This window comes from Oryzias latipes, chromosome 6, assembly GCF_002234675.1.
Source record: "Oryzias latipes chromosome 6, ASM223467v1".
In the NCBI taxonomy this organism is placed as follows: Eukaryota; Metazoa; Chordata; class Actinopteri; order Beloniformes; family Adrianichthyidae; genus Oryzias; species Oryzias latipes.
The window spans coordinates 19,555,664-19,627,752 of record NC_019864.2 but is presented as its reverse complement, the minus strand read 5'-3'; the positions used below and the strand labels follow the sequence as shown (position 1 = coordinate 19,627,752).

Below are 72,089 nucleotides of genomic sequence, written 5' to 3'. Positions count from 1 at the left end.
AGAGCCACTTCAATGAGAATTATATGTTTTTTTCATGATGGAGAACATATATACAAGAATCTAAGCTTAGAACTCGTTTTCTGAGTATTTTCTTTATTCAAATTGTGGTGAATGAAGGGGTTGTCAGAAAAAAAAACTAAAAGCTCTCAATTGCTGCAGCAACTAAAGTAAGTGGGCTAAAGTCACCCTGCTCAGCTCCATTCTGATGAATTCCCATGCAGGCAAACAGACCAATGTAGGACTTTGTTTTCCTCATCTGAGCTGGAATCTGGATCTAAACTGTGTTGTATCACTAACGTTAGCTTGGGATTGTAAGGGACTGTAAGCTGGTGGTCATGCTGTTTTTATGGCCATAACTAAAAGAGTACTGGGAACACTTTTAAAATAGATCAAAAGATGATTGGAGTGGGACATTAAAGTCAATACTCTACTGTCAATTATACATTTACCAGTGAATTACATTTTACAGTGAGATCATACGTTTACTTTATTTTTTGCTTACATTGTTTAGCTTAGTATTTATGTCTGCCACTTATCCTAATAAAACCCACAGAAAGATGTTAAGACCTGTCTTTCATGTAACCAATTATTAACTGGTCCAACTGCTATGACTTTTCCAATGTTAACAATAAAACATCTTCTGTTAAGTTTTGAATAAACATTAAAAATACTTTTGTCCTTTTTCCGTATATGTGTTTGTGCCTGTGTGTGTTCGCACACCTTACAGACTGTGAGAACTATTGCTGAAGGGTGCATGAGTCCAATCTTGAGTTCAGGATTGCAGTGACAACAGATGAGTTTGACAGTACTGTCAGTACTTGTTGTTTTGCTCCATCTGTCAATATCTGGTCGTTGAAATGTTTGCTTCCACCTCATTTCTTTGTCCTTCACATGTAAATCTGCAGCTGTTCTCTGAGCTTATGCGGATGCCTGTACGTCTACAGTTCCTCTAAACATGGCAGATGTGAAAACAAATAAATGGGCTTTAGAAATGTTGACGTTCTTTACAGAATCACATGCAAGCACTTGCGTCAGCTGCTCTCAGGAGAGCAGAGTTGCTACTGGGCATGTCTGCCTTCCTCTAACCTCTCTGGGGATCCATCTAATCCACAATTATCGGTAAGAGTGAGCACACTAAAGTGAGACTGGGAGACATGAAGAGTTTAAAAGAAGGGTGTTGATGAAAAGCCATAGATGGCTCCCACCAGAGAGACAATGCAAGCTTGGTACCACAGAGATCCAGCCAGCAAAGACAAACACATCCCTGAATCATTCATGCAGTCTGTGCGACCGACTGTGTGCTCCAGATTTTACAAACGCATTAAAAGTGCTTTGCTGGTACACCATGTGATTCCCAAATGAACAAGATTTACAACTTTCGAAAGTGCTGACCACAGAAAAACCTTGCACTGTAACCATTCAGTGTTAGAGCAAAGAAGCAAATCTTTCCTTTTCAGCAGTCCAACACATGACTTCATGTAATCTCTTTCCTCAGTCTTCACCTCCAGAACACATGTGAATTCAAATTTCAATGCTGAGGAGGACATTTGTGAAACTGTGGCACCTGGACCCACAATAAATATACATTAAATCCTCTTAAAATGCACACAATGTTGGCAGTGAATACAGAAATCGATGGAATGAAAAAGCCTGAACATTGCAAGAGGTTTTTATCACCACATACTTTTACTGACACCACATGGAAGACAAAACCACATACCCAACACACAGAATGCAGTAACATTAGGTAACACTTCTAGAAGGGCCTCCTGTGAAGCAGACCTTCTGCTTGTTTTCTTGTTTACTTCCACATATTGGAAAGTGCATCTTTACTATTTTGGGGACATTTTTGACAAACCACAAAGTCACCATTTAAATTATAGAATGTCTAGCACAATATTTTGGAAATCTCTAGGAAAATGTTGGGAAGTAACTTTGACCAGTCTCAACAAATATGAACTTTTTTTGCTCCTGAAGTCACATTTTAAAGTCAAATTTGGGAGAAAATCAAGCAGCAAAAAAAAGAAAAAAATGTTTATTTCCAGAAGTGAAACAGAGAGGGGCCAAATATGGTAACCGCGGTTTGCACTATCTGACTTTAAAACAATAAAGCAAAAAGAAAAATATAGATCAACTGACTTACATAGTACGTCAGGTTTTGTGGGGCGATCAAAATCCACAAATCCTTGGGTGGGATTACAAAAAAAATATATCAGTGCAATCTAGATGGTCAAACATTTTTCCAGCTTTTTTTTTCAAAATCAAAGTGTAGTGAAATGGTCTGTCAATTTAAAATACTCGAAATGCTTGGCTTCAACAAATAAAGTTAAAGTGAGATCTGTCTCTGAGTCTATCTGGAAATGAAAGTTGACAAAGGAAACTTTGATTGCAAGGATTCTAATCACATTTTGAAAGCTGACAACTCATTGAGTTCCCATTTAAAATAAATCTAATAATGCTGCCATGAGAACATAATAAAATCCTACATTATTAAGCCAGAATTTATATTTTCTATAAAAAGTTTGCATTTTATCTTAACATGGGGCATTACCCAAACCTAAGCAATCAAACCACAGTTACCACATTGTAAGAGCCTGGGTTAGTGTTTACTTTTACTGATGCTATAATTATTTGACCACAGAAGAATTTCCTCAACATTATCAAAAGCGTCTACATTTCCTAATAAAAAGCAAACAAAAAAAAGACTAATTAAACACTGGCTGTTGAATTTACTCAGCTCTTGCAAATGAAAAATCAAATAAAGAGAGTATGCAAAGGAACATGGGTCTAAAAAATGTGTTAGCCCTGGTCTCTGTCCCAGGCAGCACTAACCAGGGTCATGAAGTTATCCAGGGTCACCACAGAGCTTTTGGATGACTGTCAGCACTCTAAATCAAAACCCACAATCACGCAGCATTTAATTTCTGTGCTTTTACCCCATGTAGAGAACTGCTGGCTGCTGATGTGCTGCCTACAATTGTGTCTATGCACATGGATGTTCACTTTGTGTGTGTTCTGCATTTCTCGTACAAAGCCCCTCTGTATTACGGATGCTGTCTTTTCTGCTTTTCAACAGGAACACAGTCAGACTGTTCCAGTCCACCAGTGTTCCAAAAACCACCAAAGATAATTGATGTTTGTACTGCAGCAGCATTTTTTTTATTACAACAGAAAATACACTATGAATGGAGGAAGCAAGGCATGACCCAATCTGTTGGAAAAATCTAATCTAAAATCAAATTTGTCCTCATGAAAGGACAGTTTAGCAGGACAAAAAAAAGGTTTGCAGCTTGACTAAATTGATGGAACAAGCAGCCAGGAGACTTTAAGATGTCAGTTGAGATAATTGCGTGATTTTACAGATCTACATAGTGGGACAATCTTTGACAATTGTCCTACTATATATTGACAATCTTTGTAAACAGCGTTATAAGATTCCGTGTGATCAATGCATTATCTAAACTTGAAGAAAACGGTGTTTCAGTTTTAGGAAACCTAAAATTGAAGTTACTGGCTGAATTTGCACCAGAAATTGCTTGCGTTTTACAGCCACAGCCTGTGAGGTTTCTGATTTATGACATGTCCATTTGGCAGCTTGGAGTGAATGAAGGTAGTCATCTATTAAAGAACACTGTTACAAAGTGAAGATGCATTTTTTAAACATTTAAAGTGTTGCGGAACATTACAGACCTTTCACCAGCAGCCAAGCCCTTTTCCTTCAGCACTCTCTGTTAGGTGGCATTGCTTTGACCTCCTCTGTAACTATGGTAATGCAAAAGTGAAGAGAGAAATAAACTTGCCCAGGCAGGAATAATGAATTAATAAAATTGTGACGAAAAAGCCTTAAGAAGTAAACAATTTAACAAGGATCTTGTTCTCTGTGCAGTTCAGAAAGAGTGTAAAAGCACAAGGACAACTGGAGGACTGAGGAGTGGAAGAAAAGCAAAGAGAGCAGGGATCCTTTCACACTACTTCTGGTTCGCAAAAGACTTTGTTTTACTTGAATAGTCTTCTTGGTTTGACAAATGTAATAGCTCCCTGTAACTCTGGTGAGCACCGCTCAAGCAAACCCTGGTCCACCTGGAAGCAAGTCTCAGAAACGAGTGAAATTGAAGGAAAAATGAAAAGAAAAAAAATCACCAGCAAAGGAGCGCAAATCAAGAAAAGATTACCACATCTCTTCTTGGGAGCAAGTAAAGGCTTTATCAATATCTCGTGGTTTGGCCAAACCATCAAAACAAAATAAAGGTCCAATAACCCTAGCAAAAATGCAAATTGCTAATGTTATTTATTAGTGCTGCTTAACACAAGTTTAAACCTTAGTCACAACTGTCTCTATAGGTGGACATGGGCTGGTTATGGGTGAAAAAAGGGCAAACATCTACAGGGCAGACGACTCGCTGGACTCATCGACCCAAATATTTTTCCCAAGGCCAAACTGCGAGCAACAGGTCGTGGCAAACACTCCAACAACGGGCAAGAGTACGTAAGGGTGAAGTTGGTGAGACACAGGCACGTCATACTGATTGGTACGGACTGCGCAAGGTTCTCTTTAGTGCTGTTCAAGTGACAAGTGCACGCACACATTGCACGGTCCGTGCTCGCAACCTGACTGTTAGAATTTAGGAAATAATATAATCAGAGTGTAGTTTGTGTGGGCATCTTAGAGGTGTCCTATGTGTCACCTGCACACCGCGTGGATGCAGCATTTGTGTGCATTCAGTAAGGAGTCAGAGCAGTGTAAAGTCACCGTATAACAGCGTAACCTATATGTCATAAGTGCGTGTAACTGACATTATCCTTACAAATACTTAATGATACACTTATCACATGCATGACAATGGTACATTCCATTCTCATGACAACCCTTATGTGGATCACGAAGGACATGTGGCCATTTTATTAAATTAACCCGCTTTCGCTGTTCTTATGTCACACCAAACATTAAACCTGAGATTCTGATTCTCCTCAGTATTATCTTTTTTCTAGCCTGAAAATTCCCATCGCATTACCAAGTTGGCAGTCAAATAGTGAGACTTTGGCAGTCTGTCGAGCAGTGATCTCATGCAATAAGAAGTTCAGTTCACTACTTACTGTGTCCGCTTCTATGTTTGTTGCATCACATCAAACAAGCTAACACTTGTGTATCTGTACTAGAATGTGAACAAACTATTAACATACAAATTCATACTGAAACCATGACCATAGTCTGTGGAAGCCTTTACCATCAGAACTCAGATTATTACAGTAGAAGTGCACCTATACATTTCCTGCAACTCAGTATATTTTGCATTTCCTGGCTTCTTCTATTTTCCATTTCTGCTAAATGCTTTGACACATTCCTAGTGTCAGAATGGATGAAACCACAGACATGCATGTTTGTGTCTCTGGGTGGATTGTTATTCTTTTCTGGGTAGTAATGAGTGACAAACAGAACCCTTCCAAGTTTTTGTTCTATTTTGATTGGTTTCTGTTTTTACTGGGACAGGCAGTTTAATTGTTGCATTTTGATATAACTGTCTGTGGAGTGTGCCTGATGATTGCTACCACAACAGGAGAAGCAGATGGTAACCAGATCCATCAGAAAATAAAAGCAAACCTTGTTTAACTTGAGAAAACAAGAAAAAGTAGGAGGGTTATGCATTTAGGCCGTGTATTTTTTTTCTCTCTCTCTAAGAATGTTAAAGCTAAGACTCATAAATCTAGACTGTTGGCTTTGTCATGCATTGTGCAATGTTGAAGACATGCCCAGTGTATTAAAGATTTGCAAAAAGCATTAAACGTGTTGCTTTACAGTAACATAAAAATGTATTGATAGAATTTTTAGGTATTTAGTTTTTACAACACAAACACAACCCCCAAATTTGGAGTGGTTGGAAACCGGACTGTTTTTTAAATCTGATAGAGGTTTTTGTGGCATCGACTGCACTTTATTTGCTTCTTTTATTTATTTACTGGAGACCAATATTTTTCACATCAGTACACTCACACACTCACTCGTGATCGTGCACAATGCTCATAAGAGGACATGAGCAGTCAGCCGTTTCAGGACAGTGACTCACAGTGTCTGTTCTGCATTGACCTCTCACCACTTTCTTACCAGCATGGAGAAAACACTCACTGCGCTCTGGGGGTCCCCACCTAATTGCAAGGCTTTTGTGACATAGTCCACACATCCTGTAACTGTCAACTGCCTCTTCCAGGCTTTTTTCAACAACCTCTTTTCCAGCATTTACATGTGTTTAGACGATATGTGACTCAGAAAAATCATTTTTGTCCCTTTAAAACAACATTATTTTGCAAGATAAACATTTGCAGGTCAAAATACTCTTGATTAAGGCTGCAGCTTCATTAAAAGTTCACAGCTCCGCTTTTTGACACAATAAAATGACAACAAAATGTATTTAACAAACAATTTTAAGGAAAAGTCATACTTTCTCTAATTGAAGATCAAAATTCTCTTCTCGCTTTGCTCGACCTCTGATAAAAGTGTCTTAATCAATCAGTGCTGGTCTCTTAATGTCTATCCCTCAACTAAATATGTTCCAGTGATGTCCATTGCCATGCATGACAACTGACACATGTTGCAGATAAGGCCATTAATGAATAATAAAAAGCATACTCACCACACCATGTGCTTTTTAAATGCGTGAACTAACATCAGCTGTGCTAAGAACTGAGCCTCACTTTAGTCTGCTTGACTTTCATGTGAGATACCTTGACAGAATTTTTGCAGTCTCTAAAACATGCGCTGGGTGCCAAATTAGAGTGTGGTCTGTCAGGCTATATGTTTGATATGAAGAGACGCATGCCAATCCACTTTTGATGGAACAATCCATTTCAGTGCACATACACTTGGGCTAGATTCAAACTTAAAACCTTTATGCTTGTTAGAACACTGAACACTGGGAGTTCTCAGAAGGCAACATTGCTGGATCCTAAAAAGTAATGCAGATATAACATTTACTACAATCTATTGCTACCTGTGTTACACATCCTGTGTGTTTGCATGAGTGTGTGAAATGTGACCACCTGAACGGTCTCCAGAGACAGACTCAACTCTGAAGCTAAGTATAGTCCTGGCTGCTAGGGGGAAAATAAAGGCAGGATCTAGGAGGGGTGGGCAAGAGGTACAGCTGCAGAACTTTTTATATCTTTCTGGCTTTATACAGCCATTGGTCAATAGGTTTCATTTAGGTTAAGGAGAGGCAGCAATATACGCTGTAATAAAAATTGCATTTTTTTTAAATTCCACAACACGCTTAATGTCACATTTACCATGATTTTGAGAAATCTAAATGTGGAACACAAGAGCAATAATAAAGTTTCAGTGAACTCCTAACAGTGTGATTTGTGCTTCACACATGTGACACCCACCCACACACAGACTCCCTCAGTCGTCTCACATGTCAGGTAGGAGGTCATGACCCTGAGCTAACTGCTCTATTTCCTTCTTGTCAAAGTAAGACAACTTTACCATGATCTATTTTTTTTTTTTTAACAGGAACTGAATTACCTTTTTATCACAGCAAGCGGGAATGGATGTCTGTTTGTGCAGATTTGAAAATAGCTCTGTGTTGACAGGAAAGAAAATAGAAACATGAAAGGTTTCATTGAGAACCATCACTGTGGACGTGGTACTACATTCAGTATTGGTGATAATACCTGTCATTTATCATAATTGGATAATTGGAATAATGGCTTTTGCTTTTGGTCACAAAGAAGTATGAGCCTATATATTTATGTTTTCTGCCCAGTGACCCTAAAGAATAAGCCTGAAGTAATTTGCATTAAGCTCTGCTCTCAGTTTATTTATTTATTTATTTAAGAAGTAAAAAAGATAGAATACGTTACATATTTGAACAAATTTAATAAAGAAAAAAATGTAAATTGGACAATGATCACAGCATTAACATATTAAACAGAAGATGTTGTACCAGGTGGTTAATGGGTGCTCAGGGTTTTTCAGGGTACACACAGAACATTAAGGCAGCAGCATAATATTAAGGTCCCACTGCTATTATAGGTTTAATGACATGCTGTTTGGTGTCCAGCTGCATTTACCCACTCATCTGCATAATAGTACTGACCTCACGACACCAACAGAGGAGCAATAACTGTCTGTGATCTACCTCTCTTATAGAGTCATGTACTAGAAGAAATTGCCAGCATCATTATTCTTTGCATAAATGCATGAAATTAACAAGAGACAATGGAAAAAAAAAGATTTTTCATAAAAAGAATTTCATTTAATAACCTTTCCTTGAAATAAAATTGTTAGTGCCGAATTGGGTCTCATAGTCCGGGAGCAAAATTTAACTATGAAGATTATGGAAGATTTTTATCTGTAAAGAAAAAAAAAATCTGTACAATGTTTGCTTTCTCTGGCTTTATTATGTTGGGTCCATTGTCATGGAACTAAGAAAAGAAATTGCAAAAGAATAAAATAAAAAACAAAATTGATGTAGGAAAAAGACTCAGAAGAGTCTTAAATCGAGTCAGAAACCTCGACAAAAGTCCTTCCAGTAGAGAGTGATGATTTACAGGTAGTGACAATTTCCTCTGTTAGGTAGTGGTATTTATCAAGTTAATGGTGACTTTTATGTAACCTTCTTTCTCAGTTACGATTACGCATTCACAACGGTGTGCACTCAAAATATCATGTGAGTTAGAACCTGAACTGACATAAAATTCATTGCAGGTTAAATGTGACCTCCACTTCTGCAAAGAAATGCAATTCCTGTTCATTTTTTTCATATATTTCATCTATAAGCATGGCTGATTGAGTAATAAAATGGCAGAGTGTGCAGTCATCTGTCACTTCCAGAAGGCCACTCCGCATCCTCGTCTCTGATGAAAGACGTGCCCTTCACGCGCGCCAAGACTTGCACGGGGAGATCATTAAGTATGCAGCAAACGTAAACACTGTACAGTTTAAGGAAGTTTTTATTTGGGCATTAATACAAGTTGGCCTTGGGCTCACTCTCATTGATGATAACAAACACGATGTTTGATGCTCTTATGAGCATTATGATCCTAAAATACCTTTAGCAGAACCTAGGTCACACAAAAAATATCCTTGAATTGAGAAGTTCTACTGTTGGCTGACAGGAATGTACTATGAAACAACAAGAACACTAACACATCAAAGAAAAATCCATGCACAAAGATTTCCTAAAACCACAGGAATGAAGGAAAAACTGGAAATAAAAAAAAAAAATCACAATTTTTCATGTTAATAGAAATAACTTCATAACAGGCCACCGTGTGTCTGCTGATGATTAAGGAAAGCAATTAGCCAGCAGTGAATGTAGAATGAGCTTGTCAAGACGGATGCTATGAGACACAGCTTATCGCAGTCAGGGAGGCACTGGCAGCTTGTCCCCCATAAAAGCACTGAATCATCTGTCACACAAATCTGTTTAAAAAAACAGAAAGCAATGAGATGGCCTGCTGTAATTACCAGGCTCTGGCATTGGTAGAATGAACGATGAGGTAATGTGGAAGAAAGAACCGGGAGTGCAGTGATTTTACTGATACAGCTCTGGACAACAAGCCTCTGCTAACTGCACCAGTTCTCCTATATTGAACAATCTGAATGTGGATTTTCTCCCAAACTGATTAGAAGATCAAGTCCAACAACCTTTGTCAAGTGTTTTGACAGAATGGCGAAGAGTAATGCTAATCATCGAGCAGATATTTGGACATATCTTTTATATCGCACAGTAAATTGGCTCTGGAAAGCACAACAAAGCTGGATAGTCACATGTCTGTTTTTATTCATTCTGGTGTTTTTAATTTTATTGCCTCTTTACAGGGTAAACTTTGCCCAGATTTTGTCTTATGTAATGGTTTTTGTGAATTTGACTCACCACCTTAAATCAAACATCCCTTGGCGTCAATAAAATAGTTTTTTTTGGAAAGTATCCACTGTGAGACAGAGAAGAACATTGTGAGTGCTTTTGCAAAAGACCAACTCCTTTTTCATAGGACGGATGTTAAGGCCTCAAAAAAGCGACAAAAATGTCTTTGTAGATTTCCCTACAAAAGTTTTGCATTAACCCATCAATAACTGATGCAACAATAAGGATTTACATTTTGAGAGTACAAAACACTTTCATTAAATGTAAGTAAAATAAAACCAAAAACTTATTTTAGTTCAACAGAGACGTTAGTACCTAAGCTCTTGACTCCACTTAACAGTGTCAAGTGGAAATCCAAAATCCTGCTGCTGTAAGAGCGTCAAACATTTCATTTAAGCATTTGATCTCCCAATGCCGGCAACTCATCACCATCTGCACCTCTGAAAAACACTTAGAACATACCGAGCATGCATATACAGGGTTACACACATAAGTGGTTTGATAATGTGTCAAACAGGGCAATGCATCGTGGCCAGCAAAGGTTGGCTACAGACAATATTTTTCTTCACATTGGCTTCAATTTAGTAAATGTTTTTCCCACATTCATCAATAGAAAACAACAGCGGTTAAAGAACAGAACATTTAGGCCCAAAACCCCTGGATATCCAAACTTCCTTACTTTATAATATATATTAGAGGGTCTTGAAATATAAGGCACACCCCTTTAAGTATCCTTGTACAAAACAACAACTAATTTTTAATTAAGATAACAAAGAGTCCTCTTCTAAAAATCACAGGCTTTCAATAAACTCATTTAGTGTGATCTAGAGCACACACTGTCAATTACCGAGGGATCCATATAAAGTACAGATCCTTTAAATGTCAGCTGGGTCTTTCATAGCTTTATAAAACTTTAAAAAAGTTAGATTGTACTTTGATTATACTTGTTTTGTGATGTTTTATTATTATTTGCTTAACTTAGTATGGTGATCCTTTAGAATAATCTAACACTGTTCTTCAGGGATTTGACTTCAAGTTTAGAAAAGCTATATTTAAAGCAAAAACATATATACATAGATATATATATAATATATCTTCAAACAAGATTAAAAGAGCCTTTTGCAATGTAAACTGAAAGTAGACTAAAGGTAGTCACACTGAATGGAAAACCAGAATAAAAGGCTAAAGGTCAGCATCAGGCTCCACTGACAGCTGTATCCATTTCATGCACACTGACATCTGCAGATGGCAGCAGCAATATGAGACAGTCTCGGGCAGGTATGCAAACTCCATATTTTCATACTGAAACTTATACAGTCAGGAATGTGCGCAGTGTTTCTGTTGTATGCACAGCCCATGACAAATAAACTACTCTCTCAGACTACATATGGCTTTACATATCTATCCATCCATCAATCCATTAACTTCCACTTATCAGAGTTCGGGTTGCAGGGCCAGCCACTTGAGCAGAAGGGGGTCCCAGACCTCCCTCTACGCAGCCACCTCTTCTAGCTACAGGGTGCCCAGACATTTCCAGGCCAGCAGAGAGATTTAATGTCTCCCAGCATGTCCTGGGTCTGCTACAGAGCCTCCTCTCAGCAGGACATGCTCACCAGGAAGGCATGCGGGAGGCATCCTAACTGGAAGACCAAACACCTCAACTGTCCTGTCTCAGGGCAGCAGAACTGTCCCATCTGTTAAAAAATAAAAAATAAATCTTGCATAATTTTTGCAGAGGCAACTTTCCTCATCTCACAGTTAGGAGCAATTCAGCAGGTAAAATTAAAATAGAAAATAATTGTATTTTGTTTCTTGATCCAATTTTAGATTAAATTATTGCTTGAGTCATTTAAACTCTGAAGTGCATATCCTTATGCACTCTGGTTACAGAACTGTAAGTGGTTTTTTCACAAAATACAATATCTTTTAGTGTACTGGAATGCTGCAGTTCCATGCTCCTTGACAAAACCTGTATGTTAACGTTGGCACAATACAGGATTTTGGAATCCTATAACAAACAAAACTGGATTCCAACATTGTGTGTTTTATAAAACTGATGTCCCACAAAAACATACAAATAATCACATGCTCACATTTTGAATGTGTATATTTTTTACCAAACTGAATTTATTGAACTGACAGGCTGCAGGAAAATTGAACTTGGAAACTGTCTGAAACAGATATTTAAAGAAAACAAGATAGAAACTGTGTGTATTGTATTTCGAGATCAGGCTTGAAACAGGAGTACTTGATTCTCCCTCAACCACACAGTTCAAAATATCCCTTGACCAGACTGTTCTGGAGGATTTTTATGTTTAGGGAGCTCATTAACCTTCACGTCCCATTGTACTCCCAAGTGGTTTTGGGTTTCTGCAGTGCAGGACAGACACAAGACAGCCAGGCCACGTGAGTAAATGCTAATCATGAACATGTTGTCCTTTTTTCCAAATGTGTGTCCTAAAAAAGGACAATGAATAAATTGCTATGACAGTTAAGATATTTAAAACTTCTTGATTGTATGATTTGTTTTATTAGGCAACATTTTATTTTTTGATTTAATAAAATTATAGTAAGAGCATGATTACATTTTACTCCACATGGCAATAGTGTCTCTTTTGAACAATAGCTCTCTGTTAAAAACCCACTCCAAAAAAAACATGTTTTTAGTGTTAATAACATGATCTTGTGGCATTTTTCTAAAGATGTAGGACATATATAAAGAAAAATTGAGCTTACAATTATTTTTATTTTATTTATTTTTTTCTAATTATTTCTGTGTTCAACTCATCATGAATTAGGAGCAGACAAAAAAATGTTGCTTGAAAAATCTTATAAGTGTGATGTAGAAGCTATAACGGCGGGCGACAGGCTCCCTGCTCCGCTCTATTCTGATGCATCCACTTCTAGATGACTGGATCCATAAACATCTTCGTTTTCCTCATCTGAGCTAGTATATAGCTTGCCATTTTTTGGGTTTGTGAGGGACTGTTAGCTAGTGGGAGAGCATGTTAACAGAAGGATAATGGGAAGTATGCAGGCTAACTCCTCACCAACAGTCCCGCCCACAACTCAGAGGTGAATTTTCAAAAAAAGTCCTGCTTCTCTGCAGAAACTATGTCCTAGAAAACAACTAGGTTTCTTTTTGTTTCGTTTTTTTTTGCCATTTTGGCTAAAAATGGCAAAATAATTCAAAGACCACTGAGCACGCTTTTACAATAGATCAAAAGAGGATCAAAGTGGGACTTTTAGATTCACTGAGGACCATCTGAAAGCTGTTCTTGTCAGAATCACATATCTTTGCCTCTTTAACAACAAAAACCGTAATCTTGAAAAAGTGTAAACTCAGTGTTCCAAGTTTGGTAGTAAAAATGACAGATTACAGATGAATACTGTCTTTCTAGAAGCTATTTTTTATAAAATATGTATAGAATCCTGTATTAAAATGTAGCAGTCTTCACTTGCTTGCTACTGATGGGAGCTGAACATTACTGTTTAGTCCAAATACTGTTGGCTAATGCTAGGATGTTACTAAAAGAGATTTAGCACAATTTTAATGTCATAAAATGAACTCTTTGCAGTTTAGCATGATTTAAATAAACGTTAAAAGGATGTCGGTATTTCTTTGCCAAATAGGGTTTTTATTTGAATAATTTAATGATGCAGTAATTTTGTAAGTGTGTTGAACAAAAAATGTCTATCAAAAGGATTTATATAGCTTTTTTCTCAAGAACAAAAATATCAAAGACATTTTGCAAGACTTGGATTCAATGAACAAAAATGGCATGTCGGTCCAGAATTAGTCAACTGGGAATACCACAGAGCCAAGCAGCGTTTAAGTGTCAACAAGACTGACTATGCATTTGGCCATGCATTTGATATCAATTTGACTTTTGGTAACTTCCTTACAGTTGTGTTGGAACCTAAAAGCATTCACAGAGTTCTTGAACATCGATTCCAAGGAAATCTGTGGGTGGTCCAAACCCTGACAATTTTTTTTTACAGAATTTGTATAAATGTACAACACTGATCAATAACTAGCATGTCATAAAGCAAGTGAGTTTTAACCATTTCCATTTACAAAGCAGCTCAAATGATACATATCTTTTTGCAAATGTCTCTTTTTGGCAGATTTTTAAACCTTTTTTTTTTGTTGTCGCTGTGAAGCAAAAAGATCTGCCATGAGATCTTTTCAAAATATTAACATCCTGCCTGTCCGGCCACTAATCCTGCAGTGTTGAGACATCACTGATGTCCATAAATCAGACAGATGGAACACAGGTAGTCATTATTCTGGGAAACAACTGTTTTTACCTCATACTCACATACCACCTGCTTTCAAATACCTCAAGGCAGCCATTAATACAACCTAAACCGACAGCTACCATCTAACACGCCCGCTGTCCCCACCCACACCCCAAAGTTTCCTGTCAACACCTGACAAACACACATCTGCACTGCTGTAAATACCCTCTAATATAGACACAGGAACACTTCTTTAGTCCGAAATCTTAATTCCGCTCTTTTCTTCTCTGCCACAGCCTTCCTGTCATGATCTTTGATATTTTGAGCTTGGACTGGGCATTGTGGATTTATTAGGGGGAAGAAAAAAAAAACTTTTCTTTTAAAAAAAGTTGTTTTTTTTACATTAATAGCAAGAATTGCATTAAATCATTATAAATTACTTAATAAAAATGAGCCAAATAACTGAAAACACAGTAAAAGAAAGCTTATAAATTACACCACTATTATCTTAAGTAATGCAGAACTGAAGGGTTTTTTGATGTGGTTTTGTTGTTGAGGCCATAAAATGTCTAATAAACCAAAACCGAACTAAGATTTCCATAATATCCCATTTTGACAGTTAAAGTGTCCTGAGGAGATGAAGTTAAGTGACACCAAGCATTCATACAGAATGGTTGTAACAGTGTTGTTAGCTAGGTCCTTAGTTCAATGGACTCCATAAATGTCTCACAAATAGAGATAATAGAAGTGGAGTGTGTGTGCGTGCTATTTTCTGTGTGTGAGTTGACATCAAAGCCCCACCACAGGAGTTCCTGAGGAGTCCCGCTCGCTCGTTACACCAGTCACATCAAATTAACAACTTCCTCTAAGAAGCTGCTTTTTTTACTTGAATGCTGTTTCTTGTTTGACCCCTACTGCTTTTGTCTGCCTGCCCATCCCAGCAAGTCACCTTTACTCATTGGCTCATCTCCAGCCAATTGTTATGGTCAAGCTACCTCGTGGCCATGCAGTGTGGTGAAAAAATGTTATAAAAAACAATACATTTCCACTGAATCCAAAGAGTTATTTAGCTGTGATGTTAGTCATTATGCTTGTTGTTTTAGGAGAAAAATAAATTTCATGAGGTAATTGGTGGCATACACAAACACCATTGAGACAATGCAGTTTTCATTTTAAATTTAGATCAAATTAATTGTTTTTATTCACACATTTTTTCTCTTGTTGGTTTTGAGTATAATACTAGGATCATGGATGTTGTTCCAGTTCTTTCCAAGCATTTCTTTACTGTATCTTTTCTTTGTTTTATGCAGTCAACTAATAAATAATCTATAGGCAAAGATGAAGAGCTTTAAATATTTATTTTCTTCCTTAAAACAAACATGAAATTTTACTTTGGAGAAACACTAAACGTCTCTGTACATACGAACATACAAAAGGCTAATGACCATAAAGTAAAAGTTTGTGTGTGCATATATACGGCAAAGTGATTCCCACGTAAAGAATGAGGTGAAAACTGTTAGTGAATGATTCTTGTTGTGCGCGTAAATAATGCATTGATTTACTTGACATCTTCTGTCCTTTTATACCCAAATTTCCTAATGAGTTAAGAGGTCTCCTGTGACTGCAGCAATGCTTTCACTAAGTAGATCCATGTCATATTAGTCTGAGTTTACACTGATTCAATCTTTGGATTTTTTGGTTTTCATCTCCGACACGGAACTCTTCCCCTCATAATCTTTTAATTTTATCAAATTTTATCACAAGGCCATTTATTTTGTATGGGTCCCCCTTTCTGCTCCACACAGACTTTGCAGTCTCCTATAGCAGCAGGTCCTGAATCATTCTGACATTTGCATTCAGTGTATAGGACAGGCTCAGCTGAGTTAAACCCTAGCTGCCACTGGACGCATGAGCAAGGCAGAGACTGCATTTCCAGATCTTATGCAGACTGCTTCAATCTCACTAAAGAATCTAAGCGAGGCAAGAATTCAGTGAACTACGGTTCTGAGAAACATTTATTTAAATACCTTTCATACTATTAAATGACCACATCATCTCAGCCTACAGAAGTGGAAGGATTGTACAAAAATATGCCAAACACAATACATTATTATTATGATAGATGTACAGAACGGTATTATGCTCCAAATAACTGGTGTTTCAGCTGTACTTGTTACATCCATATTTACAGTCCTCAATGTGAGCAAACTTTGTGCTGAATCCATATTTGTTGAACTTCACCAGTCCCATAAAATCTGATTCATTCCCTAACTTTTCCAATCGATGACAGAAACATCCATATGTTTCACGTCGTAACCATTTCTATTTTTTATGTGCACCGTTGCCAAACAGCCTTTTATTTTGGAAAGCAGTGTAACAGCATTGTTGCAGAAATGAATTTAGAAAACAGCACTGCAGCACTTTTAATTGTTTTTTTTTTAAACCACTCCTTTAAATCCAATACTGGGCCTTTAAGGCCTAAGGGATTGTTTATACAGCTGAGGAGAAAAAAAAATACACAACAGTAAAAGCTGTTGAAATTCCATACTTTCCAATGGTTGACAGATATTTCAAAACAAGTGCCTCTTTCCTCCATGCTTTATTTCAACCATGTAGTCTCTTATGATCCTTTTCAGTTTTATGCAAAGCAGATGAGGAATTTTACTTTAGGAAATTGAACACTGTTTCTTTTTTAATATATGAGGATAAAGAAAACTGAGATGAACTTTTATTCTGCACATGAAGATGGGAATAACAAGTTGTGGGGGGGGGTGGAATTTCTAACACAGACTTTTTGAGCTTTTATTTTAGATGTTGTTGGTATGAACAGAAAAAATGAATCAATTTGACTTCTTTATTAATTATTTCTGATGGTTTTTCATTCCTTCTGACCTTTGTGTTCTTTCCTTTCTTTATGGTGTCTTCTATTCCTGCTCTTCTTCATTTCATGAATGTGTTTCCATTTGCCCATTCCTAAACCTTTCCCTCGCACTTTTGATTGCCTCTTGTCCAACCACAGAGAGTCACAGTAGTCTTCCAGGGAGCGGAAAGATGAGCTCATAACTCTCAGGTAGTCTTTGTAACGCAGACGGGACTCTGGGCCCGGCTGCGCCTCAAATCCGGAGTCTTCGCTGAGCTTTGGTTTTCTGTCAAGTTTTCCATGTGCAATGAGCTGCAGCGTGACGCGGAGAAGAGTACGGGTGAAGTGCGTGTGCTCCTGAGCGACACATGTATACACACCAACATCAGAGGCGTGAAGGGAGCGAATTAAGAGTCCTCTGTCTGTGTGGACAACACGATCACCAAGTCTGACCTGAAGGAGAAAAAAAAGAGAGAAAGGACTCCATTTAATTCATCATCACCTTCAACAGCAAAAGCATTAAAGAATTTTTGTTTATATAATTGATCATAAATTCAGACATGAAGGGGTTATAAATGTCTAATTCAAGTTACAAGGCCCTAAAAAACAATTGTCAAGCCATTACAGGCAATTATTTGTGAATCCAATTTCCTATCTGAGCACAGCATGACTACATTTTTAACTCATAAAAAAGTTTAAGAAAGGGCAAAACCTTAACAAAGCAGTCTGAAATTGAAGCGTGGAGTCAGGTCAATTCACTTTACTTTTAACCAAGTCTCATTAATTATGTCGTAAATAAACTACGGTTTCAAAACCTTTTCAAAACTTGTAATTTACTTCTTTTTTTTTTTGCAGAAAATGCCTCAAAGGATGAAATCAAAATGTAAACGTAAAATGTTTAACTTACTTATTTAAGTAATTCCTCAATTCATAAAGCCAAGTTTACTATATCCCCATAAATACAATTGATGACCTTCCACCATATATAAACTAAATACATTTATTTGTTATTTCATTTTCTTAAAAGGCCTATTTCATGCAAAATCAACTCTTTGAGCTTTTAAGTTGTTATGATGTTCATTCCTCACAATAAAAAAACTCAAAGCTCTATTTTGATCCGGTCACGCATTTCTAAGTTGTCATCTAAAAACCTGCGCTCTGAGCACCAGCCCCTCCCAACCCACAAAAAACAAGCGGCTTCTCACGTTGTGATGTAGATAAGTGAGAAACCCCCTTCCAGGAAGAGTCTGTGCTGCCAGCACCGCCCCCCGGCAACACATACTTTCTATGGCAAAAACTCTTCTCTTTTGTATACACATCTATCTTTAGATGTTGTTTGTTTTTGTGGGGTAGACGCAGGCATGCTGTCGAGGCTGACTCTAGGTTGACGTCATGAAATGGGTGGCACCCACACGGACCAAAAGCCGGTGCCACAGAGATCAAGTCATCTAATTTCCGGGTATTCAATTCAATTCCATTCCATTCCATTCAATTCAATTTTATTTGTATAGCCCAAATTCACAACAACAGTCGGGCTACAGATGGGCTTCGTATTGGTAATTGAAAAAGTAAAACATAAAATCAAAAGGATCATAAATACATAGAATTCAATAGGAACATACTAAATTGAACAAACTGACTAAACTAAACTGGACATCCCTGCCCTTAGACCCCCCTTGGAGGAAAGGAAAAACTCCTGAAAAAAACGGATTCTGGAAAAAATGACGAAACCTCAGGGGTGCCCACATGAAGGATTTTAATTCAGTTCCATTCCATTCCATTTAACAATACACACAAACAACAATAGTCATCCCACTAGACTTCATACCGGTAATTGTATAATAATCATGAAATCCTAAAGAACATAAAGTTATAGAATTCAATGGGTAATGGCTAAACTAAACAGACTAGGTTAAACTGGGCATCACTGCCCTTAGACCTTCCACTCTCAGTAAGGAAAAATTCCTAAAACATAGGATTCCAGAAAAAAAAAGAAGAAACATCAGGGACGTGAACATAAAGGAGGATCTTCTCCCAGGACGAACAGGCGATGTACCAGAACTCTTAGAGAATTATTAGCTTATCTAATACACCTACATGTAGGTAGGTAACATAGCTGCAGAAATAACACAAATTTCAATAAAAAAGCGTTCCTCAGTGTGCCAAAGGTAATATATTATCTTATATATGAATAGAGATAACTCTGAAACGCTTAATAAAAACTTGATATTGGCCCTTTAAAGCAATCAATTACTTTAACAAATTATGCTATTTTAGATGACCCCATCCTTACATTGACGTGTTCTCCCTATGACAAAGGTGGAAAGATTTCATGTAATCCATGGACACCAGTGAAAATCACAAATCATTAAAGAAAAAAGGTTCAGCGCACTGTCTAGTGGGTCTAGATGACCCAACTCCCAACGTTAAAGTGCCTAGGATAGCACAAGGGTTAACATCCATATGAGCCTAACTTGAGACCACCACATAGTTTACTATTTCCTTTATCTAATGGCCCCTAAAACAGGATGCATGTCGAGTTGGGGGTGGTAGTTCACCCTGAATATGGGGGGTAGAGGGGAGCAGAGACCTAACATGGTGTGGCGAGATATTTGGATGGATGAGTGTCGGTGCTGGTGGGAACCAAGCGTGCTTGTCTTTAAGGCAGAAGGGTGAAGAGCGTGTCTTTCTATTTAGCATCAGTCGTGATGCATCAGGTGGTACGGCTGCTTTCAGGCCTTAAAGCAACACAGCTGTCTTAGGAGAGAGTGGATCCAACATGTGTGACCCTGGAAGTCTGGCTTCCTCACAAAACCTCCCACATCAATTGCTCCGACCCCCCCTTGATTCATTTGATGAGAAAATGTACTGTTTCAAATGTGTTTCTTTTTTTCTTTTAAAACAAATGTTTGTGTAAATGTTGCAATGCTTGTGTATCCCCAATGATAAATTAGTCTAAAAGAGCATTATTTTAACCGTTCCATCATAATATTCTTGTAGGCAAAAAAAGTACCTGCTGTACTAAACGTATGAAAATCCATTCCGAAAACTCAATTAGTATTTAGCTCTTCATTGGGATGGTTTTTGAGCCACCCTCAACCATTCAAAATCCAGGCATCTGTGACTAAACAACAAAGCCAGACAGTTAAACTAAGCCAGATGGTCTTTCTTTACGTGTGTGTTTAAGTGTGTATTTGGTTGTGTTATTTAGTCATCAAGGAATGATGGCCAAGCAAGGCATAGAAATTATATATTTTTTTCAATAATTGTGCTTTTTTGATTGAAAGAATTACACACAATGAGTCAGTTTTTCATGGATCTGTAATCCAGGCTCTTGGAGGTGCAAACGTGTTTGTGAGACAGATAGACGCATGGTTTTCTAGCTTTTATAGACGTGTTTTACTGGAGGGTTAAAAGTGGAAATGCATGAGAAGGAGAACATTAGAGCCAGCTGCAGGTGTTGTGGACAGCTGTCCGTGGATACCTTCATCCATATCCAAAAATCCAGCAGGGAAACCTGTGGGAAATGGTGACGAAAGATATTGTGGAGCATAAAAGTTAAAAAGACAATGAGAACTAAAGGAAAGGTTATGAAACAACATGAACACAAAAACTCACACTGCAAGTTTGTAGCTTGAGACAATTTGTTAAAAAAAAGGATCTTAGCTGTGTGTGTTTAGATAATTTAACGATCCTACATATAATAACATTTAACAATAATTTAAGTTTTAAAACCTTCCCTACTAATCCTTCCCCTGCAAAACTAGCATGAATTCAGAGTTAATTTTCTTTATTTTTAAAGTGTGGTTCTTTATCACTGACAAACCAATGATTTGAATGACATTTTAACCAGCCTGAAAGTCTAGTTAAGGATTTTGTTGCACCCTTTCAGTGGTCACGTGATCTCACGTTTGTGGAAAAACGTCCAACTTCAAGATCTTCCCACTTATTCTTGAGCACAGCAGGTCACATATCATTGCATTTTCAAACAACACTCTTCCCACTGAGCTCTCCGCAATGATGTCCGCTGTTGGAAATCAAAGCAATATAAAGACACACACAGCTACACACACAAGAAAGAAAAAGTGTGAGTCCGCAAAGAAACACTTTAGGACTGAGAGGCCTCTGCACCTGTCGAGCCCACCCCCCAAGGAGAAAGAAGCGGGATTTCAGATGTTTGAGAACTTTGGGTGTAGCCGGAAAGCTGTTCGCAGAGGGTGCAGGATGGTCTTAAATATTTTGACAGGGGTGTGCACAGCTCTGAAGTGCTGAGTAAGCCTGTTTAGTTCATTGAAGAGAAACATTATCATTCAGTCTGACATTTGTTCCTGCCTTTCAAGTGTTCCTTGTGTGTCCTTTTGTCTAAGAGTTTTACCATATGTTAATACTTTTAGTAATAATTTAAAAACCTTTGCTTTCAGTAGGACAGTGTGGAATATCTTTTACTTGTTTAAAATGCGTAATGGATAGCTTTTTTTAAATGCAACATCAGAAACATTTCTACAATGGTAAAAAAAAAAAAAAAAGGTTTTTGTGAATTTAAAAACTAGGAGGTGTTTTCAGACTGGAAAAATCCACTGTTCAAGACCCATTCTGCTTGATTTGATCCAGATCGAGTCCTGAACCTTGCTTTTAGTCTGTATTCACACAGCGTCGAGCGGACTTTCCTGTTTCGGACCAAAGCTAGTAAACAAATCCCCATGAATAAAGATCACTTCTGTCTCAAGAACAGGTAGACGGCTGGATCCAAATGCAGCCCGTTTATTATCTCAGCTAAAAAGTCCACAAAGCAGAGTGGATAAGAGGCAATAAGTTCATCAGAGAAGAGACAGGATGGTCAGGGTCAGGGCAGGCGGGAGGCAAAGAGTCAGGGTCAGAAGACAGAAGATCAGGTCCACATATACCGCTCGGTAATGAAGGCAGAGTGGCATGAACAATACTTTGCATTGAGCTCAGCTCAGTGCAGTGCTTAAGTATACTGTGGTTGATTGAGTGAATGAGAGTCAGGTGTGCAGCATCCAGGAAGTGTGGCGAGAACTCAGGAGATGACCAGAGGAGGAGACAGAGTTCTGACTTCTGACAAGTTCAATCATTGGTCAGGAATTACGACGGCGAGGCAAAGCAACTGAAGACAGAAATGATGGAAGTCCTGCGCTTTGCATTCCTTGTCGGGATAGTTCACTTATTCAATTTTTGGAAATTTTGCTGACTGATTTTAAACACCAAAATCACGTACAAACCTTTTTCCTTGTTTTTTTGATCTGGTGAGGCATGCTGCAGGGCGGTTACTGTCAAGAAGACAGCTTAGAAGGTACACTGATATGTGTTTATGACATATAGATTGTCCGGAAAACAGTGAGAAATAATGTGTTTCACGTTAAAAGTTGTTTTCATGAGCCTGCATTCATCTGACCACATTTCAATGAGTTGCTGTGTCTCATCGTTGTGGTGTTATGGCATTATTTTAAGAGGATTCAGTTAAGGAACTAAAAGGTAGCTGAATACAATATACTTTGTATTCCGACTAGGGAAGCTTAGTCGGATCGAAAGGGTCTTGCCCATTGGCCCTCACTGGGTGAATGTGTCCAGTCTAAATAGACCCTAAGAAAACAACTGTGGAAAAAAAGTAAAGCCTTAAAACCTTCAAACCTTCTGAAGTTTAAATGTTATTTTTGCAAGAGACATATATTTAAACAAGTACTTTTACCGTTTGAGAAATTCTCAACATTGTTATTGGAATTCGAATTTGACTCCCCCCACAAAGATCCAAACCAAGTTTTTACTTGAAACTCTGCTGTAGTTTTCTTAATCCATCTTTTTGATGGAGTTTGTTTGTTCGCCTGTCAGTCTGAGCGAGTTTTTTTGGCACCTTTAGTGGCCCCCCTGTCAGAGTTTAACAAATTAAACTTAAAATTTCCCATGAAAAACAAAAAAGCCACCTGACAGTGAAATCACTCTTGACGTGTTTGTATGAGCCACTTCCCTGTTTGCGAGACAGAACAGCATTTTTATCTTTACTTCAGCATTGGAGGTGCTTTGGAAAAGCACGCAGGGTGTAACTGGAACCAAAGGTGGTTTCAATGTTTGAGTTATGCTTGGCTGTCTGTGTGACTGAACAGCTTTTACCTCTAGTTGCACCCTCGCTGTCAGTTTCTTTGCACTTTGGAGTTTGCTGTGGCAGGCACCACTTTACATCCGAAGAATTATTTTAAGATACAACCTGAAACTTTATCAAACAAAACATATAGAAGCACATCAAATCTATATTTGAAAACTGAATATTAAGTGTAGACAAAATTTAGACAATATCCACAATAAGGAAATTGAGAGAGCAGAGTTGTTAAATTTAAATTGAAAGATTTTCAGCTATGGAGTAAAGTACACTATTTTTTTCTTTTTAACAATTAAAAAAATTCAATTAAAGGCTAATCTGTTGCATATTTTTACTTAATACTAGGTTAACTGTGACACTAGTTGCAGCTCAGTGTGTATTCTACAAATATCTCGTAAAAGTATAGTGAGCAGTGCAGTCAATGGAGATCTTGCCTTTAAAATAAGGGCGGTCACTGCGTGTTTGTTGGTGCTTTGTAATGAAGTTTAAAAGTACGTGGGCCGCATGGTACACTTTAGTAACGCTGCTCGTTTCTGCACTAATTTAATAATAACTATTGAGCAAATGACACAGAAAGCATTGTTCCAGTCTGGATTCCATATTCCTTTATAAATTTACATTACGTCAGGTTCCATTTTAAATAACAATAAAAACAAAGAAAGTTTTTTTTTTACTTTTCAAGCTGTGTAGTTTTATATTAGTCAACTATTTTTACCTTTTAGTCTTAGGAAATAAAAAAAAAGACATTTACATATTTTTTTCTATCGCTCATTTCTGTCCAGAAAATTAACATTTTACCTGGATTAACCTATATTTGTGTAAGGTCAACAGTGAAATATAACTAAGGAAGAGTAAATAAAAATATTTGAAAAATATTTTTTTTCTCTTTTCACATCTCTTTAGTTCAAACATGTAGCCTACAACCAACTTTTCAACATATCGCATTGTGTTTGTCCTTTTTGAAGCTACTTTGAAGAGATAAGGTTTTGCTATTGATGGTTCCAGTGTGAACATGTGTATTGATTTATGAGATAACTGACCTCCTCTCTGTGTTCCGATCCCGATCTCTGAATGTACCACCGGATCTGCGCCTGCTGGGATTTGGGGTTACATTCGAGAAAAGTGGAGTTGTTTTGAATTCCATAAAGAACCTTCTCTTCTATTTGTCCCCGACCAATAACTGAAACAAAAAAGACAAAAAGAAAAACAGTCTACATTTTACCAACTAAACATGATAAGACATTACATAGGCAGACTGAGTGAATAAAGCATATACATACTGTCCTCTGTGTCCCAACACTGCATAGCAGGATCTCCATGCTTGATGTCCTGTCTTCTGGCTCTTCTGGAATGCAAACATAGACACAAGATTAAAGATAGTCTTATTCAGCTCATTTCACACAGCGTATGAAAGCAGAGGTTCATCTAAATACTGTTAAACTACTTTTTACCTTTTTTTTTAAACCTCAACAAGCATGCTTTGCAGTGGGGAACAACATTGAAACTCTCGGAATGCTACTAAGAAGAATTCAAACCTTTTTAAGAAAGAGAAATATCCATGAAACATGGTTAACATTGATTTTTTTTTTCCTTTTAGGCTTCTAAAGTTTTTTCTGACCTAAGTTTATGCAACAAAGTCAAAAGTCACCAAATCATATTAACTTTGGAACACTCCCTGGTATTTAAAGCTATTTGTACTGTTTAATTGGGAGTTGCATAACTTCAGTAGGTAACTTTTCACCTCACATATTTCTGATTTTTGCCAAAAAATACATATAAAATCATTTCCCAGCAGCACAGTACAACCCTAAAACTCTAATTTATCTATTAAAGTGCCACATTGCTACTCCACAACATATTTGGTGTTGCGCACTTGGGCTCCTTTAGTTTGTATTGATTTCTTCCTCCGCTTCCTTTAAGCCCTGTTTGATGGGACATCTGCAGCCCACACTGACTTGAGATCTGTTTTCAAAGACCACTGGGGACCAAAAGCAAAGTCTCTACTGATGCCAAAACAATAACAGCATCCCTGCTGGCTAATAACCTGGCAGTGTGACCCCTAACAGCAGTGTATAGATTATGTAGAGATGAGATATGTGCGGGCAGGCACCCTCAAACACAAAACAACCGCTTTAGCTCTAACTTAGCTAAACTCTGGAGACAAGAAAACATGCAGACGCATCGGGGGGACCACATCTGCAAATAAAAAAAATCTAATCATCAAATGTAATCAGTTTGCTTTTAAAATGACTTTTTATTTCTTTGCTGAACAAATCAGGCATTACACATTTCACATCTCTGGGGTAATCGCAAATGGTGAGTGACTCAAGTGGTAAAGTACCTTGCCCCCCTCTTATTGTCAACAAGTGGAAGTGGACATACCCAAACAAGAGAGAGATTTTAAAGCACATCTGGCATTGGCTGCCATTTGTCCCACCTCTTGGATGCAGGGATGTATCTTGAGCATGAGTGTCCATCCCAGGCGCAGTAAGGGTCTCGTGCCAGGCAGCATTCAGCGCAGGCCTGACCGTACAGGTGACATCTGCTCAAAGACACCTGTGTAAGGCCCTCTCTGGAGCCCACGTAGAGATGTTGCTGTATTAAAAGAAGGAAGAGGTAAAAAACAAACACATTTAAAATATGCACAGAGCTAAAGCCGATGAAAAAAAAAAGGCTTTAAAAGCACTTTGGTTAGTTTTAAATGCAGTAGAAATGTTCCATAAATAACACGCAGTGGGTGAAATCCGGGAAGTAGGATTACAGATGTTTAGGCTTTTAAAACCCCTCACTTTATACACCTTTCTAAGACATACATAAACATGTTTGCACTTTTTTTCTTTCTTTAAGTCCAGTATTAAATAATGAAAACAAAGATCTGCTTGCGATTGAAGATTTCTATAACTCTGGTGAACTGCATGTGCCACGTCTCTGTACAGGAGCAACAGTGCAGAAGAGACTGATGGACGAGATCAACAGCCAATCTGGACGCAGAACACAGTGCACTGAAAAAGAAATTAAAGCATCCAAAATCTGCGAAACCGCAAAAAGGGGAACCGTGATATAACAAGGGAATGCCGTACTCAAATGTGATAAAATGACCGCTGGAGATGAAGGATACAGTTATTTCATGTCAGTCTGCTCATAACTGTAAGACTGTCAGCATTCAAATCATGTGTTCAAACCATTTTTTACAAATCCAATTCAGTCTCATTTGCTAGGAAATACTAGCAACACTGACGTTTTTACAGGTCAAACCTGGCTGGAGATTAATGGAGGCTTTAATTGGGGTTGAAGTGTCTGCTGACATTTGTGACCCTCAGTTAATGAGAGGTAAGGGTGAGAAACACCACAAGGAAACGTGGAGAGTGTCAAAGAGGGAGCTCATTTGAATACTTGTAGGTAAAAAGATTAAAAAGGAAACAGTTTCTTTTTTAACAAATAAGGTATTTGTACTAAATGTACATGGCATGAATGACCACAAAGGTTGTATATTGTCAAATGGAGAACAAGACCTTTTTGGATGAAATTTCCAGACTGAGGATGGGAGATGGAACCTGCAGAAGAGCAAAACAAACTTTAGCACCACAATAAACAGTTATTACTATGGCGTGGCTTGAAGAATAACATTAGAAGAATGTGTTAATTAGCGCCACATAAAATCCATAAGCATCACAGAGTTTACATAATAAAGGTGTGATGAGTATTTCACAGCTTTCTTAAGAACAGCCACTTTTAAGACAAGTGTGCCAAATGGTTGTCTATGTGTGTGTGTTGGTGTTTATGTTGTTTACCCAACCTGGAACACCTGAAGCTCCTCAAGGATCACCTCCTCTGTGGTCTCTTGAGTGATGCTCACCACCTTCAGAACTGAGCCAACATCTGCAACACAGAGACAGAAAGGAAACATGTATATATTAAATCTATTTATGGTATCAAATAAAGATGCCCTTGAAAATGTTTTTCAAGACAAAACATTTCCCTTTGGATGATCTACGAAAAGTAATCTACTGCCCTCTGCTGGTTAAATATAAGAAACCAGAAAGTGTCTTACCTGTTCCCAGGAACATAACATCATAATGCCCATCATCGGCCAAGACTTTGTCCACCACAATGTGAGTCAGGGTGTAGTCCACTCGAACATGTGTAAACACAGGCCGGCCAGTCAGCGGGTGCACAGAGCGATGCATTAGAGGGTGGAATCGAATGAAACTGACAACCTCATCTGGAAACTCTTTAGTGGTCTTGATCCTTGGGTCATATGTTTTACTAGGGCACTGGAGAGCAAAATATAAAAAGAATCTTATCATCATTAGATTTTTTTCTGTTGTTTTTTTTAAAATGGCCAACTATTTGATTTCGGTTTGAACAATTTATTGGTGAGTGGCTCCTCCTGGTGGTCAAAAGTAAAAGTGCAGGAGACTACGTTTTTTGTGAAACATCTGTGTTGAATGTGGAGCTCAAACAGAGCAGTTAGCCGTGCACCTGAAGTTTACAAAGTACCAAATATCTCATTCAGGTTTCCAAGGAGAAATAAAACAAACTTTCTGTTAAAGTTACACTGTCTGCAAATTACAAGAAAGAGTTAAATAGGATTTTGAAAACCTATGGGAATGGATCTGCAGATGAAAACAAATCCTGTAACTTTCTAATTATTTTATTCTAAAACTAGGATTTAACGTTGTTTTTAGGACTTTATCAATAAAAAATATATATCGTTTTTTTATAGGAGTTTGAAAGCAAAACCATGAAGATGGCAGGCAGTCCGTCATTGTTTTGTTTTTGTTTGTGGGTTATTGTGAGCGCATGTACCGTTCCAGGCCGAGGATAGGGGATTCTCCCCTCATATTCCACCCATCTGTGGTCGGGCCCCTCCTTGTGTGCGTAAGGTCCGTTAAAAGCAGCTCTTATGTCTGCCATGCTGTAAATGCACACTGCTGAGCCACGGAAAATGGAACTGGAAATAAAGTGAAGATGTTTAAAGTGGGAATTTAGTTTATAGAAAAACATTCCCACAAGCAGTAGAAAAAGTAGCTCACCTGGATGTTGTGAAGACTGCATAAACTCTTGGGTTTTTGTCATCTCTGGTAGGCAGCAAAAATATGTCCTCTTTAAAATAAAGATCAGGAGTGTTTTAAAATGTTTGTAGCACAAACCTATTATGTATACTATAGCACAAATTGGATTTTGTTGACTCATTTTGCTTATCTTTTTCAGTTTTTTTAACTGATGTGGATTCTTGTGGCTTTAAGCAAACATAGTTCATAGTATCATAAATATGTGACTGTGAAATGGTATGCCAATAATAGTTCTTTAAATCCTAATCAAGTCCTCCTTCAAAATAAAATAATGTATCTTTTGGCACATCGTTTTATTAATTTCAGTAACTTACGGAGCTCATCAAAGTGTGTGTCCACACCATCCGGTCCAGGAATGGAACACACAAGCCTGGCTTTAAGAAAAGTTGTCCATTTATTGGTCAGACTCCTCAGCCCACCCATATCATTCTGGAACACAAACACACACTTTGTAACAAAATCCTTCAGAAATATGGAGCCGCCCCAACATTGAGAGGACACAGAAAATATATGCCTCTGAACATAACTGCTGTACAACAGTAATCTGTACAATGACCGTCTAGTATGGGACAAAAACACAGTGGTTTGCAGCCGGACTCAGGTTTCCTTTTAATTAGGGAAATAAACAGATAACTTGAATGCCTCGAGTTTATCCATGACAATGGAGAGCCTCTTGTTAAACTTTCAATCAAAAGTAATTGAAATGAGAAACTGAATAATAGAGAAAAAAACAACAGATGGCAATAAAAAAAAAGAAGAGTTCAAAAATTAAGGATTTCTGCATAACAAATCAAGCTTCAGCTTAGCATTTGAATTGCAATTTTAAGTTGCAACCTTTGATTGAGCTATGTGAAGAGCTTTCAAGGGCAGCTCCTTATAATGCATGGAAGGCTTAAGAGGAACCCCTTGTTAAACGTAGCCGATGTGCAACGTGAGTGATGAAGAAAAGACCGTTATGGTTCAAAACACACAAAACATCCTCATGCTGAAGAGACGCCCCACCCTGCCACTGAACAAAAAAAAAGGAAAGGCACTTAAGGAGGTTTCACATGATGGCTATCTTCAAAGACCAATTTTAAAGACTCTTGATCCTTTAAAGTGGAAGTAAGAACAGCAAAATGAAGAGATAAATATGAAGTGGATGTGGGAGAAAAGAAAGAGAAATGTGGTTGGAGAAAGGAGGTCAAGGGAGGAATCTCCTTCAAATCTGCTTTCCAAGTGTGTTCCCTCGTCATGAACTTAATGAAGGCCCTGTTTTAGGAACTCCTAACACTAAGAGCTGCTTGCCATGCCTGACTATTGGGTCCGTGTGACTCATGGCATAAGCATGAAGTATAAATGGTCCCATGAATGCTTACATTTGTTGTTTTTTTCTTCTGACAAGGAGAAAAAAACGGAAAACAGGTCTTTTCCTAACTACAAAACAAAAAATAAAATAAAAAGTAGATAATTTTCTGGATGAAGTCTGGTAATCAGAGAGCAGTTAAAGAAAATGTATATTTTGCTTTCACTCCTTAACTGAAAGGAAAACAGTTGTTGAGTACTAAAATACACCCCACCAGCGCCAACAATTGCCCCCTTAACATCTTTACTATGATTTTAGGGACATGACAGACTTCAAATTCATCAACAAAATCATTCCAGCCCCCAGATCAGCACCATGATGCAGGGGCGAGATCACTTCATAAAGTTCAGCTTCAGAGGTCTGACAGCTTTACAGTGTGGTGACTTTTTAGATCTTAGTCAATAGGTGGCTGAGAGTTATCAAAGTGTATTTATGGAATGTAAATGTTTTATTTCAAGTAAAATATGTGTGCAGATAAAATTATTCATTCATTCATTTATCTTCTTCCGTTTGTCCCTTTCTGGGTCACGGGGCTGCCGGAGCCTATCCCGGCTACTTATGGGCAGAGGCAGGGGACACCCTGGACAGGTCGCCAGTCTATCACAAGGTCCAGATAAAATGATATAGCACTTAAATATAGTTATATAATGCAATGTTGTGCTGTCACAACGTCTGACAGTTTTTTGGTTTTACTGCAAAAGCCTTTCAGGAGAAATATCGCTTTTATAAGGAGAAATATTTTGAAGAAACAAATGGTGTACATATTTTTTAATTACACTGACGGTATATACATACATAGTATTTGTTGAGCCAGTGCAGAATGAAACAGAAAGACAAAAACATTGTGGAGGATCCAAAAAGAAGAAAATCAGAGGCAAACTTAGACAGAGGCTAAAATGTTTCCACATCACTTGAAACCTAAATGTGGTCAAGAACACAACTAAATGCTCTGTGACTAAACTGCAAGAGCAAAGAAGACGACAAACTATATTGAAAGGCAATGAGGTGCATCTAACAAACTGGAACTCACTGCATCAAATAATGCAAATTAATCCTTTTCTTTGGTATTCACCCGCATTTATTGTCCTGTGGCTTTTGCTGTATTCCTATTTGTAAATCTGGATATCTTACACTGTTCACATTTATTATCTCACCTTACACACACGAGCAACTCGGGAGACGATGCTCTTGTCGTTCCCCTCCCACGACACCTCCCGGAAGAAAAAGTATATCTTGTCATCATCTGGATTGAATGTGTCAGCTATGGGATGAGCATAAATAAACTTGGCATCTGAAGACACAAAAAGAGAAAAGGGAGGGAAGCTGTTTGAGTACAGTTAGGTAATGTATTTTTCCATGTAACCCCCGACTCAAAGGGGTATTAACATTACAGAAAGCTCGCGTTAATTTACAGCCATTGTCTGCTTCAACAGCAAAGGTATATGATTACTCCTTCTTTTTCTACTTAGTAAAAGTAGAGCTGGGCTGGATATAAATCTTCAACTTGTCCCAGGTAGGATAATGTAATGACAGTAGGAGGATTTATTCTACTTTACAAGGAGTTTAGCTTGCTTTTATGTGATTTTTCAGTCTGACATAAGCTGAGCCAAAAAAAAAAAAAAAAAAACGAAAAAAAAACATTTACACTCAGTGTTTAAACACATGAAATGATCCATCTCATGTTTTGTAAGTATTAATAATACTAGCAGTCATAATGGAAGTTGTAGCAGTTTCAGTATGTAGTTGGTTTTTAAGGTCTTGTGGTAGAGTGTCCAGCCTGAAACTAGAGGGTTGTGGGTTTAAAATCATGGCTGAGTCTTACCAAGGACTCTAAAAATGGGACCCAATGCCTCCCTGCTTGACACTCAGCATTAACGGGTTGGATGGGGGGGGTTTAACCACCAAATGGTTGAACTGCAGCTCACCGCTCCCCCAGGGGATGGGTCACAGATCTCACATACCTAGGTGCGTGACAACTAATGGGACTTTTTACTTGTTATTATTCATGTAATCAACATTTCAAGGTAAAACTTGAAAATTAACTTGTAATTTTTTTCTTTTTCTTTTATAATCATATTCTTTTTGGTTGACTAAAATGTATAAACAGAATTCATGTGTTTGATTTAAAGTATAATTAGCTCTTCCGACCTTAGGCAAGATCTTTCGGTAAAAATGCAAACATTAAGGTCCACAGCTGTCAAAAATGTAACTTGTTCCAAAAAAACAAAAAAAACTGACATTTGCCTCTGTAATTAAAAATGTGGCTTTCACCCAAACGAGTTAATGGTGATTTGAATTGTTAACAATAAGAAAGACCAAGAAAAATAAATAAAAAAGAAGGAAAAGCAAAAAATAACCCCTAAGAGAAGAAAAACAGAAACATTTTATCGTGATCTGATAAGTTTAAAAACAGTTGAAGAAACAGCCAAATATCTGTGGATGAACCCCAAGACTGGAACAGCTTGATAAACTACCTCAACATTAGGTCATGGTTATGCATGAAGTAATGGAAATGCGTTCCACAGAAAGAGACTCGCTCTCACACATGGTGTACTCTTTCTCCGTGCCTGTCTTGCCCAAGCGTGCACTGTTTACACACGGCGAGTCAGGGACGCATCTAACTCAAAACACCACCGACTAGGTGGTTGTGAAATGTAGAGACCATGTGCAAGTATTTAGATTCTGGAGACAATTGTTGATCCACGGGCTGTAAAACGGCAGAGAGAGGCATGGAGAGGGTTCCCCTCTTCGTGACGCCTGTGTGTGTAAGCCAATGATTGTAGCCGTGCAAATAAGACCCTGAACTTTGTGGCACACTGTAAATTCCCGCAGAGGTGTGGTCCCTGTCCTGCAATGGTATTCATATAAAAGTTCCAACTAAATGAATAAGTCGACTGTTTCCTTCCCTTCGGAATGCCAATAACAATCTACAGGCCACAGAAAGGCTCTTTGTATCAGCAGAGAAGCTGGGAGTTTGGTGCAAAAGCAGCAGAGAGTATTAAGTGTGCTCTGTGTTTCAAAGCACATGCATGTACCATTGATCCAGTAGTCTTCTGAGATGTCTGTGCGTATGTAGTGCTGGTCAGGTGGGGGGCCGAGGGAGCGTGTGAACGCCGTGTCCTTTCCCAGGAAGTTAGAAGATGTGCCAGCATACAGGTACTTATCTGAAGGCAGGACAGTTATGACATTAATAAACATACAGTAAGGGAAAAATAAATCAAAGCTGAATACATTTCTGTATATCTGAGAAACAAAGATCAAAAAGTATCTTCCGTTGCCGTGAGCATTAGAAATGCATGAATGCAAAGTTGCAGAACATCAAAGTAGAGGAAAGCACCCATTTTCAGAAAGATTATGCCTTACAGAAATAAATTACCTACAGTTTGTATTCTCACCTGAAAGGACTGAGGTGAACGGCTGCAGCGGATCAAAAGGACATCTAGATCTGCCAGACTCAACCGTATTCAACAGCAGTTGGAACACTTCATCCTAGGTAATAAATAATAACATATTTATAATTTTCACATCCAACTCTGCTTTTAAATGTGTGGCAAACCTTGAAAGAAGTGTGTGTTGTACCTCTCTATGGCCAGTGATTTCAATGAAAGCACAGGTGGGATGGAAGGCTCCGGTTCCACAGGCATAGACATGCGTTTGGTTGTAATTGTGGAGGACTCTGACAAAGTTTGCACATTCCAGCTAGGATAAGGAGGAACGAAAAAGAATGAACTGTTATTATGTTTTATAACACACATGGCTTCCAGGTGGACAAGAGTCTTCAGAAATCTTGAAACAGAAAAAAAAAAAAAACTTTATTTTCTTTTCAAACTCACATTTGCGTTTTTGCCGGCCTGATTGCAAGTTTCGACTCTTTCTCTGGAAGCAGGCCATTGGATCTAAAAACAAAAGGACAAAAAAAGTTCAGATTTATCTTTTATAAAGTTCAAAAAAATGTGGAAGAAAATGGCATTACAAAATCAGCCTCTGCAATATCAACACACACTTGCATCCTTTATAATTATGCCATGCATTCAAGCCTTATACGTGCATTCTAATCTCTGTCTTTATCAAAATAACTGATTTCACTCCTGATGTCAGTTTATAACAAGATTTACATTTCCAGTTACTGGTGTGAGATGCCAGATATTCTCCCATCAGGTTCAAACATGTAGGTTTATGTGCTTAGATTTCCCTGCTTCAAATTCTACCATAGAGAGCTAAAGCCAAACATCCTCATGAAAGATGACGTCACACAGAAAACACTTACATAGCATGATGTACTGATTTACGGCAGCCTGCCTCTCTGTGGACTTAAACAAGTTTTGCAATGCAGATGTTGAAATTATAGCTGTCTGAGGAGATTCTGGAAAGTTTATTACACTGGTGTTCTCTTAAAAATCCAAAAAGAAACACCTGGAAGAAGACTGTTTGTGCCATTTCAGGTAAGCTACATTTCTAAAGTAATAAAATGTCCAAAGCAGAAAACGTATCCCTCATCACCACCAAGGTTTTTATCTCATTGGCATCAGTATTGATGACCAGAGAAGCAACACTTTGAGTACAAGACTATGAGGTAAAACAACTAGATAAAGATCAAATAAACACTCTTCCCACTGATGGATCAACTTCAGCTGCATAAACACACACTCGCATCCACAAACTGAACCATATGGCAAGCGTCCAAATCTGTGTTTGTGCAAATGTGTGAGCGTTAGTGTAGACTCTTTAAATGTTTATGCATGCAATTGTCTGGAGGGGTTCTCTGTGCCTAACATGATGACCCCGACCTTGCCAGACAGACGTTTTTAGACCGAGTAGGGAGTGCTTCCCCTGAAACAGAGAGTGCCTAAGTGCCTTTTTGTAACATTATAGTGGGAAGAAATACCTTATGTCACTCTCCTTAATGGGGGTTCACAATGAGCTGACTTTTTTTTCCACCCTTTCTTTCTGCGACTCCATACATTCTATAATTTTCTCTCACTTTGGTTTCTGTTTAGTTTTCAACTTTTTGTTTTTTTTACAAATTTCTGTTTTTACCTTTCTGGGGGCTTTGGCTAGATTGTCAAGGTCTAGCAGGTAGATGTGATCCCTGGCTCCCAACAAAAGACGACTTCTTTCTTCATCCAGCAGCAGAGATTGTGAGTGGAGGCCATCGGCTGGGCCCACAAGAAGTGATATACTACCAGCCTGCAGTAATTCTGGCAAGGAATCACAGGGAAGGATGGATCAACAAAAAAACCTTCTCCACATTCGGTCAAACTAGGGTTAACTCATTCTTGGGAGTCAAGAAAACGGTTGGTTGTTTTAAAAAAGAAATATGTCAGCTTGACTTGAATTTACTTAATCCTCTTTGGTTAAACACCTCAACTACACTTAACCGTAAAAAAATATATTCCTTAACAACTGGAGAGCATGCTCCTTGAATAAGTGCACTATCAGGTGTCTTCATCTGGGTATTTTCATTGCATTTATCCATTAATGCTCTGCATTAAGATTTCAAACATCTCTCAAATGTGAAAAGATTGAAAAGTGAAGGATTAAAAGAAGACACTGAGGAGTTTGTTTACTCTTACTGTCTGTTTCTGTTCTTTCCCATGGAGACCTTATTTGGAGATTACCGAACATCACGTTCAACACGAGCTGTAAATGTAGCCATGGGTAATGTGGGATTAGACCACAATAAAGGCCTGATGAATACCTGCTGCTCAACCATTACAGCGGGTGTGAAAAGAGTTGGAGTAAAAAGGCTAGTAGTATCAGATGCACATTTTTGGTCTCCCAGTTTTTTTCCAAGCAGATTGCAGCTATGTTTTTTGGGTCGCCGTTATGTCCTTGATCTTTTTGATCTTAGGAAATCTCTTCAATCACCAGACTCTTTTCAGTGCAGCAGTATAGCAACATGCCTTGAGTAAACACTGGCTCAGAGCAGGGGGAGTCCTGTGGGAGTCACTTTGAAAGGACTGATATTGTGATTACTCTCTTGGTGTGAAGGATTGAAGAGGTTAGCAACCTTCAATATTTGAACTTCTGGGACCCCTCCACACCACAGAGTCCTTCTTAATACCTCCTCCTATACAGAAGCACTAATGCAAAGAACCCCCCACGAGCTGATTTCTTTCATTCCTGCTTTTATCGTGCCCTCAGAGACTAAACCTCATAGAGACATTAAGCCCTCGAGCCTCTGTCTAACAGTAATCTATTCTGTAAACACACCACTATGAGTGAATTGAAACAGTCTGTTGCTGCTCAACATTTCGGGGGGTTTTGTAATCAAAGAGGACTGGAATCATTATCCTAAATAGTTCTGGATTAGGTCCCCAACTGGAACTCAAAGGAGCTGTCATAAACATAGCGTGTATTTTAGATGGACTGGGTTTTGGTGGAAGATGGCTGGAAGGGAATGTAAAATGACATCAGCAAATGTCGTCTGTCGTGTCTTGTTTAAATCAATCTTTGATGGTTTGCGTCACATAAATTAATGTCAAGTGTTAATTTTAAAAACAATATTTCCACAGCAGCAAGCTGCTTGTTATGTAGATGGTAGGACCTAAAGTGCTGAGGTCACAACTTTCATCAACTGTTTAGAAAAGGTCACCCGGCTAATTAAAAAAAGAAAAAGGAAAAAAAAAAACATTTTATTTTTAAAACTCCTGAAATGTTTATGAAATATTTAAAATGGTGATTTCAAAGGGAAATTTGAATGAAAATCTCCCTAAAAAAATACAAAAATATGAGACCGAACTTAAAGGAACTGCCCAAAACTGAGTATTTATACCAACATGGCTTGAGCAATACATTTTATAATGTTTGATAGCCTTTTTTTCAGCTTTTAAAATGCTGCCACATTTGCATGGAACAGGCATTTGTTCCGCTGCGAGTGTGAACTGGGCCATGTCAAATGTGTCAAATCTGGCTGCAAAATTGATTACAAAATCAATTTAACTTATAATTTATTTTGTTTCACTCCAGGATGGATTTGGTTCAGAATACAATAATTTACACACCATTCAATATTCATAATATCTAACATCAATTTAAATAGAATGGGGGGGGGGGATGAAAACCAAACACAACAGACTCTCAAGAAGTACTGATACCAAATGTAACAAACAAATGTGGGAAAAGTGTGAGTAGTTATCAAGCTACTGGTTGACATTTTGTTGCACTAAAATAGTGTATATCGTTAAACTCATTTGTGAAGTGGGTCTCCATGCTGTGGATTCAATTTGACTTCTTGGATTTACAGATTGAGGCTCATGCAGTTCTTTTGAAGGTGTTCACTCAATCAGGGACAATTTGGCTTTGATCCTCTCACCCTTCACTCATTGAGGCTGTGCTTTCACAGAGGGAGTGATGTGGTGTTTGAAGAGTGATCCCCGCTGGGTGGTGTTGCTTTTGAACAGTTTGCACTGATGAGCTGATGACAAGATCTGTGCATGACGTGTGCACTGGCCTGAGGATTTGCCTTTGATGGATTTCTTTTATGCCTCAGTCATCCTGACTAATAAAGCCAAACATGGGCAAGGCTCTGCTGATGAAGCTCAGGGGTGCACCAGGAAAACTTGCTCATACTCTGATGGCAGCTTGCATGAATAAACAGTAAAGTAGATCTGACTCACAGCAAAGAAACACACACCTTGACTGACAAAAAAGCCACAGACCGAACAAAGGTTACAATTGTCACTGTTTCAGTGTCTTTAAACATGACTAACACATGTTTTTAACACTTTGGCCTTATTTGAGTATAATTTGCAGTCTTCGACATTTATTTTTAGGGATGCTCATTCTTTGTAATTTCTGGAAAACTTTGTTACTTTGTTGATTTGACAAAATCCTTTTTTTAATCTTAGAAGTGCTGCTAGAAGTGCGTCACCTGGCAAAGTAAACATGTCTGCTGCATTTGACTGATTTAATAGTTCAATGTACTGGGGGGTAAGGTGTAGGCACAGTATGAAATAAATGGATGGATGGATGGATGGATGGATGGATGGATGGATGGATGGATGGATGGATGGATGGATGGATGTAACCATCTTTACCCATCCTAAGAAATAGGTGCGCAGTCGCTGCAGCTGCCTCAGTAAAACTCGAACTGTATGTGTATTTGTTGTATGTCTGATCTTGTTCGGGTTGCACTGGAACAATATCGTATGTCAGTGTAAAAGCTGTGCGTATGACAATAAAAGGATTCTGATTCTGATTCTGATGGATGGATGGATGGATGGATGGATGGATGGATGGATGGATGGATGGATGGATGGATGGATGGATGGATGGATGGATGGATGGACTTTTGCTGTTTCCTTTTAGTGCTCAACTCCTCATTTTTTATGTTTTTTATTCTTCAAACACAATCCTAACATGCATTCAAACATCTTTAAATAACACAAAGATTTGTCATTATATGAGAAAATATGAAAAAGATCTATTAAATGAACAATAAATAAGTAGAATATATTTATACAGACATTTTCTTTTGTTTCCGTCACTGTGTTTTACTTTGTCTCAGTTTGGTAGTTAGGTTTAAGCAAAGTTTATTCATGCTGACTCATTTTCCTAGACTATTTCATTATTGCTCACCCTGCTTTTTGCGAATTAATCAGGAATTGTTCTTTTCTAATCCCCTGCGTCTCCCTGGTCTTATTGTTGAGTCTCTGACACTTGATTAAAATGTAATCACACATAAAATGCTTTATGTAAAAAAAGGAAAAGTGCAGAGCTAAATGATGCCATAACTGCTGAGAAAACACTCTCCCTCATAATCATTATTCCTGCAGATACTTCGTTATATTTATGTTGGACTCTAGGAGCACATCTGTATATCTTTGTCCAGACAGACGGGGCTTTGGAAGCTTTGACCAAACCAGAACCTTTTGCGGTTGAATTCAAAGTTTACTTTGAGGTCACAGTAGGAACTCTGTTTTATGGAGCAAAACTGAAGTTCATTTGTCTGGTTTCACGCAACACAAGAAAAATTGAGACTTTGAAGCAAAGTTTGTGCTGAAGTTCACAATAGGATTTTAAGAGTGCAAGTTTTTAACTATCTTTCTTTCCATGGTGCAACATAGCTAACAGACTCAGATAATATGAAAGCCAAATAGACAAAAACAAACATTGATGCAGCAAATCCAGAACGGCTTCAATTTTACAGCAGCATTTACAGATATTTTGAGTAATGCATTGTTGGTATTACAGCTATGCATTACAAAACAGAAGTTGCAACTTGCATAGTAAATAAATATATAAATCTATAAAATATTGGATGAACCAAACAAAAACATTCCTTTTACAAGAAGTTTTAACTTTTGGAGAAATTTTGATAGATTGCTCCTTTTAAGATTTTTTTTTTCTGGATGTGGAAAAAATTTGTTTTGATGAACAAAAAAAAATGGTAATGAAGAAATAATGGGTGCCAGTCAACAGATTGGAGATGCAGATGGAGATGTTTTAGCTGGCTAACATGAATACTTCCTAACCTGGAAGAGACTTCTCTATGTCATGTCTGAAACAGGAACAAACAAAATAAAGCACATAGACTTATGCATCAGTTCTTACCTTTGTGGCTGAATTTGACCCTGGGGACAGTCTGTTTAATCCCCGCTCCAAAGGGAAAGGTAACTAGGAATATCAGTCCCACTAATGGAACCCCTGGATGGGACAGAACCCAATTCCTTGTTCCTTTAATGCTGCACTTCCTGCCAGACAAAAAGAACTGATCCCCAGCATTTGGATTCTGCTTACTCTCTGTCTTCATGGTGTGTGTGAGAAGTCCGTCTCTGCTTTCAATCCTCTGTACAAACCTGCGGAAAGACCAGCATGAAGAGTCAAGGCAGGGAGGAGCGGTCACAAGTGAGCATGCATGAGGGTGTGTGTGTGTGCATTCTCATCTAGCCTCACAGGGGAAGTGTATACATGCCTATGTTGTGGCCATTCAGCTGTTTCACCATGGAACCCTGCAGGCATGTCCCCTTTCCTTTGCCCATCCTACCTCAGCTGTTGCCTGCCACTGGGCTTTCCTTTTGTATTGCGGTTAAATCTGTTTGCCCCAAACAAAGGTCACACTAACAAAACAGCCCCTTTCTGCTATCCTCCCACTAGCCACTTCTCTTTCAGCCTCTTTCCCCTTCAGTACCAATGCACTCCAACATTTCATCTAATTCTTTGCTTAAATAAAACATTGCTTTTGTTTTTCTCCCTTTGGCTGATGAGCCTGTCACCTACTCTTTTATATCTTGTAAAAAATGAACCATGTCCTGTTCAGGACTTCACAGCAGACTAAAGAGGACTCTGGGACAGACATTTATCCACCCTCTGACAAGAGAGTTGCACCGAGCTGAACATCCGTTGAAAAATTAGCCTCTGTGTCACGCATATGCTGATGACTCCGGCAGTGTGTGCACTGCCTCAACAGGAAAAAACTAGCTAGACATAGATTTAGAATAATGTAAACTTTTAAGGGAACAGGAAAAGTAATACAAGTTTTTAAAGAAGGACTTCAGAATAAATGTGGGGTTCAAAATACAGTGGTTTAAAAACATAAAACATCCATTAAGTATTCTTAACTACCCGGTACATTACTTTAAGACAAATAGAAACCAAAAAAATTGATTTAAAAATTCTGAAGCAGTTCACCTTTTACCAGCCTCTTTTCATAGCTTCTGGTAGAAAAGGTGGTAAACTCCCTAAAATATTATTTTCCAACTTGCATTCCTGTAATTTTCAAAGCCCTCAAGCCACTAATTAACCAGACAATTAACACAAAATGTAATGAACGCATCAAAAGAAAGCCTCGTCCTAAGACCTTTTTACTGCCCTCATTACTCTCCCTCTACCCCCATCCAAGATAAGGACCCGTCAACTGTCAAGTGACAACATAAACAGGGTCAGGCCAAATATGTAGATGGGTCGCACACAAGAACACACCATTGAATCTGCATATACCCAAGCTGTTTGGAGTGACACAGGCTTTATGTTAAGTCCTGTCAGGATCATGAATTCACTCCAATTTAGAGCTTTATTGTAAAAAAAACAAGGCCCCAGTGGCATATGACACATGGAGCAAAATGTTTGGGCTTTAGTTAGCAGACTGATGTTTATTTAAGATGAAAGTTATGCTCCATGATGCACCTTCGGGGTTAGGAACACACACCGTGACTTGTCCTTGTGTGATGGATGAGTAATTGAGAGAGACTGTGAAACTGAGATGGACCTAATCCGTGTTTGCAATGTGACAGTCGTACCGCTGCTGCAGAGCTGATGCTTCCAATAGTGTCTTCTGGAGAGCACAGACAAAATTTTACCAAGTGAGAAAAAGGACAATTAAATATTGCGTCTATTCTCACAGTTTGAGTGCCCACATCTTACAGACGTCTCACCTCGTCTAAGCATGCCCCATAAATAAGGAGTAAAGTAGAAGACTTGCATCAGAAAGCCTCCATAAGTATGACTGCTGCAGGGACAGAAACAATAGAATGCAGAAATGACAGAGAAAAGAAGTGAGATGAGAAAGACAACAAACAGCACTTTTGCCATGAGGGTTAAGCTAACACCCTTATTTCCTGGCAGCTTGAGTCCCTGTTATCTTTGGCATATAGGCCTTCAATTGGTGCAGGGGGTGATGGGAAACAATTCTGACAGTGATGGTGACAGATTTAAACAAAGTGCTGCTGCCTGCTGATTACCTGCCAAAACACAGGATTCTTTTAAGTATAACAAACTTCATATATATATATATATATATATATATATATATATATATATATATATATATATATATGTCTATGTCTATGTCTATGTCTATATCTATATAGAGATATATATAGATATAGATATAGATACACACACATACACACACACACCTGCGCAAACCCCTGGGAGCTTGAGGGGTAGGAGCAGTATCTTAGCTGTTCTCAGCACTGCGCTTTAGTGGACTGACATGTCCGAGGTCTTTCCAGGGATCTGCTTTAGCCACTCCTCCAACTTTTGGGGTTACTGCCACAAGTGCTCCAATTACTACAGCACCAATGTCACCTTCACTTTCCATGCTTTCTCCAGTATGTACGTACAGTGTGTATATATATATATACACATATATATATATATATATATATATATATATATATATATATATACACATATATATATATATGTGTATATATATATATATATATATATATGTGTATATATATATATATATATATACACATATATATATATACACATACACACACACACACAAACTCTTCTAATCTTAAAATTGTAATTCATTAATAAATGTATTTTATGAATTTGCAACTTTCCAAAAACAATTGTAACTGCATTTCCTGCTGGTGGTTAAGATGCCTTATTTACTGGATGTTTTATAAAGTTTGGCTGACTGAAGTCCGGCAAAAGCTGCCCTGGTCTTAAGAAATGAGCAGATGGTTAAAAAAATGTTTCACTGTGGGCATTTTTGCAAAGACCACCCCTAATGAGGCATTTAGCAACACCCAGCTGCCCCGTGGAGTAAGCTATTATCAGCACCCCCATCTCCACAGGACAGAGTGCATTAATATGGCTATTTGTCTTTATCCCCTGACCACAGGCACTGACCTGGCACAACAACACAGGTAATTGTTTCGAGCTCTCATGACATTAGCTGTTTTTCTTGGCAATAGTCAATCTTCTTTTTTTTTTGGTCTTGCGTTTAGGCAAGCATGTAATTCCCCTGTGAGTCTGTGTGAGTTCATGTCTCATTGCGAAAAATGCAAGACGGCCACTGAGCCTATGCGTGCATGCCTGCCTGCAAAAGGCATTAAATTGGGAAGTTGGGCTTTTGGCATAAACTTTAGTCACAAATTGTAGCTATAAAATCAAACATAGCTTTGTTGGAACAAGGTAGCACCACAACCGCTCATTATTTACTTTATTTTAGCGTGTGCTTAAAAGAAAGGGACGTTTCTGTTATGTTCAACAATAAGTGACTTCAGAGAAAGTCTAAAATAGCAGCATAAGCCCATGTGTCCAAATGCTATTCACAGATTTAATCTGATGGGTGCAGGATTTATGTCAGACCTGTCAAAACAGTGTTAGGACCACTCTGGGATGCCTCTGCATAACCATATGCTGGAAATGAACTTTGACGGAATATGAAACATGGGATCGTTGTGGCTGAATAAGGTTATTTCTGGAACACAGATCAAATACTCCCACATGCAATTAGACAGAAAGCTTTTGGCAACTTTCCCTCCATGAGTCGATATTATTTTCTCTCATTTGCTTAGCCAAGTCATAAAGTAAACATCAAGGCCACGAGCAGGGACTCATCTTAGAGTTGAACCTTATTTAAGTAAAAAATAGCATCTCTTGGCACAGTGTGTATACATCTTTTGAAAATTACATGTTGATTCAAGCACTAAATAAACAAGCAAAATCTTTCCTTACATGCTAGATCCATTCACCCAAAGATTTAAAAAAAAGGAGATGTGGAAATGTAGATGTGCATCAGATTGACGTCTTCTGTGGAAAAAATGCATCATAGTGGGCCAAACATTCTAGTTAGAGGTATGTAGCACCTCTAAGGAATTACTTTTTCCTCAAGGAAAGACTGTATTTCTTCAAACCATCTGCTGTCTAATAAATACAATAAATCATCAAATGTGGTATTGGCTTTCTCATACTTACGTCAACGTTATGGCGGAAAATTGCTGGAAATCAACGTGCATAAGATCAGAGGAAGACAATGCCCAGTTTACAGGACATTCCATTGGAAATCCTTCTGTTATTCAAGTGTGCATCTGGATGAAATTCCATCCCTGAGGCTCAGCCTGTCTATCTTCTGCACATCTCTGATCTGCTTTTGCTTAAAAAACAGTTGTAACTAAATATCACAAAAGCCTGCTGGTGTGGAAACCAAATACAGAAAAGATGGATAGTCTTTCCTTTATTTAACACTAGTTTCACGCATAATGTTGGGATTGAAACCGTGTTTATTAAATTCACTGGGTCTGTGCCAGTTTAGGACAACTGACACACAAGAGCCGAAAGAATTATGGGAAAAAGTTGGCGTGATACTTGATTGGTGCTCAGACTCTTTAATAGCAAAAATGGAAACAAAACAAAAAGCAGAGAATAAACAGTGCTACAGAAAAACATGCTGACGGGCTATTGGAGAATCGAATGAAAAACAAGTGTCTACGCATCCTGCTGCTGGGGTGAGACCAGTACGCTGCTCTGAATGTGTATGAACATTTGTGTCCATGTAAGTTAATACTAGCCAGAGGCCGGCAGATGGGAGCAATAGGGCATTAAACAGTGACTGATGGATGTAAGCGGTCTCACTTGTCCTCCTGTAGCCTGAGGATACAGATGAGCTCTGGTACACTCATGTATGCCATGCAACAGCTCTTCTTAAGGACGTGACTCCTATCTAATCCATGTTTTTGTTTTGTTTTCTCAAACAACGCAGTGCATTTATTCTGTTTATGTACACAAAAGCCGCAGTAAGATTTTTACAGAGGAAGTATTAAGGACCACAAAGTTCCAGAATAGATAAACCCAGCCAGGATGTCTGCCTGCAAGTCATTGGCACCTAGCTGTTATTGTATACTTTTCAAACATTTGAACATCACTGCAGTAAAGGTAGCAGGCTTTCATGCATGTCTGCACAAAAGAATTGTGGAAAAGGGTCCATATTAGGCAAAGCAGGAGCCCAGCATGGCTGAGGATTGTTTTGATAGCACTCCTCATTTGAAACCGGTTAGGTTTTAGAAAAGCACCACTTGAGCTTTTGGGTTTTTGACGCAGGAAAGATTCTTGACACAAACCGCACGAGGAGCTGCAGAGGGCAGGAGTGGAGCTGTAAGCCATTTAAAACAAGGCAAAGCGCCAGTGCTCTGATTTTGTTTTAAATGGATAACATTAGATTAGTTCAGACATTAGACACAGAGCAGGAAAGAACCACCTCACACTGGACGCTTTTTTGGCACACAATGACACCATTTAGAAACTAATTCATTCCTGCTGAGAAGTGATATCAGTTCTCTACAGTGCTCAGAAATTGGCAGCAGTGATAAAAGTGATGGCAGTCTTTATACCATCTTCTCTATAAAATATTGGTGGGATGGTGTCTGAAACAAAAAGATCAGTCAAGATTTTCTAAGTTGACTTCTTGTGACATAAAAAAAAAACTTATTCTCAGTCAACACAAACCCTGAAGAACAGCCAGACAAAACCAGAGCTCATCAGAAGTCTTTCCCTCTGCTCAGTTTCTCTGACTCATACACAACAAACCCAACAACCCACAGCTCAGAAAAAGTAACAAAAAAACTTTGAAAAGTTCAGTAGTCACAGAATAACTCAGAGCCAGGGTATGTAAAGACAGAAATGAATAAATACATCTATACCGCACACACCTCAAAATTCCATCTTCTTTCCAGAAACATTCTCTACCTGTTAAACTTTCTGGAACAGAATGTGAATGCAAGATTTTTTTCTATTGTCAAATAAACAGATCCAGCAAAAGATACATACGTTTAAATAAGTCCAAATATCTATTAACTCATGGTAGTATAGAACTGTATTCAACATTAAGCCTAAAACAAGTGGGGGGGGGGGGGGGGGGGGGGCAAAAAGAGGTGCATAATAACAGACTATAATATTTTAAGAGGAAATCTACTGATATTAATATATTAATTTACGTTTGAAAATGAGCTGTTTATCAATAAACTCTCGATGCCTCGTGAAAATATGAGCATCCCAAATCACACAAAAATCCCTATTACAGCTTTAAATCAGGCGTCGTTTTATCTAACGCTTTGAGTCGAGTTACAGAAAGCTAAAGGCAAAAAGGCGGATCAAAGAAGTAAATTTGTGCGCTCATTGCGCGTTTCATCACACCTGCTGGATCGTCTTCTCTTCACGAGTGCAGCTCTGAAGCGTCTCTCTTAGAAAAATTCAACTAAAGAATAAAAAAAAAAAGTTTAAAAAAAATAAAACTAAGAATCAAACTCATGCGCAGCTCAGATCCGACCGCAGAATGAGCGGTGTTGTGCGCGCACCCGCAGAATTAGAGAAAAAAAACTTCCCAAACATTTCCAGCCCTCTCGGTGTTCAATCAAGCGCAAGGCGAACTCCTGATCCACTGAGGGTGTTGATATGTGTGGGTGTGTCTTGTATGTGTTTGCGTGTGTGTTTTTCTTTTTTCTATGGAAGTTGAGGACGGATGACAAACTCCCACTTGTGATGCTTTTACGGGAAGGGCGGAATACTCTCATCATCTTCCTCTGTGCCAAAATTTCTTTGAAAATTAAAAAATGTTCGCATGAATTGATTGAAAAAAAAATTGACATACATGTTTTTAACTTAATGACAAAAGATCCAGCATGCTAATTTATTAATAATTTCAGGCTTTAAATGATCTTTTATACATATTTATTCATAAAAACTCCACTCAGATAGCTCACTTTCACAGATTTCTGCATGTATGACTCACAATGTGAAGATGTGTCTTATTTTCTACTGAAGTGACTCATGATTTTGCTCTTAAAAATGTGCACTACGCCCCAGTGATAATCCCATAATTGTGAAGTTTTTTTGTTTTTGTTTTTCATGTGTAAGCAGGCACGTTCATTCAAACCCTGCAGGGATCATCCCTGTAAACCTGATATGATGCTCAGGGATTCCTGGAGTGCTGCTGAGCAGAAACAGCAGACAGCAGAACCTCCAGGGTGGGACCCTGAACTAACCACATGTCTTGGACACAAGAAGAACAAAGAAGCAGCTGGAAATTGAAGCAAAAGTACACAGAGATAAAAGAGCACATTTCCTAAAGAGGTTCTTGGAGCCAAGCATGTGCTCAAGTCACATTTTACAGAAATGTGGAGATAGTCTACAGTTTTCCCAACTTGCATAACAACAAATAAAGATGATTGGTGCTCATCCTAACATCCTGGATATAATTAACCTGTTGCCTGCTGTCCCAACATATTCTCAGCTAGATCCATGTTGCCTAAAAGGATTAGGTTATAAGTTTATAGGTTACAACAATATCCACCCTCTCTGGTGGGGAAAAGGGAGGTTAAGTATCAGGGTGTGCACTTCCTCAGGATAACTCACAACAGCAAAAACTTTAATACTGAGCATCACTGACGAAAAAAATTGAAAAGTAGAGTTTAGGCCTGCCCATTCCAGTGGGAGTAACATTAAACATTTTGTGAGTGCAAAATGTCATAACTTAGCAGAAGCATCCATCGGTCATAGAACCCGATATTGTGGAAAAATAGAAATCATTTTGGGTCATACATTTTTTTTTAAATGACATAATTGGGCTACATGGTGGTGTGGTGGTTAGCAGTGTTACTTTACAGCAAGAAGTCCAGGTTCAAATCATCTCTGTGTAGAATTGTGTGCATGCTTTCCTTAAGCGTGGGCTCTGTGGCTTCTTCCCACAGTCCGAAAACATGCTTTATTGGTTGATTGTTGGCTCTAAGTTGTCTCATAGTTGACTGTAAGACAGTCTTTCTGAGACCCTGCAATGATGATGCCTAAATATTTAGTAGGGCTGGGTCGATAAAATCGATTAATTAATCTAAAGGGATCGATCTTTTATGCCTTTCCTTTTCCGGTGATCTATAATGGAATTTCCCATAGCATGGAAAATGCTAATGTTTGTTCAACCAAAATATACATATAACTATGTTCAATGAAAACATGTCTGTATATGTCAGGGTATTTATTTAGGTTGAAGTATTACTTTATATTTTAGACATAAGCAACCATACCATATTTGAAATAACATAAATCCTGTGTTTTGTCTTTCTAAAACTGTTTTAAACTTCATTAACTTTTTGATCCACATGTTTAAATGTGATTTACACCTGAGCTGAGCAAGCACATTTGAACTGTTTTTGGGTGTGATGACACTTATGCTTAAAATTCATCTTTAAGCTCACAGTGTAAAAATCAAAGTGTTATTGCCAAAGCTTCCTTGCAAAGCATCTACATGCACCGGTGCCTTGTTTTCTTCCCTTTGACTGCACCTCCAGAAAGACCTGAGAGAATACGGCAATGAAGGCCGTCATAGAAAGACAGAAGAAAAGAAAAATCTTGTAATCAGCATTGAATTCTATTCTATTTTCATTCTGATCTACTGTCATCTTAATTCAATAGAATGCAATTGTGAGTTTTTAAAACATTTTATTTGGTTGGTAAGTATGCAAATTTCACAATGCTAAACAACTTAAAGAAGATAGGAAGATGAGGGAACAGATATTTAGATGTAGCAATGTAAACCTCAGTTTTTTGGTGGGGTTCTGTTCTTTTTATATGCTCCAAACCTGTATATCACTTAATCAGGATGTAGTTTATATTCCAGACCTTTTTTTCCTCTGTGGAAAAGAAACAAAGATGTTAAAATTAAAAATGAGTCTTGTCAAAACATCATCTCTGATAATAAAAAAGAGGAGGATTTTATTCAAAGTCTGCCATCTTTATTCAGCTTCCAGAACTCAGTTGTTTACAGCAGGAAACAGCTTTTCTTATAGGTCCTGTGGTATTCACTGGGGAAATGAACTTGTGCCCAGTCAGTCAAGTCAAGTGTGTGTTCGGCTCCAGAATGCAGAGCAATCTGCAAGTAATTTCCATCATCAAGATCTTTGACAATGGAACAGTCATCAGGCCTGGTCACCCAAAAGGGGCTGCTCTGCTTAAGACACACGCGCACACCCACCCACACACATGCCAACAAGCGTAGCGCAAGAACTGAACTGATTTACAAAAGACGATAACATGAACCACCCGGCTCTAAAGCTGGTGGTTCGGTTGGTGGTTCTAAAGTAACTGGAGCAAAGCTATTTGTTAAAGATTGTTAAATCTTATTTATATAGCCCAATATTACAACAACAGTCATCTCAATGGGCTTCAAACCTGTAGTTTGTTGTTACCTAGCAATTATCAGGAAAAAGAAGTATTAATTAGATCTCAACCAGTGTATCAATATCCCAAAAAGTGCGTTACAAAATTCCTGGAAAATTCCAAAGTGACAGACTGCCAAAATAAAACATCAAATGATCAACAGAAGTTGAATGTTTGTCATTTTACTTTCTGCACTATGGTGTACTGGATTATAAGGGATATTGGCAATAAATGGTCTATTTTAAAATTATGTCTCATTTAAGGTGAACAGAATTTTAAGTCGAGTTATGCAAAATCAAAGTCAGAGATAAGTCCGTCAGTCAGTAATTGAGGCTTTTGAGTGGGGAAAACATGGCAGATGAATTATGTAAACACTGACTGATCTGTTAACTCTTACCTACTTTTAGTAAGGTGGGTGGACATAATAAAGATAAATGAGCAAACATTAAACAAATTAGTTAACATCTTTATTTTAGGACTTAAATATGATGAAATTCATGATATGATATAATCCATGTGGGGTTTATACACATAATGTAAGTGATTATGTAAAAAGATTTGTTTCCTCACATCCACACAGACAAATGAGAGCGCACATACACTGGCTCAATACAAAACACAATCCACAGTTCTCTAAATGCAAGACAAACAATTGAAGCTGCAAACAACACAGTCTAGTATAAATAATAAATATTAGGCCCAATTAACTGCATTCACACAAGCATGCTTCACTTCAAACAGCACATTTCAAAATACTACAAACCACACTGCCAAAGGTAAACACTGAAGACGCCAGCCTGTTACTGCGAAAACCACAACAAAAAGACACAAGCAGGGAGCAAAATAAGGTCAAAACACCAACAAAATGAGTTTGTTTTTGTCCTTTTCTGCAATTTATTTGTTTTGTTTCTGAAGTTATTAGTGAAAGAAAGTGCTGGAGCGTGGATTGTTTATTTATATCCAACGAAAACATGTCGCTTTGTGGTTTTACAGTTTGCCAGCCGCAGCAAGCCTGAGTGCAAAAGCATAAATATTTGGAATGTGTGATCATTTGGATGGTAAAAAGTGGACAAAGTATGGAATCCCAACATCTTTCAAAGGTTACAAGAAACAAAATGGAACTCTGCTTGATTTTTTTCAGCTATTTTAGCTTGTCAACAAAGTCTTCCTAAAGAAGAAGCTGAGCAAATGTGTTCTTTGGAGTTTCCTTGAGGCTTCCGCAGTCATCTTAAGGGACATCATGAAAATGGAATGCACAATTGCCATGCGTGTGGTAAGTGTATCATGAAGCATTTGTAAGGATAATGGAAATTATGCGCACTTATGATGTATAAGATGCTCTTGTACAATGTTCTAATTGTCAATAAGGAGCAAGTACTGGCCTCTTACTGACCACATGCAAATCCCACACTCACGGGGTGTGCAGGCAATATCTACGTGCCCTTAGGATGTCCACACAAACCAAACTGTCTAATTTCCTGATTTGTAAAAGTCAAGCTCCAAGCATAGCGCGCCAAATGGGCACACACTTATCACTTGAACAACGCTGATGGGCCCCTTGCACATTGCGCTAATCCTGAGCCTCACTTACTACACCCTTACTACACCATTACTCTCACAAGTTGATTGAGTGTTCTCTATACAAAATTATTTCCCCGCACCATGCCCATAGAAAAAGATGTAGACAAACATTTCTGCCCTATGATCCTATAATTGTCAATGTCATGTTTTTGCCTGCAGACAGCGCCTATCCACCCGAAAGGGCAGTTGTGACTAAGAAATGAGCAGAAAAAAGGTCAGGTCAATGCCAAAATATGTTATTTCCAGAACATTGCTGTCTCATACTTTGTTGTAAAAAATACCTTTTTACAAAAACCACTGAATGTAAATATCAATAATTGAAAGAGCTGTTGACAAGTCAGACGATCTTCAAAAATTTGAAACTGCTTTTTTACTATCATGTTAAGGGATAAAACAAGTTTTACTTTCCTCCAAGTTTGGATGCGATAATCTGTGTAAAAATGCATCTATATTTTACAGTCTTTAGAAACTGAGCTGGCGTCTGCCTGAGATCTTGATAGGTCTTCACATTCCTCTTCGGTGAAATAAACACTAAAGGGAACTCATCTGATTAGCAAATAGTGCATCTTAGGAAAAGGAGGAGACGCTAAGCGAGACATAGATGGATAGAGAATAAATTGGACCCTGAGAAAAAGGAGGCAGACATGCAGCCTCAAATTAACTGTAAGTCTCTTAACAAAACACATCTAACAGCCTTTCTTCCCCATCCATTATGTTACCTTTGACACGCGTCTTTGTGTGCGATTCAGTGACACGGCGCAGCTGTTTTCTGTGTTCACTCATTGGGAAGACCTCCTCCCTCCATCAGCTGTTCCTCAGCTGAGGTGGAAGCAGGAGGTTTTCTCTAAAGCCTCCGTCTTTTATTTTTCATTAAAACAACAAGGGAGGATACACAAATTTCAGCTTGAACCACATTTAATGACCCAAGACTCCCATTGCAAAGAATTCATAATGACCTGCCTTTTTGTTACATATCTTGACTTTTTTTATAGATCCATGCACATAAAATATGTAGGATCCTTTTGGTGCATTACAAAACTTTTGCACCAGTCCACAAAATTAGAAGCTTTGTTTGTGCTCTCTAAGTGTTCGCTTTAGGTCATGTTCATATCTGAAGAAATTGCAGTTAAACTACAGAAGTGTGGTTGTATTGGGTAAACCCAAAAATTCTTGATGAAATAGTACAGTTTTTTCAAGAAGACTGGTCCGAAATACTCCACAATCACAGTCTCCATTACTTATAATCCCCATTCCGGAACCATTTGATTCTTATCTACACTTACAGGCAATTTAAAGTGGGAGGGGCATGGCTCGATAAAGAAAGCCCAAGAGGGGATGGGACTGTAGATATAGAGACAGCAATGCATGTGGCCCTGCTGGACTGAATGAACTGCAAAGTTCTCACAGCTTATCAAACATCATAGATCCCCAAACAAGGAACTTGTTCCCTTAGGCGGCCCCAAAATCATAAACTTAGACTCTTTGATGGACACAAAATAGTAGGAATTTGATATGCTTAAGTAAATTGTTGTCTGCTCAGTTCCAACGAGTAAACATTAAGTACTAATCTGAGAGAGAAAGAAATTTGAAAACAAGCCAAATAACTTTTGACACCTTAATTGCATGCATTATGTTTTCTAAAAGTGAACAGCGTTTTCACAGATTTAGTAGCCTTCATTGTCACTGAATGTGACACTTCTCTGCATTATCTAAATAAATCATTTTCAGTCCTTTCTGCATCCTGTTTTGTTTGTAATTGTACTCATTCGATCACAATGAATAAGAGAAAGATAACTTGATGACCTTCCTTCCCACGTTCTTCTAACGGGAAACATATACACAGATTCCTTTCTTTTCTGCCAAGTTCTAATTTCATTCAAAATTGACTGTAAATATTCTTTTTTTATTATCCAGCGGGTAATTCCTCACAGTGAGAGGACAGAGGCTAGTCAATAATGTCAAACAAGTGATGCAAGCCAGCATCATTCCTTTTTTTTTATCTTCAAACAGCCTGGTTGAAGTCCCTTTTCATCAGGCTATTATTAGTTTGTATTTCTACACCAATTCATTATGACAATAGAATGCAGTTACATGACCTTCATTTGGTCCCAGGGGATAGCACTGATGATAATGTGCATGCCGGTGAAGCGTGACTTCCATATCCCAAAAGTCTAGCTCAGGTGTGTTTTCAATACGCAGTCTCACTTCGGGGACACTCGGTGTGAACGTCTGCTGTTTGCTGCATCACTGGAAGCCACTAATCACTCTATTAAATTGTTCTTAATAATCGAGAGTAATTGGGAGCAGTAATGCACCATTGTAATGTGATTACTGTTCAGTCCTTGCATCTTCAAATCAATGTGTGACCAGGTTATTTATAGACTCACTCACCTACACTGTAAAAACAACATTTTAGAGACTAATTTTGACTAAACGGCAACAATTTATGGCACTTTGGAGTCATAATGTATTGAGGGCCACTTTTTTTTTGGGAGGGGGGGGGGGTTAAAATGGAGCCATATAATGTGCTGGGCTTAGAAATTGAGAGTTGAAAAACGTCAGTTTCTTGGAGAAGTGACAGCAATCTGCAATTACAGGTATGTGTGTGTTGTGTGTGTGCCTGAAAAAAGGCATTTGTAATAAAAGTCTGACAGAAAAGAGAGACTTGCTTGGCACCTGACCAGCTGAATAGGGGCAGGCTTGGCCATTAAAACACCTCCATTAGGCCATAATGACTGCTGTGTCAAGCAGCAGCGTTCGGCAGTCTGGCAGCCCAAACCTTCACCAGAGAGGAAATGAGGACTGACTGCTACAATGACTCACTGTGGGGTGAAAACAGCCACCGGGACAAGCCAGAAAAGTGGTATGAAAGGTGGCAGAGTTTCAGTCAACTGTGCTGCTCATTAACCTGCAGGGTGTTGGTGCTGAAACAGGAAACAACTCGTAGCCCGTGGGTCTTTTTATGTGTGTGACCGGGTATGGGACAGATAAAAGTTTCAGCCTTGCATTTCAAGTGTGGAATTTCTCTCGCTGGTGCCAATCTGCCCATTGATCTATGCTAGCATACCTCCCTTTCCAACACTGTCACAGACTGGTAACACCAAATTGTGTCATGCAGTGATAATCTCCCAACGCCTCATTGAATGAGCACAAATGGGAGCACAGTGTGGAAAAAACCGTGGAAAATACACGTTGGGACCAAGCCTCAGCCCTGCAACTGCGACATATTAAACTTTACTTAACTTGAACTTAACTTTTTTGTTTAATTATGAATTGATTTTTTATTAATATTGTCTTGAAATGGAACTTTTGGATTCATTTTCATGCATTTAAGATGTTGTAACATCGACACCCATAACACCAGAAATAGCCAATAAAAGAAAGGAAGAACATATTTAACAAAAGGATCAGAAAAAAAGAGTTAGTGGTGATAAAATGTGGAAATGGAAACCCTTTATCTGTGTTTCGTCTGCAGTAATAGTCATTAGCTGAGTTTGTGCTAGCTTGTGCAGTAAATTTTTAACCTTTCAAATCACAGGGTCAGCTCTCACATTCAGTTTGGAGACGGTTATAAATCTAAAAGGTTTTATTTTTTCCTCTTGGGATAGCTCATTACATTGAAGTAGTTCTACTTAAACCAATACCATATGGCCGTTAAAGGAAGAAACTCAATTAGTAAGCTAACCGGGTTATTTAAGGGCACACAAATTGAGCATTTAAATGTAGAGGAGAAAATAACAACATGAGTATTTTGGGATGAAGTAGACTGATCCTTGTCATGTTTTGATAATTAGTCACTTATTATTCTCACCAATAATGGGACAAACACCAAAAAATCGTTATAATCAACATACACGGTTATCCAAATCGTTAAGTGTCTTGACAATTGTACACCTCCAGCAGCACTCTGTTATTTAGAGAAACACAATATTATCTCAGCTAAAGCATCTCTTCGACAAACATTTAGAACCAACAAAAAACAAAATCACAAAGTTTTTGAGATATTTCTATTTGAATTTAATTTTATGGAGAAAATCTGAACTTGGTTCTCATTTTTTTATTTCTTTTGTCTAAGACGGGAACATCTGTGGCAGTCATATGAAAAAACGTGTAAAATAATGTGGTCCAGTATTTTCCCAGTATAATAACAGAATAACTCCTTCTAAAATTGAGAAAGACTTTGAGGTGTTTCTTTAATTTTTCCCAGGTCAAAGTGGTAAAACAGAAAAGATTATCAATTAAAAGATAGAAGCTGAAACAATATTTACCTGAATAATGTCCTTTTGTAGAAATAAAATATGTTAGGATTCCAAATTGTTTTTTTACATATTGATAGAAAGATGGAAACTGTTATATATATATATATATATATATATATATATATATATATATATATATATATATATATATATATATATATATATATATATATATATATATATATATATATATATATATATATATTTGTATTTGTATTCTCTTTAAATAAATATCTGTGTTTAACGGAAAGGATTTTGTCAATTTATCTTAATACATGAATTTACTGTTCAAGTACCATATTCCATTACATTAGTATTGTATTACTATGTATGTTTCCATTTATAAAACTGGCAAAACGTTGACTTCTTATTCAGAATCATACACATGAAAATGAACAGTACTTGCTTTTATACCCACCGTTTTGTAATTTTGTTTAAATTGAGTGCTCTGTATTTTACACACTTTTAAATTTCTTGGTATGATCATTTGGACTTTAAGACTTAAAAAAAATTGTTTTTCGTTCAAAAACATTTGTATATTTTTATGTTTTAGCTTATTTATGTGGTAGAAAATGAAAAAGCTAGAAACATTTCCTGTGACTTCTATCGCTGGTTGGTTGGGTCTTGATCACCAGAAAACAGAGACATCTGGTCACCCTAGAGACCTTTGGTCGAAGAGGTCCTCAGTAATTAGTCAAATGTGTATTTAAATTGTGTCGGACAGAAAGACAGCCGGTGTAGTGTTTACACTGGTTGGTTATATTAATTGCAAAGGTAAAGCCTGGTTGCATATAGGTTCATTTATTATGAACACTGAAAACCAGAGAAGGCAGCTGACTTGTCATCAAATCAAAGCCCTAACTTGATGTGCAATATTAGCTTCCTGAGCCCCCTCTTGCTGACCTCACTCCCAAGTCAGGTTACCTGGAAAACTGTCTCTAGTCTCCTTCACTGGTTGGAATTCCCTACTTTGAATCATGGCCTCATTCTGGTGAAGTAATTAAATCAAAAAAAGCAGTGGTCTTGCAGGAAGTAAGACTTAAAAACCAGGAAGTTTAAAGACGGATAGCCTGAGGCGACTAATCAATCATGAAGTGTCCAGCATCGGGTCACCTGCACACGAATGTGCTGCTGAGCACATTCATTGTTTCCAGCTCACTAGGATGGTTTCCCAGAAACCTAAAACGTATTCCACAAAACTGTTAAAAAGGGAATGTTTGTTGCTGCATTCACCCTAATCCACTCAAATTTAGCGCTGCAAATGAACTTAATGTCACTCACATGCAAAGACAAGAGTAGTGATGCTTTTCTGTAAAGTGACAGTGGTTTTTAAAAAGGCAGTCCAATTTTTGATCAAGCACAAACTTATGGAGTGATTACAGATTGATGAACTTGTTTTCTCACAACTTTACATGTTTTTCTGTCATTGTAAGTCAAGTTTCTTATCTTTTATCAGTTTTTCATTTTGTTTTACACATTCTTTGCCACTCAATATCAGTATTTTTATAGTATTTCATTTGTTGAAAACATCAAAATTTCATTATTTTATTGTTTGTCTGTGTTTTCAAATTCACTATGTCATTGCGTAATTGACTCAAATAATACGTTTTTTTTTTTTTTTTTTTTTTTGGGGGGGGGGTAGAAAATCCCTATCATTTTTCATAAAAGAAGCAGAGGTCCTTTGCTTTAATCTTTGGGTACAAAATGGGACTGCAAGTTGTCTGCAGAATGGGTAGCAATTCACTGTTTGTTGTGTTAAATTTTTTAGAAATGAACTAGATTAATTTCTCCCTCTGACGGTCTGCAAGATCAGATTCAGCAGTAATGTATCACATTAATTTGGAATGCATTTTGCTTGATTAGTTTCCTGTTTCCATGTGTATGCGCACACACCGCACAGATGCATGCTCTCATGCAAGTCAGTAATGCAGGCAATGATGCTGGAGTTTCTCAGGGAATGAGACCTGTTATTGTGTACTTGGGAAGCCACAGACAGCTTAATATATCACACCTGGTTCACAAAAAAAAAAAAAAAAAACATCGAAGACCCGAGCTCAGATTGTTTATCAGTTTTTAACTGGAGTTCCCCAATAACTCATTCTGCCTATTTGTCTCTCCTTTCTTATCTAAAAAAAGAGAGAGAGAGACTGCCAAAATAAATGTACCTTGTCACTCTGTGTGACACACCTGCTTTTTATCTGAGCCCTTTCCCATACAGAAAATGTGCCTGTGTTGTTTGCTAATGGAGGAGATTGAACAGGTGGGGTTTCCGGGGACTTTTTACAGTTTGGAGGAGATACATTAAATTCTCAAATAGCATAAAACTATAATTTGTTATATACTAATAATTATGATGGGTTATACATGTTGTGCCAGGTCAAAGGTAATATAAAGTGAGTAGTGCTTTTGTTAAGCCATTGAGCATAAATATTTCTTCATAATGATTCACCTACTAAAACATAATGTATTCAGTAATGTGGCCGTTGAAAGCCTAATGACGGACTGCTGGAGTGTGCAGAGACTGGGATGAAAAGGGGATAAATGAATCATGGACACATTTATGGACCATTTATTCAATATCCGCAACTTCGATCGGTTGGGGCATTATCCTCTTTAAAAAGAAACCCTTTTTGGTTTCGTTAAGCCTTGTTGGCACTGAGCGGTATATGGAAAGGTTTAGAATGGTCCAGACAATTCAGGTGAGCGTTTCCACCCAAAGTTGAACCAACAGTCAAATGAAAACTCAGCTCCCTACCTGCCAATTTTAACTGCAACTTAGACATTTAGGGCCCCTTGGTGCTCTCTAGTTTGGGGGCCCCTGTGGCAGTCCGGCTGGCCCTGGCCTGGGTGGCAGGTGTGAATGCCCGGCGGGCGAATGTCCTTTATCTGCTACCGTCCAGGTGTTGAGGGGTTCCTGGGTGCCGCTGCTGCTACAGCGGGGGCCTTGGTGGGCGGATGACTGGGCATTCTCCCTCCTTCCTTTTACATTCCATCATCCACCTTAGAAGAACATAAACACTAACTCAAACACAGGTGCTATGTCACCTTTGCACAAATACTTTGCTTGACTGAATAAAATATTTTACGTTTTGGTCTGAAGGCAGAAGTATTTGTGTGTGAACATTAGTTGTTTTGTGTACATGTTGAAATTTTTTTATGTGAACATTTTTGGAGCCAACAGGTATGTTTATAACATTTGAGTGTGTGTGTGGACAGGTCCCCTTTTAGATTTGAATTACTTCTAAACCTAACTGTAATGATTATAAACATCCAGCAACTTGTTGCTTCATGCCCCTTCTATAATCACCCTCCCACCCCCACCCCTCTTCTCTCTAACATCCCTCTCACTACTTCCCTCCTTTTATTTTCCGTCCGGTCCAACAAAAAACTGTTACAAATATAAATAATATGAATAAAGTTTAGCCTAAATTACAAAAGGGGTTCATTTAAATATACATCTGGTATGTCAAAAGATTCATAAACCCTGTTGTAACAGTAAAATATGTCCAACACAACAGACTTTCAGCTCTCATCTGTTTGCTCAGCTGTTGGACAGGACAAGTTTAAAAAAGAAAAAAAACAAAGTTGGACCAACACAGTGGATGCATCATAGTAGTGCGAGTACAGTGGTCATCCAGCAGCTCTCCTGATGACCTTGAACCTGTTAACACTCTTTAAAACTGCATTTTAGATATAAAGTTGTGGATGGCAGAAAATTTCTTGCAGCTCAACCAGGACAAAACTGAAGTTTTAATCATTGGTCCTGAAGACAAAAGAGAGATAATTTTACCCAAACTTAGGAATTTTAAATCTTCTCAATGTGTGAGAAAACTGGGTGTTCTTTTTGACTCTGAGCTGTGTTTTATTCCGCACATCAGAAACGTTGTGAAAAACAGGATATTACCATCTTAAGAACATTGCCAGAGTCCGCCCGTTCCTCTCTCTTGCCAGTACATAGGTGCTAATGCATGCTTTTATTTTTAGTCGTTTAGATTATTGTAATGCCCTTCTCTCTGGTTTGCCGAAAAAGTTTATCTCAAATCTACAACTATTGCAGAACTCTGCGGCACAAGTTCTGACGAGGACCAGAGGGCGGGAACACATGACATCGATTTTAAAGACGCTGCATGGGCTCCCTGTGCGTTTCAGGATTGATTTTAAAGTTCTTTTAATGGTTTAGAAATGTTTTAATGGTCTTGGACCTTCTTCTTTAAATGATAGTATTTTAAAATACGAGCCATCGCGGACCCTGAGGTCCTCTGGCACTGGCCTCTTAGTTGCCCCTAAGGTGAGGACCAGGACACCCGGTGAGGCTTCGTTCTGCCATTACGGTCCTCGCCTGTGGAACAGCCTGGCATAGAGCCATAGGCCCGCAGAGACTATAGAGGTTTTTAAGAAGAGGCTCAAGACCCACCTTTTTAGTCTGGCTTTTACATGACTTTGATAATTTCTTATGTCTTTTATTAATTATCTATTTATTAATTTATTTGTTTATTTACGTATTTATTCATTTATTTATTTGTAAGGACTATTATTATCTCTGTTTTTAATATGCTATTCTTTTTATTGTTATTTTACCAATGTTACGTGGGTTATGTTTTAATCAGTTTACATATTTTTTTAATTACTTACATTGTTATGTCTTATTTTATTTTTTATCTTTTTTCTATTTTTATTGTTGTTATTTTATGACAATTTTTATTCTGATGTTTTTTACTCCAGTGTTTCCTCTTGTGGATCCATTGTTCTGGGGCACCACCAGCTTAACCTGTAGGGTGCTGTTGCTGCGGTGCCCGTTCTCGTTGGGCATGCTGGGGTCCCGCTCTGCGGTCCAATAGTCATGGAGTGGGCCCTGGGCTGCTCTGTGTTGGGCGGGCACTGTGGTGATGAACCCTGTGGTCCGGCTGGGCCTTGGAATAAATGGATCCCCATGATATTGTTTCCTCACAGCAGTACCAAGCCAGACCTTCTTTAAGAGTGAGTTCTTTGTTTCTGCTCAGGGTTCTACTGGGGTAACTGGGTGGGTGGGTGGGGTGGGGGTGGGGGCTAGGGAGGGGTCCCATCTTTGTGTGATTGTTCTTTGTTCATTTTTTATGACTGTTTTATCTGCTTTCATGTCAAGCGCTTTGTGTTTTTAACTGAAATGAAAGGCGCTATATAAATAAATAAGTTTGAGTTTGAGTTGAGTCTTTAGATTAGATTATATTTGCTTTATTGTCATCGTGCATAGTACAATGAGATTTAAGCATCCCCATCAGTGCAAGTACAGCACTTTGTATAAACAAGTCATTTAATGTTGCTTGAGAGAAGATTACGGGTAGCAAAAAGGAATACAGCCGAAGAGGTACGGGGCATTCTTTTGTCACAATGAACATCATCATTTCATTGTTTGATGCAGCTCTGCCCTAACCGTTCTGTTTCCTTTTTCTATTTATGGACCTACAACCAACGGGGGCCCAAAACTGGTATGGTTCCGCACAGTGAAATAGGTCCATTTTAAAATGCTCACTATAGTGGACCAGACCACTCATGTCGGTCTTGTTCAGTATTTTCATTTTGTACATTTTTGAAAGTGTGTTAAGCCATAGTAAGCAACCATTAATAAGCAAAAAAGAAAAAGGAAGGAAAAAAATCCACCATGTGATTAATTGTATGAATTGATACAGCCATCATTGACGTGTACATTTCTTTATTTGTTTTTTCTTTAATAAAAAGTTAAATCAGTCAACAGGTCAAGCTTCTGAAGACATATAAACAGTAATGACCAGTTTCACCCCTACAACAGAAGAGTTGCAGTTACACAGGAACATAACACAAGAAGAATACAGCATTTATATAGAGTCTTGGTATTCAATCTAAACTTATTGCAACATGTGAAACTTAAAACTTGCTTAAAAAATTAATGCAAGGAATTTCAACTACACTCCTGCAGCTGCTAAACTACTTTTGCATTCAAACACGAAGGTTACTCAAAACAGATGTTTATGGCCAAAGCTGTAAAACGGGAAACTTGTGAACCTACATGTGTTTATGATAATATTATTAAATATTTATACCATAACTGTGTTCTTCTTTTTTTAAGCTAGAAAAGTTTAAAAGTGCACTGGTTTAATGAGAAGTGTTCACAGCAACCTTTCAAATATGATTAGGCGTCTGCAGTATATGTCCTGGGCCTGTCACTGCCCGAACACTACAAAATGATTATCAAGAACTCGATCTCCTCCACAGAGCAGTGAATTTTACTATTACCTTTTAAAGGAAATGGTTCATTGACTGTCTATCCAAAAGAGGTGCTGAGGTCCTCGTGTCTGGGTAGTAACTAAAAGAAATAAAAGGACGGATGGATTCCAGAGGCAAAGAAACCTTTGATGTCTGGTCAGTGAAAAAGTTCACTGAGTGTTTGATGTTCATGAATTGGGCAGAGCATATAGCAGGTCGAGTACTGAAAAGCATACATCCATAGCAATCAAACTGTATCAGAGCAATAATTCACCCTAACTTTCCTATTGAAGTAATATTTCATCAGATAGATGAAAAGTGGAAGCAAATGACTTTTTTCCTCAATTCTTCAATGCAGACTCGTTAACAGACCTCTAAATGTGGGCACTTTTTTTCTCTGTTCATACGTGGGTCTGAAAAATTAGTTGAGCTCACAAAGTTTGCATCAGCAAACGATGAAACCATGTCACTCCGAAGAGATATTTCAGAGCACAATACCCATACAAGTATAAGGAATAAAGCATGGTAATGGCACTGCATTTTCTACAGTGTAATATCCAACTTTCTACCACAAGTTAAAAAAGAAAAACAGTTTGCAAAGCCTTCTGTCATATACACATTCTCCTAAACACACTGAGACATACAGATTGAAAACTCCCATGATAATACCCCCAATTAAGCCTAACCACATGGAGGCCATTGACTGTGAAATTAAAAACAGGGACGGGGACACCATTATTAAGGCACGGCTCTGTCTACACAACAGCAGTTCAGGGGAAGATCAGATTCTCCTCCTGCTGGCTGTTAGACCCAAATCAAGACCTCTTACACATGTAGAAGATTAATTTGGGTGTTTTTCTGATGAGGTGTTGATGGTGATAGATGTAACATGAAGAAATTATTACAATCAGCTGAAAAATATGGTAGGTATGCCATTTTTTCAGAACAGATGTTGCGGAGCTCTCATATCAGGAGAATACAATAAGAAACACTTGAGAGAAGAGCCAATTGCCCTTACACTGCACCAAATAGGGCTGCTTATGTTCAAGTGGTTGATATAAATACTCGCAAACAGCTGCTGCTGCTAAGCCAGAGTTGCATTGTAAATATTAGAATTTTAAATAAAAAATATAGGCACTAAAACTTTTTCCAGAAAAGAATGAAGGTAAATTAAAGTTTCTCCATGGTGAGTTCATGAAGAAAAAAATATAAAAGTTTGCAGAAAGTAAAAAACGTGAGCCAACTTAAAGAAATGTTTCTCAATAATTTAGTATGAGGATAAAAGCAAGAAAAACAAAACAAGGTTTTCCTTTTCTTTTGACATAATAATTATACACACAGCAGCAGATAACTAACTACATCTATGGGCTCTGTTTTTAAAAATGTTGGACTAACCATCATTCCTTTAGTGCAAATTATCCTCTTTTGCCATCTCATCACACAAGGTTACAGCCTACCAGGTCAAACCGATTTTTTCACTTCTTTTTTCACATATTGCACCCAAAAAAACTTTTTTTCTTTCTTTTTTGCTTCCTAACATTTGTAACAAAGCATCAGGTGACACACATCACACAGTCAGCTGCATGATTCTCTACCGTTTCACCACTTCAAGATACCATTTCATTGTTTGTCGTCATTCTACACTGTCATCACAAAGTTGTTTAGGTTCCACCACAGTTGCTGTCTTTACACTGCAAGAAAAAATCAGTCCTTTCTCCCTGAATTCTTAGAAACTGTGAGGCCCGGCATTGATATGCGGATCTGTCATCTCCCTCTGTCTTGTTCCATTCAGTCTTCCCTGTAGGGGTTGTGACTTCCTACTCCCTCCCTAATGTGCATTTAACATCTCGTCTGTCCTGTCACTGCGCAGTTAGGGTGATGTCTGCCTCACTGTTCTGCTGGACGTGCTGTTTTGATTTGATGACACTGGAGCAGCGGTTACGCTCCACCAGGGCCCGCAGGCTCTGTGTCTATCTTTCTTTTTATCCCTGCATCCATCCTGCTCCCCAATCCCATCACCCCTCCTCTCCTGGGGTTTAAGTCTCTGTATGCTTCCCTTTGTCACAGCTTGTCCTGTCATTACTCATGCTGCCTATCTGATGACATGAGAGCACGGACGGGAAAGTTCACAAGTGTGTGTCTATGTGTACACTCAGCATCCTATTACATAATAATCAGACATTTAGCAGTTAACCGCGGGGAGCAAATCACATTAAGATAATTGGCCGACAGTTCATGTCGGACAGCTGGGACTGTGTTGGATTGATTGAATCAAATTGGTCTCAAACTGAAATAATAGTGAACTAAAAATAACAATGCATGTGTTTTTGTATTCAAACAGGTATAAAAACAAAGCAAAATGTTTGCATTGTAACTAATATTTATTCAAGATTATATGTTTTCTAATGGAAAAAGCAAAAAGAAAAATCAAAGACCTGAGCTTCCTTTTGGAGGTTTGCTTCTAAAGTGAGAAATGGGGAGTTTGCTTCATTCTTACAGCAGAAAGTTTCCACTAGATGTCACTGTTAACTCTGTTTTGATCTCTACTGAGATTTTTTTTTTACATTTTGGCCAAAAAAAGCTGACGACTGTCAAAACTTGCACCAAATTTCTGTCATCTCCTGAATATGATTATATAAATTCAATAGAAACCCTTTATTGTGTGATTGCAGAATGATGTTTTGTAAGCAGTAACCATGAAAACAAATTGACAACACGTGTTTCTCGCCATATAAATCTGGCAAACTTCTTCCCCCGCAAATGTACTCTAAGGTCACCCCGCATGAGTGGAGGAAAGGACAGACTGGCTTAGAGCAAGAATATGTAAATGAGCAGCAAGTAATCAAAGTTCAAGCTGAATAGTTTAAGAGTTCATTGAACTGGAATAAAAAGATGTGGAGGAAATTACTTCAGTTTGTCATCACTGTGGCAAATTAGGCAATGACTGAATAAATGGATAATAGGAAATGTGTGCATTAAGCAGTTGTGTGCCCAGTGAAGACAAAGTGCTTGTGCATTTGTTTTGTGTGGTTGTGAGTTCATGCTTTTTGTGTAAACGTGTTTTTACTTCCCCTTTACACACAAGCGTTTGTTTTTTTCTTTTCTTTTTTGCTTCTGCACTCAGATGATTTTAATGGCGTACATTCTACTCCTCCCTGTGTTGTCATGGTGATGTGTCCCTTCCCAACCTTTTTTTAGATAGGTATGCGGGGCTTGTTCCTGCTTTGCAATCTGACACACATGCAGCAGAGCTACCATGAAGGCATACCATATTACAGGCTTGTTGAGGAAGTAGACAGGATGCAGTGCTGAGGACAAAAATTCTCTACTTACTTATCCTCCCTTGTGAGGACAAGCTGAGCACACGCGCCCACACTTGTAGCAGGAAGGATGCTAAACCTCAAAACACCTTGAAAGGATTTAACAATTTTAAATAGCGCCACTATTTCTGTTGTTTTGACAAATTTTGACTTACCTCAATGTTTTTTTTAACCTCCCCTAAACTCACATCCAAGTGCTGCACCACCTAAATTGCAACTTCTCAGGGCAGAGCTCCTCTGCTGAGCATTTGTAATCGATTAGGAGGAGATGTGAAGGCTTGGTCACCGCCAAGGCTTTAAATGGCCAACTGATCTTATTTAGATTTTGTCAAGGGGAAGAGAAGAGAGAAAAGGAAAGGCATGGGTAGACAGGCTTGACTGTCTTATCTGTAGCCTGTGGTCACATCCTCTTTTCACGCCCCCTTATCCATCAGCTGCCCATGGAGATGCAAAAACAAACATACACGCACACACACACACACAAAGTGCCTCACAGGACGCAGAAAGTAACACAAATATTGTGTAAATAATTATCATATGAATTGAAAATGGTTTGGTCGAGGTAATACATGCACCAGATCGTCGGGGTGTAAAAGGTTGTCTGCACAGCGCATGATTTGATCCTCACTGTGACAGACAAAAGAGAGATTATTACACCAATGTTAGGATGTGCAAAATTTAACACACCTGTCGCAACTCTATTATCTCCATCCTTAGCCCGATGTTGTGTTTCCAATTTTCCAGTTGTTTTCCCGCATATGAATAAAGCCTTTGTTCCATACAAATACACACAGCCACATTGAGCAAAACTCCTTAACACGTTATTATCAAGGCGAACAAAACAAACCATTTTTCCTGTATGAGTGGTTTCCTATTACATTTCAACAGGAAGCAAATTAAAGAGAGGAGACTATTGCTGATGAGTAGTGTGTGTCTGTATGCCAGGTGCAGTTGAGAGCTTGTTTTGCATATCAGAGAAGGGTGATTATGAGTAGAGCCATGCATACTCTGCATTAGTGGATGTAATGACCAAATTAGGGGTGACTAAACGAGAGGTTACAGATAAAACACACACACACACTCAAACAAATACATTGATACAGATAGACCCTGAGATACACAAACACAACCAGTAACAAACTAAATTCTGCTGCTATGTGTACTATAAGCACAGTGTCATCAATAATAGCAGGCAGTACGGAAGTGAAAGGGACAGCAATGGATCCACATCTCCATAAAACCTGTTCTCTCCATGCAGACGCCATACATATTCAGACCTGCCGACTGAAGCTGTGCCACGTTGTTAGCAAATGAAAAGTAGTTTAGCATGAGAATGAGCACAGGGGTCACAGGATGAGAAATGAACATAGGAGGAACTAATTCTGCTCTACCTGTAATTGGCACATGAGGAAAAGGAAACAGAGAAGCACATAACAAAACAGAGCATTTATTTCATCTATAAGCATTAGCATTTTCAAAGTTGTTTGTATTTGGGCCTATTTTTATGAAAATATCAGTTTGCATGATAATGGTATTGTTGTTGGGCTTAGTCGCATTGAAATCAGAGTTGGCACTGGTTAACTTGGTTGCGCATCCATGAAATGTGGTGCTTTTATCCAAAGGCCTGACAGCTCTTTGGGCATAAAAAAGTTGCTTTTGATTGAAAGAAAAATATATATATAAAATCTAAGTTCAACTATGTGGTCTACATCATTATTATGTCAAGAGGAAAAAAAGCAAGTTTCATGACAGACTTTTAATTTCATTTCAACACTGAAGTAAAGAGATAACAGCTTTCCATCCATCCATCCATCCTCAGGACCTGCTCAATCTCTTTCGGGGTCATGGGACTGCTGGAGGCTACCCTAGCTTCTGTTGGGTGCACCTTGGACAAGTCGTCAGCAGGACCACACAACCACACATAGTCACACCTAGGTAAAATATAGAATGATTAATAACCTGTGAGAGCATTCTAACTCCACACAGAAAGGTCCCAGCCAGGATTTAAACTAGTTACTATGGGGTGAGAGTACCGACCACTGCAGTCCAGGGTCAGTTCTATTTAATGAAATAAGAGACACATTTCAAGTCATCAAACAATTGGTTAAGGCTTGAGTTTGGCTAGATTCTACCAAAGTCAGTCTGATCAAGTCTACTTAAAATCAAATGGGAATTGTTTTAAGGATATTAAAGGGCAAAGTGCTCACTTTACACCTCCATCTTTCTTATAAGTGGCACTGGCGGCCTGATTGTTACATAGATATTTGGATTTAAAGTCAGAGGGCCATTGTTTAAATTGCTCAACCAGCAGGAAAATTAGGGTAGGATGAATGTCCAACAGTGTTTTCCCCACCCTTATTAACCCCACTGTGGGGTCCTTGAGCAAGGCCCTTGACTCAAAATTGTTTTAGTTCCATGTGTCCATGGGCATGTTTGTGGTTGTTTTGGTTAGCTCCAGGTGATATTGAGTAATGGTGTGAACAGAAACAGTGTCCTTGCACATGATCCTCCTCCTCACAGCTAATTCCCACAAGTAAATAAATATAAACACAAATTTGTAAATGTGTAACTGTAAAGCTGCTGAAAAGAACTGAAAATAAAAACGCAATGTACAAGGTGAAGTATTTGATTTTGTTAGCTAAATTGTGAATTTCTAGAACACTGTAAATGCTGGTTTAATACAATTCAGAGATATTCACGCTTCCAACTCTCACAAACACAACATCCTTCATCATACATAAAAAAATCTATATTTTGAAAAGGGTTACATCCCTGACCTTATAGCCATGGTCACATGATGGAATTTTGGCAATTGTCATTTGACCTGGACTGCTGCATTGACTGGATCTTAGATTTTGGTCTGTTTCTTTCTGCAATTGTAGCCAATCTATTCAATTTCCAATCCCACTTATTATATTTCAGGGTCACAGGGATGCTGGAGTCTTTCCCAGCTTCTAACTGAGTTTACATGGACAAAAGTAATCGGAATGAACACCTGATCGGAAGAAAAAGGCATCATGTAAACACGCCGTTCGGAATACTCTGCCCCCATCAGACTCGTTTGGTTTAAAATTTCTTTCCAATGGAGATAGGTGAGTTATTCAGATTGTTGATCCGATCGCTGTGCATGTAAACAGTTCAGTCCGATCGCGGGTCACTACTGCTGTGGTTTAACGTCATGCATTGAAGGTGTTTCGCTCCAGGGAAGGCTTTGGAGCGCAAACATGACCGAACGGCTGCTCACGGACGCCCTGTGTACTGACCACACAGATTAAAAATAAAGTGGTGAGCGAACAGGCACTTCATAATAACCATAACTATAATAAAAGCACGTTTATAAGATCATCTCGTATATTACCGAGCTGTCACATATCTATGTATATGGCAGCTCGGCTTGTTTACAGCAGGACTCATTCCCTCTTCCGGTATTTTAGAGAGTACTGTGCGTGCCCAAATGATTTATTCCGACCGAAAGTGTGGCCCATGTAAACGTTAGTTATAATCGGAAAATGTTTTTCTGGGTCCATGTACACGGTTGAATTCTAATCCGATCTTTGATCCGATCAAAACATTTTGCACATGTAACGGCGGCTAATGTTGGGTGAAGGTGACTTCATTGACTTCAATTTTGACTTGTTTTGAATTGGTAATCACTGCAGCAGCTCTTTTTATTTTTATGTTCTTGTAAGGAACTGAACTTCAGTTACTTTGGTTAGAATCTCTGGTCCCAATTTTTTGGCCTTTTCCATGCTTCATTTACTTCATTATTGTTTCGTATGAACTATCCATCCATCCATCCATCTGTATTGGGAACGCCCTAAACTCCTACGGGGTTTGTGGGGTTGCTGGATCCCAGCTACTGTTGGGCAAAGGCAAAGAACAGCCTGGACAGGTTGCCAGTTTCCTGAAGAGCCTTTTATGAACTGACACTTTAAAATATTTATTTTTGCCAAGCCAAACCACAGCTAAATCTGTGTTTGGACTTCTGTGACACCCACAGCTGATGAGAGGGAAATCCTTTCAAACTTTTATGTTGCTTTCATCTACTGACGCCTCAACAGGAAACCATAATAGTGACAGTACATTAGAATTTTACCCTCTTAGCACACAACAGCTGTGAATAAATCAAACTAATGAAGTGGTTTAAAGTATGCAGCCCGTTGCTGTGTCAGTGGCCTAAATACAGGTTATGCTTTCCCCACATTTGTTTTTCTTTTTGCATAAAATCTAGAGGGGGCGGATCCTTTTAAAGAAGTCATATTTTTAGACAGCAACTGACTTACTTATTAATTATTGATCACTTCATCAGTAATTACTCATTAATTTCCTCATCACGTAAACCAACGCATCAAACTGAATGTTAACCTCATGTTTTCTCAATTATTTAGAATCATGTCAAAATGTTCCAACCTCCAAAGCATAACAAATTAAAGCGCTAATTTTGTGTAAGCAGCTAAACATGGAATGTAAGGTGTTATGAAGAGTACAAACACAATTTAGAAGTACTATAAATCTGAGGCTGAATGGATTTTCTTTATGAGCATCCCTACTGTCCATTGATACATGTCATGTCTTAAAGGTGAGAAAATCAAAGAGTAATGCTAAGCTTTATTTTGATCAATTGTTGGGGTGTATTTGGGTCAGATAAGAGGGAGAAGGGCAACCTTTATCCTTGGTGGTTCAGATTGGAACATTTGTTGGGCAGAACAGAACCAAGGCTCATCAGTAATCAGATCAATCCCAGTCTAAACCAATTTACACAGCCATGCCTCAATGCCCACACCCACCTCTTTCTTTCTTTCTCTTTCTTTTTTTCTTTTTTTGGGATGGAAGAACTAGAAAAATTCTCTTTTTCTTTTTCCATCCTCTACATTTTTTTCTCTCTTTTTTTATGTAATCTGACTGGCCTGGGTTTTCCATAGAGCAGAAAGTCATTAAGTACAAGGCGACAGAAAAGTAATCGTTCAGCCTGAGAGAACACAGTCTCTGACCATGGCTGCACATGGATTAGCTTATTACAGGTCAAACTTTTTTTCCCTAAAAGAAACTAAAGAAAGGGACCAAAAAGGCAGCCAGGTGATCTTCTGTGTTTGACCAATTTTCTTTGAAATCAGCTCTATTTGTAGTTACTTAGTTGTTTTCAAAATTAATCTGATTATTTAATTATTTAATTATTTTAACCACAAATATCACATGCCAAAATAGTTTTTTTTTTTTTTTCAAAAATGGTCACAATGTTTAAAATTTTACAAAATTCCAATTAAAATATGGGATAAATGGTAAAAACAGACAACTTTTTTAAAATCCATATTCTGTTTCATACACACATTTCTGAGCTCTCTATCTCATTAGCAAAACCCAAACTTTCCTCAAAAGTATATAATTTATTTCATGTTTTCTGCCTGTAGTTTATCATCAATCCATTGGGGGCAGTAGAAGGGTTTTTCCTGCTCTTTTTAAATTGTACGGTGAAAATAACTCATTTATTTAAATGGGTACTTGCTGCATTCAAATAATGCGACATCTGTTGATAACTAATTATTTATAATTCAGCTATACCATGTTTAAAACATGTATCAAATTTGAGACACTGGGTGAATAAGGTGCAATATTTTTGCAACTTAAACAAACATGGGTAAGAGCAAAAACAAATTAATTTTCTGTCAATTTTTGATGCAGTTTTTACTAGATTAAATGTTTTAAATTATTGTTCAACATAAAAGGTTAACTGGCAAAATTACCATTTGAACTTTCAAATATAGCACTTAGGCCCATATCTGTGTGAACTGTACCTTATTCTTCCTGCAGCTGAGAACATTAGCCCAGCCAATTTTAGAGTATTCTCACTCACTGCCCACACTTCTGTAACTCTTTGCTTTTATCCCGCACCAATTTCCTAAAACAAGCATGCCAGTCAGCACAATTTACATACTGTTTAACAGCTTGCAAAACCCAGCAAGTAAAGCCAAATTAGGGTAATGCATTATATTTCAAGCTGTTCAAAGGGACTCGATAAATTTGTTCTGCAATTTTCCTCTTCCTGTCCTTTTAGATGTTAAGGCAGGAGACAGAAATGTAGCTTTTTTTAAAAACTTTTTTTGTAATATTTGGCTCTTCAACAGTTTTTTCAGAATGTGTGTCCTGTTAAATCTAGGTAAGTGACACCTCACCGTGATAGAGTGATATCATAGTCTCTTTGAGGCTTGACAGCAGGTTAAAACATGTTAACTAGATGACAAAAACAAGTACTGCTGATCCACTGTGGCAGAAAAAGTTAATTCTGGAGGTCTTAGCAATTAAGAGCACCGTGTCACACTGATGTTTTTGTATGTGTTTGTGTGGTGGGTTTTTCGAGATGGCCAATTGAGATTCTGGAAGAGCAGGTTCCCATGACCCATACAGTGCAACAGGAGGTCTCTTCAGCTTGTAAAGACACTACTTTGCCACTGAGCACAAACACACATAATCACATCCTTCATCACAAACAAAAACAGGATTGAGTTAGCCTTGTCTGATCTCAGTCTAATTTGGCTACCACCACCCTTTCTGTCTCTACTCCCTTTTCAAATTTATACTGAAGAATTCATTCTTCCCTGAGAGATTCCCAGGCCTATTTATCTGGAATGCCAGAAATACCATCTACACATTAAGAAAACATTTACTACTATACACTAAAATAAAGTGATGTTGTAGTTTGGCTCATCATAAGGAGATGTCCAGTGAACTTTTCAGTCATCCTTTTCATTCATTCATTTTCTACCATTCTGTCCATTTCAGGGTCACGGGGCTGCCGGAGCCTATCCCAGCCACTTGTGGGCAAAGGCAGGGTACACCCTGGACTGTTCGCCAGTCTGTCGCAGGGCCACAATCACAAACACATTCACTCTCACACTCACACCTAGGAACAATTTAGAGTTTCCAATTGACCTATGAAGCATGTTTTTGGACGGTGGGAAGAAGCCAGAGACCCCGGAGAGAACCCACGCATGCACGGGGAGAACATGCAAACTCCACACAGAAAGGCCCCCCCAATGATGTTCTCTTGCAGGTTCCCCAGCCGGGACTTGAACCGGGGGCCTTCTTGCTAGAGGCGCTTACCACTGCGCCACCATGCAGTCGTCCAGTGATACTCTGAAACCAAAGTAAAGTTTTTAAAGAAACTTTTAATGATATGTTACGTGCCAAAACCATTGACAGAAAAAATCTGTCTAGTCCTAAATCTTCTGAGGATATCTTCAGAAATGATGTGAATATTTATGAGCTGAGAGGAATGAGATACAGTCATATCTAAAATATGACTTTCCTAATCAGAGCTAATAAATATTTGACTTGTAGAGACTGTTGTACAGATTAATAGGTATTCAGGGTTAAATTCTTAATGCGAATAGGCCACAATATAGATCTTCATCTGGACTCCAGTCATTTACGTCACTTACGTATGGCAGTGTCATTTCATTTCATTTTGATATTGAACACCACCGTATTTTAAATATTTCTCATTGTGCACAAAAAATAAATACATTTAGCTAACATTGTTAACATTTTTGTTTAAGTATTTTTTAGTATTTTGTTTGTTTAAGTATTCAAAATTCTAATAATGTTTATTGTGTTTTAGTGGGTTGAAATTTTTACTGTATTGGTTTTCTTTAGTTGTTACTATTTCATTGATTTTTCTTCATAATTTGTGTTTTTTAAATCAGGAAAAATGTGACAGTTTCTTATTTTAGCTTGACAATCACGATCCTTGCTAGTTTCACAGGGGCAGGAGTTTTAACGGTTCTCTTAGAGTGTTTTCAGTTAGAAGAGGTATGGAGAAAAGACATTCCCAAAGCAACTTGTCATGCTCCTGCACCACTCACTGCCTGCAGGTCCTTCAGGTAATCAACCCTTTGCTTTCCACCTGTGTTGCTGCCTGTTTAAGTAGGCTTCACACAGTGAACATCTCTGCCAGAGAATCTTCTCCCTTATTAAGTCTCCGTTTGTTCCCCATGTTGATGTGGCTTCTAGTTTCTGACCACAGATCTCTGCATACCCCTTGACTGTACGGCTCTACGATCTCTTGGTATTTTTGTTTGTTTGTTTAGATCAATACTGTCCCTTTCAAGTACTTTCAAGGTTTTTTTTTGTTCTGTCATCTGTCTGGAGACTCCTGGTAGAAGTTCCTGTCCAGGATGCTTGGAAATATTGGACAGTTACAGTACTGAGTGAATATCACATCTTTTGTGTGTGTGAGCTCCCATTAGCTTTTTATTAAATTCTGTTGCACCTTTCCTGAGCACTGCACATTTCTGGGATCCACTCATTTAACATAATGACACAAGT

The 72,089-nt window shown here is 38.2% G+C and overlaps 1 protein-coding gene across 6 annotated transcripts; it reads right to left on the bottom strand.

The window, feature by feature from the left end:
• Window positions 1–16,102: 16,102 nt before the first annotated feature.
• On the bottom strand, window positions 16,103–45,627 carry sema3d (semaphorin 3D). 6 transcript variants are annotated; one of them, XM_020704116.2, is made up of 21 exons: window positions 45,374–45,626; window positions 40,873–40,946; window positions 40,738–40,772; window positions 39,239–39,297; window positions 39,053–39,145; window positions 34,535–34,695; window positions 33,331–33,393; window positions 33,077–33,196; window positions 32,893–32,986; window positions 32,533–32,661; window positions 30,652–30,788; window positions 28,467–28,581; window positions 28,114–28,183; window positions 27,887–28,031; window positions 27,129–27,351; window positions 26,874–26,956; window positions 26,590–26,631; window positions 25,515–25,672; window positions 24,358–24,422; window positions 24,118–24,257; window positions 16,103–17,418 (listed from the first exon to the last, which is right to left on the bottom strand). In XM_020704116.2, exons 4-21 carry the CDS (start codon window positions 39,249–39,251, stop codon window positions 16,984–16,986), a joined length of 2,286 nt encoding a protein of 761 aa, XP_020559775.1. In that variant the 5' UTR covers window positions 39,252–39,297; window positions 40,738–40,772; window positions 40,873–40,946; window positions 45,374–45,626; the 3' UTR covers window positions 16,103–16,983. The 6 variants fall into 6 exon arrangements, with proteins under 6 accessions (XP_020559775.1, XP_011474496.1, XP_011474500.1 ...); XM_011476194.3 differs by having other exon boundaries at window positions 39,053–39,297; window positions 45,374–45,627; XM_011476198.3 differs by lacking the exons at window positions 40,738–40,772; window positions 40,873–40,946.
• Between the last annotated feature and the right edge of the window lie 26,462 nt (window positions 45,628–72,089).

Bases quoted from the DNA above. Each gene is read 5' to 3' on its own strand.
- sema3d (XM_011476194.3), bottom strand. From the start codon at position 39,251: ATGAAGACAGAGAGTAAGCAGAATCCAAATGCTGGGGATCAGTTCTTT. The intron at 34,696-39,052 runs GTAAGAACTGAT...ATTCCTTGCCAG, and splicing joins GGTCAAATTCAGCCACAAAG to AATTACTGCAGGCTGGTAGT. The intron at 27,352-27,886 runs GTACATGCGCTC...TTTGCTCTCCAG, and splicing joins CCTATCCTCGGCCTGGAACG to TGCCCTAGTAAAACATATGA.